Here is a 72,089-nt window from a genome sequence, read left to right as displayed (position 1 = left end):
CTTGGTATGTCTTGACTTGAGCGAAGACTTCCCCGGCAACGGCGCTAGAACTCCTTGCTACCTCTTGAGCACTGCGTTGGCTTTCCCTTGAAGAGGAAAGGGTGACGCACCTAAGTAGCGTAAGTATTTCCCTCGGTTTTTGAGAACCAAGGTATCAATCTAGTAGGAGGCTCCTCAAAAGTCCCTCGTACCTACCCAAACAAACAAGAACCTCTCAACCAACATGATAAAGGGGTTGTCAATCCCTTCACGGTAACTTCCGAAAGTGAGATCTGATTGTCACGACCGGTTTTCCGGGTAATAAATTTCCAGAAAAGACCGTCATGCTCATCAGCCCTAGGATTACTGTTAGCTGATGAGGCTCCAACTTGATACAGAAATTCCAAGCAAAATACAAAATATGTAGTACAAGACCATTCTGGCCTGTGAGTACAACAAATGGTTTCTAGTGGTTGATGGCGGAAGCGGGTTGTGAAACATCAGTGTCTATGGGACTCCATTTCCCATGGGAACAGCTGACCAGGTTAATTCCTATCTTCGCGAGGCTGCTATCTCCATTGAGTGGGTTCCGGGACTGGCATCGCGTCGCTCCTCTCCGTGTAAGAAAATCTGGCCAAGACAATAGCCAGGGACAAGCCAATGAGTACTTTGAATGTACTCGCAAACATTATGAACACAGGTATAATATAACAATGATGTGCTGAAAATATTTTATGCTCATGACGTCAGTCACAAAAGATAAATGAAACTCTGATGCGTGCAAGCAAGTTATTTATAAAATTGCAATAACATAGTAGTATTAAAATTTATGAAATAAATAACAAGCAAGCCACAGTCGGGCGTCTTAGCGACACCACATAAAGGGCTTTAAAAGAAATGCCACAGTCGGGCGTCTGAGCGACACCACATAAAGGGCTTTAAAAGAAATGCCACAGTCGGGCGTCTGAGCGACACCACATAAAGGGCTTTAAAAGAAATGCCACAGTCGGGCGTCTGAGCGACACCACATAAAGGGCTTTAAAAGAAATGCCACAGTCGGGCGTCTGAGCGACACCACAAAAAGGGCTTTAAAAGAAATGCCACAGTCGGGTGTCTGAGCGACACCACAAAAAGGGCTTTAAAAGAAATGCCACAGTCGGGCGTCTGAGCGACACCACATAAAGGGCTTTAAAAGAAATGCCACAGTCGGGCGTCTGAGCGACACCACATAAAGGGCTTTTTAAAAGAAACAATCATAGTGAATATCCCGGAGGTAGAACCATCCCAGAGATACTCGATAATAACAATAATATCACGGGTTAGTCAACAATAATAATAATCATAGTTATCACAAGTCACGAGTAGTAATTCCATTTCTGGTTAACCGTTTCACCTCCGAAGACCGACACTAAGACCGACACCTGACCCATCCCAGACTGTAATCCTTAACCATGGACACGGCTATTCGAATAGGTTTATTCTCTGCAGAGGGTGTACTCTTTACCCACGAGTAACGGATTTCTTTAGTCCAGCGGGACTAATTCCGTCTACGGTCTTTTTGTTGAAAACACACCTAACTTGCACACACCAGCTTATCTCACACGTGTCTGGAATCACCCACGACACCTGTTTAAGCAAACTCTAAGTGGGGAGGCTACAACCTCGCGTAGCATGGGATCAAATTTATATCGCGCGCTCTAAGGGGTGGCCTCCCCTCTCGGTCCCAACCGGAAACACCCATGCCCCCGGACCAGGTGGCCTGCCTACCAGCTACAACCGGTATCTTCCACCATGGCCTCTCTGTACGGTGTGTGCTAGAAAAAGGTTGACAACTTACTGAACCGTACTCTACTTGCTGTAGAGACGAGTGGTAGTACGAAACAAGTATGGGGGTTACTGGAACAAGACTCGATCTACGGTCGACTCAGGAGGTTCAAGTATTCCCTGCATGATTAGTATAACGAATATATTTCATCCAACAGAGTCACCTCTCATATCACCTTACCATGCCATACCAGACATAACCGTCCCGACGGAGACCGGCGACAAACTCATGCCTACCCAAGGCAGAGGTTTTCCCGGGTTCCTGCCGGTATGCATGCAAGGCACATGAGGGTGATTATCATCACAAGTGTGTTCATTTCCAACAGCATGGAAATCAATAACATGCACCCATGCATATGATCATATCACATGAAATAACAAGTCCTTCGAAATGCGGTGGTGTTATAAATGCATCACGATCACACCAAAAATATTATGCCGGGATTCAGAATGCTTGCCTTCAATGTGTGGAAAGGCAGGGTGCACTCCAAAACTTGAAACATTTCTCCTTTCTCCAAAAATCCTATTTAAAATATAATTGAATTAACACACATTTCAAAAACAGTACCAAAAGTTGTTCTGAATTTTTTTAAAATAAATCTTAAAATAAACTAGACAATATTTGAGAGAGGTAGCAAAAGGAATCAATTCATTTGGAGTTGTATTTAAAAAGTTATAGACAGTCAAAGTTCCGGTTGAAATCTGATTTTAAAAATAAGACAGAAAACAGAAAAAAAAACGGGTCGATTAATTACGTACACGTCGAAAGCGTAATCTGGAAATACGCTTCCACTTACTCCGCGTGGACTGTGCGTGGTCACTGACAGTGGGTCCTAGGTGGCCCACTAGTCAGGTTTGACTAGTCCGCCCTCCTCCTTCTCCCTCTGTCCCGAGCGGAGGCGGAACTCCGGCGACCAACGCCGGCGAGCGGCGGCTCCTCGCGGCCTCTAGAGGGCGGGGATGGATCCGCGGATCGAGGGCGATCCTACTGGTAGTCGATGGGTCGGCGGGGACGGCGTGAGCTGTCGGCGGCAAGCTCCTCGGCGGAGGAAAGCTTCGGGGAAAAGTGGTTTCAGGGCGGCGGTGGTTCTCGATCGAAATGGAGTAGGGGGAAGTGTTCAGGGGAGGCAGAGAAGGCTTCTGGTGAAGAGATTGGAGAGGGGGAAGCTCTGGTTGCGCCGAACGGAGCCGGGAGGCGGCGGTGGCCGAACTGACCGGAGAGGTTGAAGAAGACCTGCTCCCCTCCAATTGGTGGCGATGGGGGCGCTAGTGAGACGGCGTGAGGCTACCTGAGGGCTCGGAGATGCTCGGGGCTTCCTTAAATAGGCGAGGGAGGTCAGTTCCGAGGCGGCCGGAGATAAGAACGACGGCGGACCGCCATGCTGTAGCTAGGGCGACGTGGCGGCGACGAGCGCTAGGGGACGAAGCTGTGGATGAGCACGCACTGCTCACAGGGGCAGGTGGCGAGCTGGGGTGGCTTGGGCGGCACCGACCACGGTCGGGCCTGCTAGCGGCCGGCAGCTAGCCGCCACGGCCATCCTGGTGGTGGCGCTGTGGGGCGCCAGGTTGGTCGGGGTGGTGTGGCGGTGCAGGGGGACACGACGAGCGGGCTGGGGCCGGGTTTTGAGTGCGGGGTGGGACGCGGCGACTCGGGTGCATGCGGGTGCCAAACGCACGCTCTGGGCGCGCCCAGAGCACGCCCGGGGTGTGCTCGACGATATGCCATGGCAGCCTAGAGAGTCCCAAACTAAACGAGAGTTAGCAGAAATAGGTTATGGGCTAGGGCAAAACCTTAGGACATGCTGGTTAGGTCAGGAGCTCAAGCTCACAATGTAAATATGAAATCATGCCGAAACTGGTCATGCACTCAGGGTGTTTGACAAAATGCCAAAGGCACCTAGGTAGCTCTTGGGGTAGCCAAAACTTCCAGGTTGGGGTCTCTTTCGATGTACACGAGAGGTGGTGAGGTTAGTTGCCAAAAGAAGAAACTTGTTAGTGCAAGTTTAGCAGAATTTCAATTCTGGACAGGGAATAAATGACATTATTCCATGAACCAAAAATGATCTAAAGGGTGCATGCTCCTGGACTTAAGGGTTTAACATGGAGGACTACAAGTAGGAGGAATAATCAAGGGTATAGGAGCAACTAAAATGGTGGTTGCTGTACAAATCCTCAAATTGGACCAGAATGGAAAAGAGGTTGATTCACTCAAATTTTTCAAAGAACAGCACTAGGTTTTTGCACAAAGTGGAATCTTAGGCCATTACCATCATCCCATAATTTTGGTGGAGGCTAGAAAGAATTATTGAAAGGAGTTGCAGTGCAAAATTGCCCACTGGACCAGAGAACAAAATTTGCTGTAGAGCTCAAAATATTTCATGAATGAAATATATTTTTGCATAATAGTGATTTAAAAACATTACATGACATCTCCAAATTTTGGTTGGAATTTTAAGCGTATCTATCAAATGGTTGTAGTTCAAATATGGCCATTTAACCTTAAAAAAATCCATTTTCAAGAAAGTAAAGATCAAGCAACTTAATTATTTAATTAGTTACACTGATAAAAGGAAAGTTTTTCTTGAGAGGTTAAACAAGTCCAATAACATATTTGAAAGTTTTCTCTTTGGGAAAAACTCATCATAACAGGGAAGGAAATGATTTAAAAATCAAAATGGAGCTCAGAAATCCAAAGTTTTAATTCCTGGCAAAATTTTAATTAATTAAAACAAGGCCAAATTTTTGGGGTGTCACAACACTATCCCCCTTAAGAAAAATCTCGTCCTCGAGATTTGTTAAAAGCTGTTTTAAGGAAAACTATAAGCAGTAAAATGTGGCTACAGTGAGAGGGTAATAAGTGGTGAAAAACCACAGTGCGAAAACTGGTGCCGCGTGGAAAAGTCTACGGTTCGGGACAAAAATGCGAGATTTCTATGCTGGATATAAATTTAGAATAACTCCTAAATTTAAATATACGCTGGTCGTACCCGAGAGCACAGTGCTCTCTCTGGCCGACAGGTGGACCCGGGGCCCACTGTCAGCCTCTTCTTCTCCCTCTGGCTCTTTCTTCTTCCTCTCTCCCGCGCGCTTTTTCCACCGGCGACGCCTAGTGTGTAGGGCATCTAGGCCGTACCGTGGTAGTGCGCGGCGTGCTAGCTGCCGGTGCAGCGTGCACTCACCTCGCGGGCCAGCGCGCTGTCGGCACTGCTCGCGGATTCGACTCCGAACACCGGCGATCGGCGACGAGCGGCGTTGGTGGACTTCGCCCACCGTACACCGAGCTCGAGCTATAAAACGGCCGGGGTGCCTTTCTCTTCTTCCTCACACCTGGCCTCACTTCTCCTCCTCCTTCTTTCTCCATTACTGCTTACAGAAGCTCGGGTGAGGCTCTAATGGCGGAGGCGATGCCGGAGTGGTTTGTCATCCTGATATGCGGAGGGCTGGCGACACTGTTGGGGCTCTCTGTGCTCCTGTGCGTGATGATCTTCGACGAGTATCGCGACGCTGCGGCTCGGGTGTTGGCTCTCCGCGGTGGTGGTGATCATGAGGAGTAGATGGAGTGTGCCGGGTGCTAACTGTTGTTATGGGGTGATTAGCTGGATGTAACACCGTTGCAAGGTTTTGCAAACAGTGTATGTGTCCGAATGATTATGGTTGTGAGTCTGCTGCGTGGTGCTGTGTGAAATTAATTAATCCATGTCGTGAGAAGGGCAGGTGTAGCAACTCAGGGAAAAGAAATCTCACTCCAGGATTTTGCGAGGGAAAAACAGTTAATTTAAAGGAGCATAAACCACAACAAAAACTACACACATTAGTAGAAGCCAAAATAATTGACTCGTCGCACAAATTTGGGGTACCATGCATAAGATACACGCAAATATAAATGCTGCAAAAACAAATACAGTAGTGACGTCTAAAATGAAAATGGTAACTGGACGGGGTCCTGATAAAATGTCTCTGGTAAAGGAATACACTCCTCTTCTATCGGAGGAAGTGGATTGACCAGTCGATGTATGCGTCTCTCCGGGTCGGGTCTCAGTGGTCTGCCGATGGCAATCTGAGGATTTAAATCTGCGAGGCTCTGGAGATAATCCATCACTCGCTGGTTCAAATGCTCTTGAGCAATGATGTACTGGATAAGGTTGGCCAGAACTGGGTCTCTCTCAATACGTCCACCGGGAAAAGATGTTACTTCTCCGGGTGCTGCACGACTCGGAAAGTAATAATATCCTCGTTCGCGGGCATAGGGTACTGCGGATCGAAGACGAGCAATCGCTTCTTTCACAGCAGCTTCTATGGCCAGGTGTGGGGTTGGCATAGATTTCCCCACGAAGGAAACTTCCGTTGGATCTTGATTGGAGTCTACGGGAGGGATGTGCACTGCTGCCCAATATTCCGAGGTGGAAGAGGTGATCCTCGATTTGAACAGCTCGTACTGAGGTGGCTGGGTAGAACCCATGGTACTGCGGGTAAAATCCCACAATATTTTGACAAAGCTACCTGGGGTTGCATCTGGGGTTCTCAGATGAATGCTGGGGCTCGGCATGACAGGAAAAAGTTGTGAGTGTGGTGCACAAGGTGAGGGTTGCTAGGTAAGGTCACAAGGTGGCCTTTATATAGCAATGGAGCCGGATCATTTTACCGTGGTGAAAGGTAATAAATCTGCTAGCTTAGCTCCAAAGGTCGAGTCAGTGTCTGAGATACACATATCTCATAAAGAGACGCGTTACTATGGTTGTCGTCGGGTCGGTTTTGGTAGTTGTGCCCGGAAAAATATGCAACTAGGCGCTAACCAAAAATGCAAGGCCACTATTAAAACAGAGGCACAACGACAGGCTGCGTTAATATACACGGTCGCATGATTACAAAGCGAGGATACACTGAAACTCGGTGCTACTCACACGGCTTAGTCTACCTCGTTTATGTCTAAACGGGCGTGCCTGGTGGATGTCGAGGCTTCTCCATGTGTCTCACTGCCGGGATTAGTCGGAGATGGCGGGGGAACTGCAGGGTCGGGGTAGTGATGATGACCATCGCGGGGATTGTTGGCCACAACCCCGTTGGAGTGTGCTCCCAAAATGCGACGAAGCACCTCTGGGGTTATCGCAGCACCTTGGCCGATGGCTGGGGCAGGCCTCAGGGACTCGATCGGGTGTCCAAACAGCACGACTGGGTTGTCGGCGTTGGGCTCGTTTTCTTCTCTCGCCGGAGCTCGACGAACCAGCTCTCCACGAGCTGCGATTAGATCAATAGTGATCTGGTCGAACAGTGCCTCTAGTGCTCTTACATAACGCACTAGGTGCAACAATGCGGGGTCCGTCTTGTGATCTCCGTTGGCAACTTGGGGTGGTCTACCATACCCTTCACGTCTGGGGTAGTAGTGGAACGAGCGACAGTTAACTCTGGGCGACAAGTGCCTGAGATGAACTATAGCCTCTCGAGCGGCTAGCTGGATGGCTTGTGGCTCAAAGGAAGTTGTCCTTCCGGTGAACCTGTAGGGGCGCTCGGGTGCTATACCCCTACCGTAGATGTGCACAGTGGCCCAGAATTGACGGTCTTCACCGCTCATGGGTCCTTGATACACAACATATTCTGGTGGCTCTTCTAACGCATAGGCACGACGGGTGAGGTTTGCGAGTATGGTCACAAAACCTCCAAGGTTGGTTGCTGTGGTCTCGTTGTGCACCATGGGTCCAGGCATTGTGGCTCGGTTTGGGGTAACGGCTGTGCTGTGCTGTGTTGGGGCTAGCGTGCCCTTTTTATAGGAAAAAGGGGGCAGAGTCTTCCTTCGCACGCTTGCGAGAAAGGACTATTTAGGGGCCGGTCACTGGCGCATCAGTGACAGGTTAGGTTGATAGGTTGGGCACCAACTGCCAAAAGGTGTTGGGTCACTGTGTGGCTATCTTGCACGAGAAGCTTAGCTGGGGTTTGGCTAAGGTCTAGTGGGTTGGTTTGCCCAAGTTTATTGACCTGGCTAAGATAGGATTAGCCAATGGTCAGCTTGGCTCTGATACCAAGTCTGTCACGACCGGTTTTCCGGGTAATAAATTTCCAGAAAAGACCGTCGTGCTCATGAGCCGCAGGATTACTGTTAGCTGATGAGGCTCCAACTTGATACAGAAATTCCAAGCAAAATACAAAATATGTAGTACAAGACCATTCTGGCCTGTGAGTACAACAAATGGTTTCTAGTGGTTGATGGCGGAAGCGGGTTGTGAAACATCAGTGTCTATGGGACTCCATTTCCCACGGGAACAGCTGACCAGGTTAATTCCTATCTTCGCGAGGCTGCTATCTCCATTGAGTGGGTTCCGGGACTGGCATCGCGTCGCTCCTCTCCGTGCAAGAAAATCTGGCCAAGACAATAGCCAGGGACAAGCCAATGAGTACTTTGAATGTACTCGCAAACATTATGAACACAGGTATAATATAATAATGATGTGCTGAAAATATTTTATGCTCATGACGTCAGTCACAAAAGATAAATGAAACTCTGATGCGTGCAAGCAAGTTATTTATAAAATTGCAATAACATAGTAGTATTAAAATTTATGAAATAAATAACAAGCAAGCCACAGTCGGGCATCTTAGCGACACCACATAAAGGGCTTTAAAATAAATGCCACAATTGGGCGTCTGAGCGACACCACATAAAGGGCTTTAAAAGAAATGCCACAGTCGGGCGTCTGAGCGACACCACATAAAGGGCTTTAAAAGAAATGCCACAGTCGGGCGTCTGAGCGACACCACATAAAGGGCTTTAAAAGAAATGCCACAGTCGGGCGTCTGAGCGACACCACAAAAAGGGCTTTAAAAGAAATGCCACAGTCGGGCGTCTGAGCGACACCACAAAAAGGCCTTTAAAAGAAATGCCACAGTCGGGCGTCTGAGCGACACCACATAAAGGGCTTTAAAAGAAATGCCACAGTCGGGCGTCTGAGCGACACCACATAAAGGGCTTTTAAAGAAACAATCATAGTGAATATCCCGGAGGTAGAACCATCCCAGAGATACTCGAAAAATAACAATAATATCACAGGTTAGTCAACAATAATAATAATCATAGTTATCACAAGTCACGAGTAGTAATTCCATTTCTGGTTAACCGTTTCACCTCCGAAGACCGTCACTAAGACCGACACCTGACCCATCCCAGACTGTAATCCTTAACCATGGACACGGCTATTCGAATAGGTTTATTCTCTGCAGAGGGTGTACTCTTTACCCACGAGTAACGGATTTCTTTAGTCCAGCGGGACTAATTCCGTCTACGGTCTTTTTGTTGAAAACACGCCTATCTTGCACACACCAGCTTATCTCACACGTGTCTGGAATCACCCACGACACCTGTTAAGCAACTCTAAGTGGGGAGGCTACAACCTCGCGTAGCATGGGATCAAATTTATATGCGCGCTCTAAGGGGTGGCCTCCCCTCTCAGTCAAAAACCGGAAACACCCATGCCCCCGGACCAGGTGGCCTGCCTACCAGCTACAACCGGTATCTTCCACCATGGCCTCTCTGTACGGTGTGTGCTAGAAAGAGGTTGACAACTTACTGAACCGTACTCTACTTGCTGTAGAGACGAGTGGTAGTACGAAACAAGTATGGGGGTTACTGGAACAAGACTCGATCTACGGTCGACTCAGGAGGTTCAAGCATTCACTGCATGATTAGTATAACGAATATATTTCAACCAACAGAGTCACTGCTCATATCACCTTACCATGCCATACCAGACATAACCGTCCCGACGGAGACCGACGACAAACTCATGCCTACCCAAGGCATAGGTTTTCCCGGGTTCCTGCCGGTATGCATGCAAGGCACATGAGGGTGATTATCATCACAAGTGTGTCCATTTCCAATAGCATGGAAATCAATAACATGCACCCATGCATATGATCATGTCACTTGAAATAACAAATTCTTTGAAATGCGGTGGTGTTATAAATGTATCCATGATCACACCAAAAATATTATGCCGGGATTCAGAATGCTTGCCTTCAATGTGTGGAAAGGCAGGGTGCACTCCAAAACTTGAAACATTTCTCCTTTCTCCAAAAATCCTATTTAAAAATATATTTGAATTAACACACATTTCAAAAACAGTACCAAAAAGTTGTTCTGAATTTTTTTAAAATAAATCTTAAAATAAACTAGACAATATTTGAGAGAGGTAGCAAAAGGAATCAATTCATTTGGAGTTGTATTTAAAAAGTTATAGACAGTCAAAGTTCTGGTTGAAATCTGATTTTAAAAATAAGACAGAAAACAGAAAAAAAACGGTTCGATTAATTACGTACACGTCGAAAGCATAATCTGGAAATACGCTTCCACTTACTCCGCGTGGACTGTGCGTGGTCACTGACAGTGGGTCCTAGGTGGCCCACTAGTCAGGTTTGACTAGTCCGCCCTCCTCCTTCTCCCTCTGTCCCGAGCGGAGGCGGAACTCCGGCGACCAACGCCGGCGAGCGGCGGCTCCTCGCGGCCTCTGGAGGGCGGGGATGGATCCGCGGATCGAGGGCGATCCTACTGGTAGTCGCTGGGTCGGCGGGGACGGCGTGAGCTGTCGGCGGCGAGCTCCTCGGCGGAGGAAAGCTTCGGGGAAAAGTGGTTTCGGGGCGGCGGTGGTTCTCGATCGAAATGGAGTAGGGGGAAGTGTTCAGGGGAGGCAGAGAAGGCTTCTGGTGAAGAGATTGGAGAGGGGGAAGCTCTGGTTGCGCCGAACGGAGCCGGGAGGCGGCGGTGGCCGAACTGACCGGGGAGGTTGAAGAAGACCTGCTTCCCTCCAATTGGTGGCGATGGGGGCGCTAGTGAGACGGCGTGAGGCTACCTGAGGGCTCAGAGATGCTCGGGGCTTCCTTAAATAGGCGAGGGAGGTCGGTTCCGAGGCGGCCGGAGATAAGAACGACGGTGGACCGCCATGCTGTAGCTAGGGCGACATGGCGGCGACGAGCGCTAGGGGACGAAGCTGTGGATGAGTACGCACTGCTCACAGGGGCAGGTGGCGAGCTCGGGTGGCTTGGGCGGCACCGACCACGGTCGGGCCTGCTAGCGGCCGGCAGCTAGCCGCCACGGCCATCCTGGTGGTGGCGCTGTGGGGCGCCAGGTTGGTCGGGGTGGTGTGGCGGTGCAGGGGGACACGACGAGCGGGCTGGGGCCGGGTTTTGAGTGTGGGGTGGGACGCGGCGACTCGGGTGCATGCGGGTGCCAAACGCACGCTCTGGGTGCGCCCAGAGCACGCCCGGGGTGTGCTCGACGATATGCCATGGCAGCCTAGAGAGTCCCAAACTGAACGAGAGTTAGCAGGAATAGGTTATGGGCTGGGGCAAAACCTTAGGACATGCTGGTTAGGTCAGGAGCTCAAGCTCACAATGTAAATATGAAATCATGCCGAAGCTGGTCATGCACTCAGGGTGTTTGACAAAATGCCAAAGGCACCTAGGTAGCTCTTGGGGTAGCCAAAACTTCCAGGTTGGGGTCTCTTTCGATGTACACGAGGGTGGTGAGGTTAGTTTGCCAAAAGAAGAAACTTGTTAGTGCAAGTTTAGCAGAATTTCAATTCTGGACAGGGAATAAATGACATTATTCCATGAACCAAAAATGATCTAAAGGGTGCATGCTCCTGGACTTAAGGGTTTAACATGGAGGACTACAAGTAGGAGGAATAATCAAGGGTATAGGAGCAACTAAAATGGTGGTTGCTGTACAAATCCTCAAATTGGACCAGAATGGAAAAGAGGTTGATTCACTCAAATTTTTCAAAGAACAGTACTAGGTTTTTGCACAAAGTGGAATCTTAGGCCATTACCATCATCCCATAATTTTGGTGGAGGCTAGAAAGAATTATTTAAAGGTGTTGCAGTGCAAAATTGCCCACTGGACCAGAGAACAAAATTTGCTGTAGAGCTCAAAATATTTCATGAATCAAATATATTTTTGCATAATAGTGATTTAAAAACATCACATGACATCTCCAAATTTTGGTTGGAATTTTAAGCGTATCTATCAAATGGTTGTAGTTCAAATATGGCCATTTAACCTTAAAAAATCCATTTTCAAGAAAGTAAAGATCAAGCAATTAAATTAGTTAATTAGTTACACTGATAAAAGGAAATTTTTTCTTGAGAGGTTAAACAAGTCCAATAACATATTTGAAAAGTTTTCTCTTTGGGAAAACTCATCATGACAGGGAAGGAAAAGATTTAAAAATCAAAATGGAGCTCAGAAATCCAAAGTTTTAATTCCTGGCAAAAAATTTAATACATTAAAACAAGGCCAAATTTTTGGGGTGTCACACTGATAGAGATAATAAGATAAGATAAATATTTTTGGTATTTTTATGATATAGATTGGAAAGTAAAGATGCAAATAAAAGTAGATCGGAAACTTATATGATAAAAGATAGACCCGGGGGCCATAGGTTTCACTAGTGGCTACTCTCAAGATAGCATAAGTATTACGGTGGGTGAACACATTATTGTCGAGCAATTGATAGAAAAGTGCATAGTTATGAGATTATCTAGGCATGATCATGTATATAGGCATCACATCCGTGACAAGTAGATCGAAACGATTCTGCATCTACTACTATTACTCCACACATCGACCGACTCCTTCCTGCATCTATAGTATTAAGTTCATGAAGAATAGAGTAACGCATTAAGAAAGATGACATGATGTAGAGGGATAAACTCAAGCAATATGATATAAACCCCATATTTTTGTCCTCGATGGAAACAATACAATACATGCCTTGTTGCCCCTGCTGTCACTGGGAAAGGACACCGCAAGATTGAACCCAAAGCTAAGCACTTCTCCCATTGCAAGAAAGATCAATCTAGTAGGCCAAACCAAACTGATAATTTGAAGAGACTTGCAAAGATAACCAATCATACATAAAAGAATTCAGAGGAGATTCAAATATTTCTCATAGATAAACTTGATCATAAACCCACAATTCATCGGATCTCGACAAACACACCGCAAAAAGAGTTACATCGAACAGATCTCCAAGAAGATCGAGGAGAACTTTGTATTGAGATTCAAAGAGAGAGAAGAAGCCATCTAGCTAATAACTATGGACCTGAAGGTCTGTGGTAAACTACTCAAAACTCATCATAGAGGCCTTGGAGATGATCTAGCGGCCCTCCATGGTTGATTCCCCCTCCGGCGGAGCGCCAGTGAAGGCTCCAAGATGGGATCTCGCGGATACAGAAGGTTGCGGCGGTGGAAATAGTTTTTCGTGGTGCTCCTGGATGTTTTTAGGGTACGTGGATATATATAGGTGAAGGCGGTAGGTCAGGGGAGCCACGAGGGGCCCACGAGGGTGGGGGCACGCCTACCCCCCTAGGGCGCACCCTCCTGCCTCGTGGCCACCTCGTTTTGCTGCTTGACATCCACTCAAAGTCTCCTGGATTGCGTTCATTCCAAAAAGATCGCTCCCGAAGGTTTCATTCCGTTTGGACTCGGTTTGATATTCCTTTCCTTCGAAACACTGAAATAGGCAAAAAAAACAGCAATTCGGGCTGGGCCTCCAGTTAGTAGGTTAGTCCCAAAAATGATATAAAAGTGTAAAGTAAATCCCATAAACATCCAAAACGGGTAATATAATAGCATGGAACAATAAAAAATTATAGATACGTTGGAGACGTATCAAGATTAAACACCTAGCTACTGGTACAAACCCTCAGCCCCGAGGATGGACTACTCCCTCCTCATCATGGTGGCCGCTGGGATGATGAAGATGGCCTTCGGTGATGATTTCCCCCTCTAACATAGTGCCTGAACAGGGTCCAGATTGGTTTTTCATGGCTACAGAGGCTTGTGGCAGTGGGACTTCTGATCTAGGGTTATTTCTAGGGTTTCTGTATGTATAGGATATTTCGGCATCGGTCCCACGCTGAGATGGGCCTCGAGGGGCCCACTACCCAATAGTAGGGGTGGTCCGAGTTTAATTCATGGGTATTCAGTTGTATACCCATTATTTTCATCAAAAGAATTGATGTATACAATGTATATTACGTACATTTATATGGAAATTAAGGAACTAAGACAATATGAGAGACTACCTTAGCCCACGTTCTGGTGTCACCCGACATGGCCTAATAGCCCTATCCCATGCTCACAACCCATTCAAAATAAGTTGCGGCCTGCCTGATTGCACTGTACTGAACACGACAGGTTCCCTCATAAAAAAAGAAAAGAACACTACAGGTCAAAGGGTGCACCGCCTCCCCAAATCTCCAATTCGGATTGCATCTTGTCTTTCCAGGACACCACCGCAGTGGCGCAGCTAGACAGGGCACAACCACACACGGCAGGTGTCAACGGCAATGCGGTGCAGACATCTCATATGCGGCATGGGGTATTAGTCCTGAATTACCTACCTCAGTGCTCGGGATCAGGATAGACTGTCGATCACATTCTGCTTGCTATGCAGCATCCACGTCCCCACATGTGTACAAACAGTAATAGCAGCAAGTTATTTGGCCTAGTTGGCTTTCTATTTCGGCATACTGAAATTTCTGATTTGTTTGCGCTTTAAAGTGAATGCATGTATTGTTTAAACAAGATAAATTGAGAATTTGCTTTAGTTACTAAGTTGTCTAATACATTAATATTGTTGGCAGTTTGCGATGTAGATTTGCAATGCGAGAATCTTTGTGGATAATGAATTTGCATCAATGAACATTACTTCAAACAATTAGCACTCGAAACTTGCGACTACAAAAGTATATCCATTAAAATTTTGAATACACACTCTTCAAATCCTGGGTCCGCCCCTGCCCACCAGGGCGTGCCAGAGGGGGTGGTGCGCCCTGGTGCCTAGTGGACAGCAGGGGCCCACCCTCCAGTGGTTCTTTGTTCCAATATTCTTCATTTGTTCCATAAAAAATCTTCGAAAGTTTCGTCCAATTCCGAGAACTTTTATTTCTGCACAAAAAACACCACCACGGTAGTTCTGCTGAAAACAGCGTCAGTCCAGGCTAGGTCCATTCAAATCCTACCAAAACCATATAAAATTGTTGTAAATATGGCATGAATACTTCATAAATTATAGATACGTTAGAGACGTATCAAGGCATCACATCCAAGACAAGTAGACGACTCCTTCCTGCATCTACTATAGTACTCCACACATCGACCGCTATCCAGCATGCATCTAGTGTATTAAGTTAACAATAACGGAGTAACGCCTTAAGCAAGATGAAATGATGTAGAGGGATAGATCCAATCAATATGAATAAATCCCATCTTTTTATCCTTAATTGCAACAATGCAAATACGTGTCATGTCCCTTTCTGTCACTGGGATAGAGCACCGCAAGATTGAACCCACTACAAAGCCCCCTCCCATTGCAAGAAAAATCAATCAAGTTGGCCAAACCAAATCAATAGATCGGAGAGAAATACAAACCTATATTGATCATGCATAAAAGAGTTCAGAGAAGACTCAAATAATATTCATAGATAATCTGATCATAAACCCATAATTCATCGGATCTCAACAAACACACCACAAAAGAAGATTACATTGAATAGGTCTCCAAGAACATCAAGGAGAACATTGTATTGAAGATCAAAGAGAGAGAAGAAGCCATCTATATAGCTACTAGCTATCACTACTACCGGATGCTGCTAACGGGACACTACGATCAGAGACCCTTTAACAATGCATTAATCGCAAACAGTAATGTAAAAACCATCAAAAAAGATGCAAATTGTTTGCGATGAATGATACATCAAACACGGTTCAGATTTTAGTTGTGTGTGCGATGCTGGGCATACGGTTGATCCATACGAACTATTTGCAATGAGACAGAAAAACAGAAATGGGGAGCCAGATCAAGGTTTCTGCGATATACGACATACAATTCGCTCTGATGAACCGTTTGCGATGATCGAGGTGAACACAAATGATTCGGCGTAACAAGATGTGCATGATACCCGGCAAATAGGTCGGTAATCAGAATTGTGTGCGATCATGAAAGTGCAACTATCCCTAGGTGGTTTTGGTAATTCCTAACAACATATAGCTCATTGAGCTAACATCATTCCAAGATGAATATTTCAGGAAAAGCTCAATGAATGGCATGGCATGGATGAGAAAAGTGGATCCCTCAAAATGCTAAGGACAAAAGGATTGGCTCAAGCTCAAAAGCTCAAGAGTCTACATTTCATATTTTAGTGATCCAAGATCACATTGAGTCTATAGGAAAAGCCAATACTATCAAGGAGGGATGAGGTGTTGCATAATGAGTTTCTTGCTCCACGGTGCTTAGTGATATGCTCCAAAACCCTCAACTACTTTCTCACATCCACATATGACCTAAACCAAAAGTCAAACTCGACCCTACCGATTCTTTCTATCCGGCGCCACCGAGTTCAGATGTCATAGCCACTGCCACAAGCCCTAGGCAAATCGGTCTCACCGATAGGGATCTCGGTCTCACCGAGATGGGATTGTAATCTCTCTGTTTCCCTTCGTAACATTTCGGTACCACCGAGATGAGCGATCGGTCCCACCGAGATTGCAATGTAAACTCCCTGTTTCCTTTTCGTAACATTTCGGTCCCACCGAAAAGAGCGAATCGGTCCCACCGAGTTTACCTGACCAACTCTCTGGTTAGCTTATTACCAAAATCGGTCTCACCGAGTTTGTGTAATCGGTCTCACCGAGATTACGTTATGCCCTAACCCTAACCATATCGGTCCTACCGAGTTGCATGTCGGTCCCACCGAAAATCCTAACGGTCACTAGATTTGCTGAATCGGTCCGACCGAGTTTACCAATTCGGTCCCACCGAGTTTGGCAAGTTGTGTGTAACGGTTAGATTTTGTGTGGAGGCTATATATACCCCTCCACCTCCTCTTCATTCGTGGAGAGAGCCATCAGAACAAACCTACACTTCCAACTTGCTGTTTCTGAGAGAGAACCACCTACTCATGTGTTGAGGCCAAGATATTCCATTCCTACCATATGAATCTTGATCTCTAGCCTTCCCCAAGTTGCTTTCCACTCAAATCTTCTTTCCACCAAATCCAAATCCTGTGAGAGAGAGTTGAGTGTTGGGGAGACTATCATTTGAAGCACAAGAGCAAGGAGTTCATCATCAACACACCATTTGTTACTTCTTGGAGAGTGGTGTCTCCTAGATTGGCTAGGTGTCACTTGGGAGCCTCCGACAAGATTGTGGAGTTGAACCAAGGAGTTTGTAAGGGCAAGGAGATCGCCTACTTCGTGAAGATCTACCGCTAGTGAGGCAAGTCCTTCGTGGGCGACGGCCATGGTGGGATAGACAAGGTTGCTTCTTCGTGGACCCTTCGTGGGTGGAGCCCTCCGTGGACTCGCGCAACCGTTACCCTTCGTGGGTTGAAGTCTCCATCAACGTGGATGTACGATAGCACCACCTATCGGAACCACGACAAAAACATCCGTGTCTCCAATTGCATTTGAATTCTCCAAACGCTTCCCTATACATTCGTGCAAGTTGCATGCTTTACTTTCCGCTGCTCATATACTCTTTGCATGCTTGCTTGAATTGTGTTAAGATTGCTTGACTTGTGCTAAGATAGCTAAAATCTGCCAAAGACTAAAATTGGGAAAAGGATAAGTTTTTATTTGGTCAAGTAGTCTAATCACCCCCCCCTCTAGACATACTTTCGATCCTACAAGTGGTATCAGAGCTTTGGTCTCCATTTGCTTTGATTTCCATAGCTTTTGGTGGTCATAGCCTTGGTTTCACAACCTAGGAGAGTATGGCGTCTAGCGAGGGAAATTATCACCGTAGAGGTCCTTACTTTGATGGTACTAATTTTGCTAGTTGGAAGCATAAGATGAAAATGCATATTCTTGGACATAACCCCGCCGTTTGGGCTATTGTGTGTATTGGCTTGCAAGGTGAATTCTTTGATGGGAGAGAACCGAACCGTGAAGCTAGCGCGGAAGAGTTGAAGATGCTGCAATACAACGCTCAAGCTTGTGATATCCTCTTCAACGGATTGTGCCCCGAAGAATTCAACAAAATCAGCCGTCTTGAGAATGCAAAGGAAATTTGGGATACTTTGATTGATATGCATGAAGGTACCGACTCCGTCAAGGAATCCAAGTTGGATGTGCTCCAAAGTCAACTTGACAAGTTCAAAATGAAGGATGGTGAAGGTGTCGCTGAAATGTACTCTAGGCTTGCTCTTATCACAAATGAGATTGCCGGCTTAGGAAGTGAAGAGATGACCGACAAATTCATCATCAAGAAGATCCTAAGAGCTTTGGACGGAAAATATGATACCGTGTGCACATTGATCCAAATGATGCCCAATTACAAAGATCTCAAGCCAACGGAAGTCATTGGAAGAATTGTTGCTCATGAGATGTCACTCAAGGATAAGGAGGAACTTCACAACAAGTCAAGTGGTGCTTACAAAGCCTCATGTGAAGCCCCTACATCATCAAGTGAGAAACAAACCTTCAATGAAGAATTGAGCTTAATGGTGAAGAACTTCAACAAGTTCTACAAGAATAGAAGCAAAGAGAGAAGCTCCAAGTCAAGGTCCTACAATGACAAAAGATCTTCTAGTCGAGAGCGCAACTGCTACAATTGTGGGAGACCCGGACACTATTCCAATGAGTGTAAAGCACCCTATAAAAGAAGAGAAGAATCACCCAAGTGGAGAAGTAGAAGAGAAGAATCACCACCAAGAGAGAGGAGGAGTAGAGATGATCGTTATGAACGAAGAACATCCCGGAGAAGCAAGGATTCGGAAAGGAAGGACAAGTCATCAAGGAGCTACACAAAACGAAGACATCAAGCTCATGTTGGTGAATGGGTATCCGGCTCCGACTCCGACAATCACTCCGAGAGAAGCTATCACTCCGACTCCGAATATACTCAAGATGAAGGTGTTGCCGGTCTAGCACTTGTGTCAACCAACTCCTACGACATATTTGATTCACCAAATGAAGGACTTGGAAGATGCTTCATGGCTAAAGGCCCAAAGGTAACACACCCCGAGTATGTTGATTTCAATAGTGATGAAGATGACTTGCTAGGTGATGATGATTTACTTGTTGACAACTCTAGTGATGAATACTATGATGAAACGTCAATTAATCATGCTAATCAAGATAAAACGAATGACAATGATAAGGAGAAGATTGAGCTTCTAACTAAAGAACTAAACACTCTTAAGTTAGCTCATGAAACTATCTTAGAAGATCATCGAGAACTTTTAAGGACTCATGAGAAGTTACGCTTTGAAAAGCTCAACCTTGAGCAAGAGCATGAGTTCTTAAAGGCAATCAATGATGATCTCCGTAAGAAAAGTTCTTCTTACATTGCCAAGCGTTTACTCTTATCTACTTACATGCCTCAAGTCAAGTCCATTAACAAGAACAAGAAGGATTCTTCCTCTAGTAGTAACAATAATCATGCTAAATCCAATGTTGTTGCTTCTAGTAGTTCTCTTGATTCCACTAATGATTCTCTTAGCCAAGTTACACTTGAGCAAGAAAATAGCTTATTGAAGGGAATTATAGAGAAAGGTGTTTACAAGAGCCTTGCCGGGAGTAAGCAATTTGAGGAAATTGTACGCAAGCAAGGAAGGCACCGGAAGAACCAAGGTGTTGGTTTTGAACGAAAGTTCAATGCCAATGGAGTTGAGTGGGAAGAAGATCAATACCCCAAGACGAAGTTTGTTCCTCAACAAGAGAAGTATGATCCTACTTCCTTCAAGGGGACACAAGCTCAAGATGATCTTCCACCACAAGACCACAAGCAAAAAGGCAAGGACAAGCTTCAAGAGGAGATTGATGCATTTGAAGAAGCTCCTAAGGCCTTGGTCAAGTGGGTTCCCAAGACTACATCAAGTTCTACTTCATCAAGTACAACTACAACTCCAAGGATTCCCATCAAGATGATGTGGATCCCGAAGAAGAAGAACTAGAGAGTTCTTGAGGGTGACTCCGCCAACATATTTCACTCATATCATTTTGGCAACAACAAGTGCAATCAACTTCCACATCTTGCACTAGTTCAAGGAGTCACAAACCCTCTTGTTGGTAAGACAAGGGACAAGGTAACCTAATGCTTTCATAAACATCATCTTGTGTGTGCATCACTCTATGTCTATGGATATCCTTGTTTGTTCCTTGTGGGACTAACCCGTGTAGGTATTGAAAGTGCAACTCACTCCAAAGGATTGCTCCAAATGATCTTCATCAACATTGAGCATCCACGTCTTCAACACCTACATGAAGTCATCATCGACAAAACCCAAGGTTAGTTCATCCATCTAAGGGGGGATCTCACATCTAGGGGGAGCTTAACTCTAAGAATTGAGTCAAAGCAACTCTAATGGTGTGAACACATCAATGCATTATGTAAAAGTGGTAACCCCACTTGAGCTTAAACGATGAGTATGACCTATGATCAAATGTTCTCATTTGACTCCTAAGTCAATATACTCATATATAGATGACCTAGTCATCGCCAATTGTTTGATAGATGCTAGAATTGGTTGTGCATGCTTTACCACATATTTCATTTGCCATTTTATTGTGTGAGCATGTTGGTTACATATTTCACTCATTCGAGGACATCCACTTGTTGCTTTGATTGATTGGTTTCTTTTTCTTTTGCCAAGTGGATGGACAAGAATGCCTAAGAACCTTCTCTAGCTATCTATGCTTTTCTTGTCTCAAACTCTATTCATGCTACATCACAAAATTTGATCAAGTCAGATTCGAACCACTCTATGTGAGGAGCACTCGGAGTCCCCGATTCTTCATAGACTTAAACTTCCAAAACTTCTTTGTGCGTCTCGGTCTGACCGATTCTTCCATTTCGGTCATACCGAGATCACTAAGTTGATCTAGGTTTTCAATCTCGGTGCAACCGATTTGAACTTTTTGGTCACATCGAGTTGCTGTAACTGTCAACAGTTATGCATCTCGGTGCCACCAAGTTGTTCCACTCGATCACACCGACAGGGTCGGGCTATATATACCCACGGGCAAAAATTTGGAAACTTTCTCCGAACTCTTTCGCCCGCGCATAGCTCGCTCTGCCTCCAGGGTCTCCGGATCATCCTCCTTGTCGCCAGCCGCCTCCAGTCGCTGCTCTCCACCGCCGTCAACGGGAATCATCCCCGCCGTTGCCGCTGTAGCGAGTTCATCGCTGAACTAGGGTATGGAATCGATCACTGTGCTATCCCCATCCGATTCCTAGCACATTGTGTTCGTCATGAATCTTGCCACGATTGAAACTATTCTATCCTCTCAAAACACTCCATAGATTAGAGGTGAATTGAAAATTTAGGGTTAGGTTTCCGCCGAAACCATCTCGGGCCCACCGAGTTGTAGAACTCGGTTCCACCGATTCGGCTAAGGCCATTGCACAAGTGATTCTCGGTCTGACCGAGAATTACAAATCGGTGTGACCGAGTTCAGGACTTTGTGAAACCCTAGCAGTCTCGGTGCCACCGAACTGTGACTCGGTCTGATCGAGTTCACTAGTTTAGGTTCCAAAAGCTGCTTCGGTATCATTGAGTTTGCAAATCGGTTGATCCGAAATGCTTTCTGTGGAAAACTAAAACTAAGTTTTTGAATCATTCTTTTGCAAAAACCTCTGTATTTTGTGATGCTCATCCACTCTATCTCATCTATGTCTATTCACAGGGTCTGCAGTCAGTGTTTGCAACATGTCTGATCAAAGTGACAGCCAGAACAGGGAAGAGGAGCAAATTCAGATGAGTGAGGGAACTAGTCCCTCTAGCACCTCTGATGATGGTAGAAGGAGCACCCCAAGCAACCTGTCAAAAGCTGCCACCAGGGCCAGAAAGAAGAAAACCTCAGAATCTAAGGATGAAGACTATGCGGCCACTTCCAAGAAGAAAGTGCTCAAAAAGGAGTATGGCTCAGCTGCATCCACTAAGCCAGGAGTGCAGAAGAAGGCACCTGCAAGAAGGATTCCCACTTCCAAACCCAGGAAGGTTGCCACTGGAGAAACCATGAAGTTTACTATTGAGTTAGAAGATGAAGCTGTTGGTCAAGACAAAAAGAAAAAGAGAGTCAGAACCACTACTGCCAAAGTTCTTGGCAATCCCTCTATGAGGAGAGACTCTGAGGAAGAAGAAGAAGAGGTTGCTGCACCAGCACCCAAGGCTCAGAAGCTTATGGGTGATGCTATTAGGTCAGGGGTTGCATCATCAAAGCCCAAAGAAGCACCCAAAGCTGCCTTCAAGCCCAAGATTGCACCAAAGAGGAATACCAGAAACATATATGCTGCTGAGAAGAACAAGGCCCCAGTGCCTGAGACTGTTGCTGAAGAGGAAGATGATGAAGAGCATGTCTTGAGAAAGTTGAAGCCAAAGATTCCAGATCATAATGATGCTCATCCTGTGGCTGAGAACATGAAGCTGAGAAAGGATGCAGGCCTCAAACAGTGAAGGTTATCTGATCCTTATGCAATCAGGAAAAGGATTGCTGTTGACTACAGGTTCCATACTAAGGAACATCAGGATTTCTATGAGACAGTGTTGTTGGACAAGAAGCCTATAGTGTGCGACATGAGGTGGGTGGACTGGACCTACTTGAAGGAGAATGGGGAACACTATCCTAGTGTGTATGACAGTTTCAGTGCTTGTGGAGTTGCAGACTTTGTTGGGCAGAATCTCACAAAGTGGAATGATGAGCTCATAATGCAATTCTACTCCACAGCACACTTCTATCCAGATGGCTAGATAGTATGGATGTCTGAAGGTACTAGGTACCAATCAACAATTGAAGAATGGGAAAATCTGAGCAATGCACCTAAGGAGAAAGAAGATGACTTGGATGTCTATGCCAAGAAGAAGATGGATCACAACTCTATGGCACACATGTACAAGGAGATCCCAAATGCTGCATTTGAGACACATAAGTTTGGATCGGTACATTACCTTCTGTCAGGACTGCCAACCATCAACTAGATCCTCAGGCATACTCTCTTGCCCAAGTCAGGTGACCACAACATGATCAGAGGCCATGCAATAAACTTGCTACACTTATTTGATGTGCCACAGAAGTTCAAGGTCATGAGCCTCATAGTTGAGACTATCAAGAGGACAACATCTGACCAGAAGAGAAGTTGTGGGTATGCCCCACAGATCCCGGAGCTGATTAACTCCAAGATGGGCACAGGCACATTCTTGTTGGACAAGGATCACATGCCTATCTATCCAGACTTTGAGGACAACCAAGTGGTTATGGATGAAGATGAACCATCTTCTGTGCATGCTCAAGCAAAGAAGGAGAAGGCAAGGACAGAGAAGGCTACCAAGATGCCAACAATGGAAGAGGCATCTCAGTACTTTCTGAAGAGCAAACAAGATCAGCTAGGCTACTTGATTGCATCCACTCTGAGGATTGAGAAGGGGCTGGCCACCTTGACTCAAAACCAGGAGAGCCTGGAGAGGATCATGGAGCAGAAGTTCTATGACTTGGATGTGAAGGTAACTGAGATCCAGTCTGTTGTTGAGCAGCTTCAGGATGATATGCAGGAGAGGAAGGGCAAGACAACCACTGATGCATTTGCCAGAGTGCCTAGAGCTCAGAGATCAGCTGCAGTGCCAGTGACAGACACCAGAGCCACTTCATCTGCACCAGCTACAGCTCCTACAGCTCCAGTGCAACCAGCTCCAGCACCTACACCTCCAGCTCCATCCACATCTACTGAAGTCTTCGTCCAAGGAGCCATCTCTACACCACCACCTGAAGATCAAGCCTGAGAGTCGATCTAGTGCTATGCATTTTCTATGAACTTTTTGGTAACTTGTTGCCAAAGGGGGAGAAAAATGTATAGATCATAGGCTTCGAGAGAGAGTGTTGCTTTTTATTCTCTCTTGCTTTGGTGGTTGAACTTTATTTGCTTGTTTGAGATACTTTATGTCTGTGTGATACTTGGATGATCATGTGTTTGATCATATGCTACATTTATGCTTGTTGGATGACATTATCCCATTTATCTCTATATGATCATTCACTTTGCTTGGTGATGAGTGCATGTATTCAATCATTATCATTTTGAGCGCTCCACCAAGATGTATGTGACATGGAAGAGTAACCCATGAGCCTAACTCTTTGTGCATTTGCAGTCCAAAGCAAATCTTAAACTATGCACAAATTTAGGGGGAGCTCTTGCTTATCACATACTTCTCAAAGCGACAATGTTTTTCACTCTTATTATCATTTGTCGAAGCTTTGATCTATATGTTGTCATCAATTACCAAAAAGGGGGAGATTGAAAGTGCAACTATCCCTAGGTGGTTTTGGTAATTCCTAACAACATATAGCTCATTGAGCTAACATCATTCCAAGATGAATATTTCAGGAAAAGCTCAATGAATGGCATGGCATGGATGAGAAAAGTGGATCCCTCAAAATGCTAAGGATAAAAGGATTGGCTCAAGCTCAGAAGCTCAAGACTCTACATTTTATATTTTAGTGATCCAAGATCACATTGAGTCTATAGGAAAAGCCAATACTATCAAGGAGGGATGAGGTGTTGCTTAATGAGTTTCTTGCTCCACAGTGCTTAGTGATATGCTCCAAAACCCTCAACTACTTTCTCACATCCACATATGACCTAAACCAAAAGTCAAACTCGGCCCTACCGATTCTTTCTATCCGGCGCCACCGAGTTCAGATGTCATAGCCACTGCCACAAACCCTAGGCAAATCGGTCTCACCGATAGGGATCTCGGTCTCACCGAGATGGGATTGTAATCTCTCTGTTTCCCTTCATAACGTTTCGGTACTACCGAGATGAGCGATCGGTCCCACCGAGATTGCAATGTAAACTCCCTGTTTCCTTTTCGTAACATTTCGGTCCCACCGAAATGAGCGAATCGGTCCCACCGAGTTTACCTGACCAACTCTCTGGTTAGCTTATTACCAAAATTGGTCTCACCGAGTTTGTGTAATCGGTCTCACCGAGATTACGTTATGCCCTAACCCTAACCATATCGGTCCTACCGAGTTGCATGTCGGTCCCACCGAAAATCCTAACGGTCACTAGATTTGCTGAATCGGTCCGACCGAGTTTACCAATTCGGTCCCACCGAGTTTGGCAAGTTGTGTGTAACAGTTTGATTTTGTGTGGAGGCTATATTTACCCCTCCACCTCCTCTTCATTCGTGGAGAGAGCCATCAGAACAAACCTACACTTCCAACTTGCTGTTTCTGAGAGAGAACCACCTACTCATGTGTTGAGGCCAAGATATTCCATTCCTACCATATGAATCTTGATCTCTAGCCTTCCCCAAGTTGCTTTCCACTCAAATCTTCTTTCCACCAAATCCAAATCCTATGAGAGAGAGTTGAGTGTTGGGGAGACTATCATTTGAAGCACAAGAGCAAGGAGTTCATCATCAACACACCATTTGTTACTTCTTGGAGAGTGGTGTCTCCTAGATTGGCTAGCTGTCACTTGGGAGCCTCCGACAAGATTGTGGAGTTGATCCAAGGAGTTTGTAAGGGCAAGGAGATTGCCTACTTCATGAAGATCTACCGCTAGTGAGGCAAGTACTTCGTGGGCGACGGCCATGGTGGGATAGACAAGGTTGCTTATTCGTGGACCCTTCATGGGTGGAGCCCTCCGTGGACTCGCGCAACTGTTACCCTTCGTCGGTTGAAGTATCCCTCAACGTGGATGTACGATAGCACCACCTATCGGAACCACGACGAAAACATCCGTGTCTCCAATTGCGTTTGAATCCTCCAAACCCTTCCCTTTACATTCTTGCAAGTTGCATGCTTTACTTTCCGCTGCTCATATACTCTTTGCATGCTTGCTTGAATTGTGTTAAGATTGCTTGACTTGTGCTAAGATAGCTAAAATCTGCCAAACACTAAAATTGGGAAAAGGACAAGTTTTTATTTGGTCAAGTAGTCTAATAACCCCCCCCCCCCATCTATACATACTTTCGATCCTACAGATCATTATAGACAACCCATATGGTCTTTTTTGTGAATTGTGTGCTCGTCAGGGCACACAGTTCAGCAACCAACCTGTGGGCGATAATGTAGAAGATCTCTATCAAATACGTATTACTAACCGTCTGCGATAAGATTGACAGGATAAACATAGATAACAAATTAATATGAGCCGGAAACAGAGATATATACAGTCTACTTAATTTAGTGCTTCTTGTTGTTGTTGTTGTTGTTGGGTGGCCCTGTGACATCGTCTTGGTGAGGACACTTCTTGCCGCTGACCATTGGCTTTTCATCACCGCCGCCGTCGTCGTCGTTGTTGTTGTCGTCCTCCTCCTCCTCCTCGTTCGACCATTCCTCCTCCTCTTCATCATCATCCTATTCTTCATCCTCTGACGGCTCCTCGTCCATCTGGTTGTTGTCTGACGACTCCGGAGGCGGCATCCCTTCCATGATCCGGATATAATCGAGGTCTGGGCTCGACACTGGACTCATGGAAGACGAGCCACATGATTCTGATGTTGACCTATTATCGGGCGCCCGACTACAGCCCGAACTGTCGTCCTCATTGTCGCTGGCTGCGTTCGTATAAAAACCGTGAGAAAGCGAGATTGTAGAGTGTGTGCTAGTGTGTAGCGCGGCCTGCCGGGGACGATGAAGATGGTGGACACTTAAGCGGGGTATGCAGATAAGAGGAAATGCCAATTGAAGCGGGGGTTGACGTATTATCTAAGCGCTGATATAATCAACCACAATTATTTGTACCCAGTCGCTCCAAATTCCCAGGGTTGCGCAGGACTCCTATTGGCTGGTTTCTTTTTTCAGGACAAAAACAAGGAACAAGTTTTGGGATTATGCATCGGTACCAGTACGAACGGAGTAGGACAGTTGGCAAGAAATACATTGACCTCTTCTTATTGATAAAGCCAGTAATAATCAAACTACAAAGGAAAAGAAAAAAAAAGACAAAGGAAAATATCTACATGAATCTTCACGTAACATCAATGGCATAGGACCTAGATGTGCATTACGGTCGAATTTCGGGTTCCGCAAACCCTTGAGAGGTTCGAACTCTGGGGTGTGTGCAGAGATCTAAACCTACCTAGCCTGCCTACTCGCGATCCTCACAGCCTAGCGCGTCGAGCTCAAAGGGACAGAGAGACACAACAGTTTATCCTGGTTCGGGCCACCTTGCGGTGTAATACCCTACTCCAGCTTTGTGGTGGATTGCCTTGAGGGGCTAAGGATGAACTACTACAGTGGATGAACAGCCTCAGGAGGTGAGGTGTTCTTGAGCTCGAGAGAGCTGGTAAGGTGGTCAAGTGGGAATGGATCTGATCCCCCCCCCCAATGGTGGTGGCTAAGTCCTATTTATAGTGGCCTTGGTCCTCTTCCCAAATGTTGGCGGGAAGGGATCCCACAACGACCAGATTTGAAGGGGGACAAGAAGTACACCCTATCCCGACTAAAGTGATCTTCGCGTGCAAAAGCCTCTAGTCATGATGCTGCGGTGGTCTCGGCGATGACCTCCATCCTGCCGTCCTAGCGGTCTTGGTCTTATTGCACTAGAATGAAACCTTTGGCTGATTCCTCGAGACTCCGCGCCTGCTGCTTGCCTCCTTTGTACCAAAGAGGAAACTGATACTCTGTGCCCACTGGTGCCCACCTGGCCTTGGTCGTCATGGCTCAGGTCAGTTGAGCCTCGTGAGGTGCACCTTGCATAGAAGTCTCCACTCCTCGGGAGCCAGCCTGACGAGGCTGATCACCTTGGAGGTCTTGGCATCGCCCGCCTTGCGAGGCTTGGCCCCTCGCGAGGGTCTTGGGTTGTTGATGCTGTAGCTGGGCTGTGCCAGGCCATTAATGGAGCCACGCAGCGGGCCGCAGGCAAGCATGTCTGGGTACCCCCCGTATCCAGAACACCGACAGTAGCCCCCGGGCCCAAGGCACGCTCAGACTTGGCTTCTAGGCGAAGTCAAAGGGCAAGTACGGAGCGCCGAACCGCCTGCGGCCTTGAACGACGCGTGGCAATTGATGGGACATGGGCGTCTCCACTTCCCCATGCTTCCTCGGCAACCATTCGACTTGACGAGTCGATGTTGCATGCATTAAATCATCATTACGCGAGGTCGTGGAGGCCGGCGGTTGGCCTCCCTCCGGCTATAAATGAAGGGAGGGGCAGAGCCCCCCTCGCTATCTCTTCCTTCGTCTTCTCGTTGCTTGTCCCCTTTCTTTCTCCATCTTGCAGTTGCTTCCATGGCACCGATTAGAAGGTTTTCTGCGGCCGAAAAGGGAAAGGCCCCTCAGGAGGGGCCAGATCCCTTCTTGCCGAAGAAGCGGTTCTGCCACCCATGCGGTGCGAGGCAGGAGGTGACCAGGCCCTGGAAATCAAGGCCTCTGCCCGGCTTCCCCCTTCCTCTGTATGCCCGTGCACAGGACAGTGACATGCACCGTCGAGCAATACCAGGTGGCGGTGGATGAGCCATTATCGTCCCGCCTACTGAGCCACGAACCCATGCCAAGGGTAGCTCGCGCGAATTCATGGTGTGGGCAGTCATGCCACCCGCCTCGTGGATCAGGCTCTCAAGGTTCTTTGTTGATGAGCTACCGCCGAGGGGGCCACTTGAGCTGTGGCTGCAGCACGCCGGGTGCTGCAGCCTGGCCACCGGGGCTAAGATCGAGGTGGTGCCCCGGAGCAACGTCTTCATGACCCGTGGATGGGGCAAGGTTGCCCGAGCCTGCCGCACGGAGGGGGCCCTTGCGATCCACTTAAAGTACGACGGCGCCTCCTCCTTGTTCTTCAAGGTCTTTGACAAGGAGGGTCGGCGGCTGGAGTGCTGCTTCGGGGGAGGCAGCCCGCAGGATGCGGTCGTGGGTGCCGGACCTGCTTCCGTCCCCATCGGCGCCTCCTCCAGCAGTAGCGATGACTCTTGGGAATCCAGTGACTCTCTTGAGCCCAGGGAATCTCTGGAGTCCAGCGACGACAGCTACATGCCGCCAAGCTCCCGCCGCAGCCGGAGCGCGGCAACAGCTGCCGCTCGGCGTCGTCGGTGATGCGCGCTGGCCTGGTCGGAGCTTTTCTTCTTTTGTTTCCCTGCGTGGAATTAGGAATAGCCCCGCGGGGGCGTGTAAGGATCGAAATGCTTTAATTCTAGCGTTGTTCTTTTGGTCCTTATAATGAAATTGCTTATCCCAATCTGACATGGTTCCCCCCTTTCCTCCCCTTAGGTAGCGCATCGCTCTATGCCGTCGGGACCTGATGTCGCTTGAAGCTACGTCGGTATTTCCCCAAAGAGGAAGGGATGATGCAGCACAGCAGCGGTAGGTATTTCCCTCAGATATGAAACCAAGGTTATCAAACCAGTAGGAGAACCAAGCAACACAACGTAAATAGCCCCTACACACAAATAACAACGCCTCGCAACCCGACGTGTTAAAGGGGTTGTCAATCCATTTCGGGGTATGGCACCTCAAGATAGGCAAAAGACATGAGGTAAACTTGTAGTAGATTGATAGATCGGACGCCAAATCAAATAAATAAGAATGAATTGCAGCAAGGTATTTTTGTATTTTTGGTTTAATATATCTGGAAATAAACGCAAGGAAAAAGTAGATCGCAAGGCAAATAAATGAGAAAGAAGACCCGGGGGCCGTAGGTTTCACTAGTGGCTTCTCTCGAGAAAGATAGCAAATGGTGGGTAAACAAATTATTGTTGGGCAATTGATAGAACTTCAAATAATTATGACGATATCTAGGCAATGATCATTACATAGGCATCACGTCCAAGATTAGTAGACCGACTCCTGCCTGCATCTACTACTATTACTCCACACATCGACCGCTATCCAGCATGCATCTACTGTATTAAGTTCATGAAAAAACGGAGTAATGCAATAAGAACGATGACATGATGTAGACAAGATCCGTTTATCTATTGCGTAGATATAGATCCCATCTTTTTATCCTTAGTAGCAACGATACATACGTGTCGGTTCCCTTTCTGTCACTGGGATCAAGCACCATAATATCGAACCCACTACCGGGCACCTCCTACCATTGCAAGATAAATAGATCAAGTCAGCCAAACAAAACCCAAATATCGGGGAAGAAATACGAGGCTATAAGAGATCATGCATATAAGAGATCAAAGAAACTCAAATAACTTTCATGGATATAAAAAGATATAACTGATAATATGCTTGAAGTTCATCGGATCCCAACAAACACACGCAAAAAGAGTTACATCATATGGATCTCCAAGAGACCATTGTATTGAGAATTCAGCAAGAGAGAGAAAGTCATCTAGCTACTAACTACGGACCTGAAGGTCTACAAAGAACTACTCACGCAGCATCGGAGAGGCGCCAATGGAAGTGGTGAACCCCTCCGTGATGGTGTCTATATTGGGTCTGGTGGTTCTAGACTCTGCGGCGGCTGGATGAATATTTCGTCAACTCCCCTAGGGTTTATGGAATATTGGGGTATTTATAGAGCAAAGAGGCAGTCCGGGGGGCACCCGAGGTGGGCACAACCCACCAGGGCACGCCTGGGCCTCCTGGCGCGCCCTGGTGGGTTGTCCCCTCCTCGGGACTCCCCCCGGGTGCAACCAGGGCCCAACTTATTCCTTTTGGTCCATAAAAAATCATCGTAAAGCTCCATGGCATTTGGACTCTGTCTGATATTTGATTTCCTGCCATGTAAAAAACATGCAGAAAACGGCAACTGGTACTTGGCACTATGTCAATAGGCTAGTACCAAAAAATGATATAAAATAACTATAAAATGATTATTAAACATCCAAGATTGATAATAAAACAACATGGAATAATCAAAAATTATAGATACGTTGGAGACATATCAGCATCCCCAAGATTAACTCCTGCTAGTCCTCGAGTAGTTAAGTGATAAAAACAGAATTTTTGATGTGGAGTGTTGTTTATCATATCATATCATATTCTTTTCTTTATAGCATGGACATTTGGACTTTTATGTGATTCAAAGCAATAGTCTAGTTTTGACATAATAATTTAGATACTCAAGCATATAAACAAGCAACCATGTCTTTCAAACTATCAATGCTAAAACAAGTTATCCCTAGCCCATCATGCTCAAACATTGATCCATTCATGAAACACCTCGAATATTAGCTACACCCAATACTTAAGTATGATCATAATGCCTCCTAGTTGGTGCTTTTACAAGAGAGGATGGAGACTCAATTTCAAAAATAAAAATTGCATAAAGTAAAAGAAAGGCCCTTCGCGGAGGGAAGTAGGGATTTGTAGAGGTGCCAAAGCTCAAAGCGAAAAATTAGAGATAAAAACATTTTCAGAGGTGTATCCATACCACCAACGAAAATGACTTGGAGTTCACAACACATTCCATGCTAGATATATCATAGGCGGCTCCCAAACAGAAAATATAGTTTATTCCTTTTTTCACCATACTTTCACTTTCCATGGCTAGCGGTATCCACGGTTGCCCTCCATACCAATACTTTCTAAGGAATTTATTATTTGACAACATAAAGTAAATTAATTTTTGCATTTCAGGACTAGGCATCCCTAAAAACTTTGCCTTACTCTCATGCAATGACAAGTGAATAAACACTCATCGTGAGAATAACACATCCAGCATGGGAAATATTAGCCACCCGTTACTGTTCGCGAGCGAAACAAACACACAAAAGAGAAGTTTATTTTGAAAATTAAAGATGGCACGTGCAAATTTGCTTAGAATGGCAAAAGAATACCGCATATAGGTAGATATAGTGGACTCATGTGGCAAAACTGGTTTAAAGGATTTTGGATGCATAAGTAGAGGTCATACTTGGTGCAAAATGAAGGCTAGCAAAAAGATTGAGAAGCGACCAACCAAGAAGCGAATAATATCATGAGCAAGCATTAAGCATAATTAACACCGAATAATGCACCACAAGTAGGATATAATTTTCATTGCATGATTATTGACTTTCGTGCATGCATAGGGAATCACAAACCTTAACACCAATATTCTTACTTGTAACACCCCGAGAATCATGCCACAGTAATCTCCCACTAATCATGCCATTATCATCATGATTACCTTGCTAATTGCTACTTGTCCAAAACATCAAGTTCAAAATCAAATTTAAATTGCAAGTCAAACATTTATTTCTCCAAACAGAGAAGCAAAAACGTTCGAGATTTTGCAAATAATGCCCAAGTAATTGTCATGAAGAAATCAACTCAAATTGGATTTCTAGTATGGCCATAACAATATTTTGGTGGACCAGCAAACATTTATTTTGGTTGTTTAAAATTCCAACAAGTAGTCTCACATTTCACAAACCACTTTAAACTTTGTGGGCTTCTCCAAAATAATGACCACTATTTGTGTGACAAGTTTCATGTTGAACAAAACTCATTTGGTAATAAATTAAAATGTCAAACAGTGGTGAAATGAATAAGCAGTAAAGTAAAAAAAAAAGGAAAAAGACTAAAATCCTACTATGTCTTTGGGCCACATGTGACCACAGTGCCCATGGCCCAGCCCACCACGGCCGTTTTCCCCTTCCTCTATTCCTCTGTACAGACAGGAGACAGGGGCAATGGCGTGGCACGCATCCACCCACACCATGGCCGCTGCCATCGTGGTGTCAGGCATCCCGCTGTCCTCTTGGTGGATAAGAACGTCACCGGCCCCCTGGCGAACCCTAGCACACTTTCGCCTCTCCATCCTACTCCACCTCCCTCTCCAGATCCACCATCGACGAACACCGTCGTCGCCGCCATCTGTCACCACCACGGCGACCGGCAACCCCACGCCCATTTGTCGAGTCTGCGTGCTTCTCCGCCGTCTACTACGCGAGCCTGCATTTAACGCGAGCCCACAAGGACCACCCCATCACCGGCACGGTGCGGCTCCTCCTCGTCGGCCTTCGCCATTGCCTCCATGTCTTCCCGCGCTCCGGCAAACTTCGGCCTCCCCGAGCTCGTCATCCGCACCATGGTGAGCTCCTCCTCCATCCCCCCTCCTTATACACTCGATCCGCACCGTAGCCATCATCCACGAGTTCGCCTTGGCTGTGTATGCGCGTGCGCTTGTATTGTGCTACCGTCCATGGCCCCGCGCCCTCCAGTGCGCTCGCTGCCGCCCTGTGTGCGCGCCTCCTGCCAGCCACGCCCTGCCTCACCTTGCTTATGCCCCCTCGGTAGCGCCCCGCGGCCGCGCCACCGAGCCCGCGCCCCGCTACTGCTTCATACGCGTATGTATGTGCACGCGTGCTCTGAGATGCTGCTCTACCTGGCTCTGTTGCCGCCTTGGCGCTGCTGCTTCTCTGCTTGCTTGCCGCTGCATGCAGCTGCTTGGTCACCGCGCCGCTCGCCCTGCTTCCCGCTGCTTTAGCCTGTTGTCGCTGCCACCTTCTGTTGTCGCTGCTCCTGCTGCTTTACTGCTTCCTGCTCCATGTTGATGCTTCTGCTAGGTTCGGCTGCCGCTGCTGGTACTCCTGCTGTTGCGCCCGCCGCGATCCCTGGCGGCGCTCGCCGGCCTCTGGCTGCGACCGCCTATGCCCGAACGCGCCCTGCGCCCGGTGCGGCCCGCGCGTGCGCCCGCGCCCGCCTGCGGTGTGGTACTGCTGCTTTGGCGTATGTTGCTCCCGCTATAGCTGCTACTGATGCCAAATCTGCTAGCTATTGTAGCTATAGTTAGATTTTCTAAATCAACATTAACTAACCACCTAGACAGCCCCTAATCACCGGTTAAACAACTATTAAAAGGTGTAAGAATTATAAGGACAAAAAGTACACTTGACGAACTCCATTTTATCCCATTGGAACAAATCCATTCGAGCCACGGATTAAATGCAATGAAAATGACAAAAGCCTATGTTCTATTAACAGAAAAACTAGGAAAACAACTTTATTTTCATAGCTGCTTTAGAGTTGTTGTTGATCAAACAAATGAACTCTAATATGGATGAAAGTGTTACTAACATGTAGATCACAGAAAAATGCTCACTATTGATTTAAAGCACAAAATCATAGGATGTGCAGAACAATAGCTATAGCCTCCGGAAAATAGCTAAGTGATGTTTAAAAAAACTGACGAATTCTCAGACTCAAAATTTCAGGGTTTTTCCGAGAATTATTAAATCTTTGAAAATTGATAGAAAATAATCCGTAACTCGGATGAAAAAGTTTTATACATGAAATTTGCTCAGAACGATGAGACGATTCCAGATACGTGGTCCGTTTGTCCGCCACACGTCCCTAGCATAGCGAACATGCAACCTTTCCCCTCCGGTTCATCTATCTGACAGACGTCCGGAACCGGGAAAACTTTCCCGGATGTTATCCCACTTCACCTGTATCGTGTAGCACTGTGTTAGAACACCCCTAGCCCTGCGTGTTACCTCGTCATACATTTGTGTTGCATATGTTGCATTATATTTACTGTTTCTTCCCCCCTCTTCTCTTCGGTAGACCCCAAGACCGCTGCTGATGTCACTGTGATCAACTACGTCACCGACGACACTTCTTCCCTTTCAACGGAGCTTCCAGGCAAGCCCCCCTTTGATCATCCTGATATCGCCTATTCCATTCTCTCATGCTTGGATTATATTTTGCTATTGTTATTGTTTGCTCCTATTCTGATGCATAGCCTGCTTTTGTACCTGCTATCGTTACCTACCTGCTTATCCTAAACTGCTTAGTATAGGTTGGCTAGTGATCCATCAGTGACCCCACCCTGTCCTTGTTGCCCCTGCTTGATCATCAACGACTCAATCAACGTGATCGACGACCAGAGCCCGACACCTCGCATCGCATCACGCCCCTTTTGTTGCTCGACTCTACAAAGTTGCCATCGAGTGTCGAGGGTGATACCCCACACATCACTCCTGATGAGATATTTGTAGTGTAGCTACTCCATCGTAGTCATCGATGGTGATTCCTCCTTGACCACTCCTGATACGACTCTGTCATGCAACCCCTCAAGTGTGAACCTCAAGGGTGGTTCCTCTTACGTTCACCTTGATGATTACATCGAGTGGAATCCACCGAGGGTGATTCCTTGGGTTTTCCCCTTGATGTTTGGACACACGGTTACCTTGAACTTACTTGAGACCATTGATGAAGTCGGGTCGGCCCAAGGGGGTACCCGCGAGTTGATGTGAAAGTCGGGCGGACCCTTAGAGCACCCACAAGTTTTCCACGTGCTACGGCTGGGCAATCTGGGCCCTTGCCGTAAGTCCATGAGATGGGGCGACGGGGTCACATTACCATGAGTCTCTGCTCATCTCCGCGAGCCCTCAATGCACTAATGGTTTGGGTATTTGTTCTGAGTTGGCCTCTAGCCTTTACGCACTAACCACCACACGAGAATAGTTATGGGCCTCGACGTCGCAATATCAACCGAAGCTCTGTCAGACGTCTAGTTCAGCATCGTGGGCCTGTCGGGCTAGTGCCATCCAGTATGAGGTGGTGCTCGTCCTGGCTCATCGCACAATGACCCGGAGTGATGCGGATGATGGGCCCAAGACCCCGGAGTGCTTAGGATGTAGACCGGCTGGGACCTCTCTGCTGAGCCTAGGTAAGGTTGTGATGTGTTGATCTTCCGAGGCCGGGCATTGACCCCAGAAAGGTGTGTCCGGCCAGAGTGATCGAGCGTGTTGGGTAACGTGGTGCACCCCTGTAGGGAAGATATATATTCGAATACCGTGTCCACGGTAATGGACGTTCATACTTGTATCCTGATCTTATATAACTAGAAATGGATACTTGAGACATGTGGTGGATATGTGGCTCCAAGATTGCTTTCTCGCAGGGAGTCGAGGAAGGATCTCTAGGCGTTGTTGTTACAACATGCTTGTTAATTAAACTGCTATTCTTTACTCTTCTACATGCTGCAAGATGCTTGGAGTTGCTTGAAGATGTTAGCCTTCGATAGGCTAGGCTTTCCTCCTCTATTCTGGCATTCTGTAGTTCAGTCCATAGATACAAACCTTCCATTTGATACCAATGCATACTTAGTATAGATCTGATGCTTGCGAGTACTTTGGATGAGTACTCGCGGTTGCTTTGCCACCCCTTTCCCCCTTTCTTTCTTCTTTCCGGTTGATGCAACTAGATGGTGGATCCTTGGAGCCAGATGCCACCGCCGATGTATTCTGCTACGTGGAGCCCGTCGACGACCAGGAGTAGTTAGGAGGTCCCAGGCAGGAGGCCTTGCCTCTTCGATCGTGTTGCTTTTGTGCTAGCCTTCTTAAGGCATCCTTGTGTAACTTATGTCTGTACTCAAATATTGTTGCTTCCGCTGACTCTTGTGTATCGAGCTATGTATTCGAGCCCTAGAGGCCTCTGGCTTGCAATATAAAGCTTGTATTATTTTGATTTGTGTCTAGAGTTGTGTTGTGATATCTTCCCGTGAGTCCCTGATCTTGATCGTACACATTTGCGTGTATGATTAGTGTACGATTGAATCGGGGGCGTCACATTACTAGAGCACTATTACTCATCAACATAACTCACATATCATATCATCATATCTCAAAACTATTACTAAGAATCAAGTTTATTTTGTCCAATGATCTTCATGACATATATTTTTTTTTCTTTATCCTTCTTGGATATCTATCACTTTTGGACTAATTTTTATGTGTTGCTTTTCATAAGCTCAAACAAATATAAGTGAAGATCATGAGCATAACATATTTTCTTTCTCTCAAAATAATTTAAGTGAAGCAAGAGAGAATTTCTTCAAAATTTTACTAACTCTAAAATAAATATAAGTGAAGCAATAGAGCATTTCTTCAAAAATACTAAGCACACCGTGCTCAAAAAGATATAAGTGAAGCACTAGAGTAAGTCCATTCCTCATAAAAGTTTAAGTGAAGCATAGAGAGCAATTCTAACAAGTCATGACATAATATTGGCTCTCTCAAATAGGTGTGTCCAGCAAGGATTGATGACTAAAAACACAAAATAAAACAATCAAAGACACATATCATACAAGACGCTCCAAGCAAAACACATATCATGTGACGAATAAAAATATAGCCTCGAGTAAAATACCGATGGTCATTAGAAGAAAGAGGCGATGCCACTCGGGGGCATCCCCAAGCTTAGTTCGTTGCTCATTCTTGGATAATAGCATGGGATGCCGGGGCATCCCCAAGCTTAGGCTCTTCTATCCTTCTTTCATCCATCGTAAGATAACCCAAAACTTGAAAACTTCAATCACACAAAACTCAACAAAACCCTTGTGAAATCTGTTAGTAAAAGAAAGCAAACCACTACTATAAGTGTTGTGTCTAACCAATTCTTATTTTGTTTTTATATTATATCTATTGTATTCCAACTTTTCTATGGAAAAAACTCATCAAATAAAACCATAGAGCCATCAAAATAAGCACACAACACAAAGAAAACAGAATCTCTCAAAACAGAACAGTCTGCAGTAATCTGGAACTTTCTAATACTTCTGGTACTCCAAAAATTCTACCAAATTAGGAAGACCAGAGTAATTTGTATATTAATCTTCTGCAAAAATAATCATGGTAAAACCTCTTTCCTGTGATTTATGAAAATTATTTACGTGAGTGCAAAGTTTCTGCCTTTTTCAGCAAGATCAAACAACTATCACCCCAGAAGATCCTAAAGGCTTTACTTGGCACAAACACTAATTAAAACACAAAAAAACACAATCATACCAGTATCATAATTGTGTCAACACACAAGAACAGAAATCAAAAGGCAAAAATAAATTTTATTCATTGGGTTGCCTCCCGACAAGCGCTATAGTTTTACGCCCTTAGCTAGGCATGAGATTTTATTGATGCTCACATGAGAGATAATAATTGTAACGCAAAGAGAGCATCGTAAAACTAGTGACAAGCAAATTTAAGTCTAACATGCTTCCTATGCATAGGCATTTATAAGCAAACAAATTATCATGCCAAGCAAAGACTAGCATAGGCAAGGAAAAAGAAAGAAACAATAGCAACCTCAACATAACAAGAGGTAATTTAGTAAGATGAAAATTTCTACCACAATATTTTCCTCTCTCATAGTAATTACATGTAGGAATGTAAGTAAATTCAACAAAATAGCTATCACATAACATATTCTCCATACGATCCACATGCATGCGAAGTTGACACTCTTCCAAAATAGTGGGATTAACATTAACTAAAGTCATCACCTCTCCAAACCTACTTTTACCAAAAAATTCATAAGATTGAGCATTCTCCAAATATGTGGGATCTAAAGTTGACACTCTTCCGAACCCACTTTCAATAATTTTGAACACTATTATCAATCTCATATTCATCATGGGGGTTAAATAAATTTTCAAGATCATACGAAGAATCATCCCAATCGTGATCATTGCAACAAGTAGTGGACATAGCAAAACTAGCATCCCCAAGCTTGGGTTTTGCATATCATTAACATAGTTGACATTAATAGAATTTATAATAACATCATTGCAATCATGCTTTTCATTCAAATATCTATCATGAATCACTTCATAAAGCACTTCATCACAACTTTCAGATTCACATATTTCAAGCAAAACCTCATAAAGATAATCAAGTGCACTCAAATCACTAGCAACTGGTTCAACATAATTATATATCTTAAAAAGATTAGCTAGTGGATGAGGATCCATAACAATAGGTTTTTAGCAAGCGAAGATGCAAGCAAATAGAAGACACATGGTCACACAAGCAAACAAGAGATCTGACAAGAAACGGCGAACGAAAAAGAGGGCGAATAAAATGGCAAATTTTTGTGAAGTGGGGGAGAGGAAAAGAGAGGCAAATGGAAAATAATGTAAATTGCGAGGAGATGAGATTTGTGATTAGGAACCTGGTTGATGTTGAAGATCCTCCCTGGTAACGGCGCCAGAAATTCCTTTTGATGTCGCTTGAAGCTACATCGGTATTTCCGCAAAGAGGAAGGGATGATCCAGCACAACGGCGGTAGATAGTTCCCTCAGATATGAAACCAAGGTTATCGAACTAGTAGGAGAACCAAGCAACACAACGTAAACAGCCCCTGCACACAAATAACAACACCTCGCAACCCGACGTGTTAAAGGGGTTGTTAATCCCTTTCGGGGTACGGCGCCTCAAGATAGGCAAAAGACATGAGGTAAATTTGTAGTAGATTGATAGATCGAACGCTAAATAAAATAAATAAGAATAAATTGCAGCAAGGTATTTTTGTATTTTTGGTTTAATAGATCTGAAAATAGCGCAAGGAAAAAATAGATCGCAAGGAAAATAAATGAGAAAGAAGACCCGGGGGGCGTAGGTTTCACTAGTGGCTTCTCTGGAGAAAGATAGCAAATGATGGGTAAATAAATTACTGTTGGGCAATTGATAAAACTTCAAAAAATTATTACGATATCTAGGCAATGATCATTACATAGGCATCACGTCCAAGATTAGTAGACCGACTCCTGCCTGCATCTACTGCTATTACTCCACACATCGGCCGCTATCCAGCATGCATCTACTGTATTAAGTTCATGAAAAAACGGAGTAATGCAATAAGAACGATGACATGATGTAGACAAGATCCGTTTATCTATTGCATAGATATAGATCCCGTCTTTTTATCCTTAGTAGCAATGATACATACGTGTCGGTTCCCTTTCTGTCACTGGGATCGAGCACCATAAGATCGAACCGACTACTGGGCACCTCCTCCCATTGCAAGAAAAATAGATCAAGTTGGCCAAACAAAACCCAAATATCGGAGAAGAAATACAAGGCTATAAGAGATCATGCATATGAGAGATCAAAGAAACTCAAATAACTTTCATGGATATAAAAAGATACAACTGAACATAAACTCAAAGTTCATTGGATCCCAAGAAACACACCGCAAATAGAGTTACATCATATGGATCTCCAAGAGACCATTGTATTGAGAATTCAGCGAGAGAGAGAAAGCCATCTAGCTACTAACTACGGACCCAAAGGTCTACAAAGAACTACTCATGCATCATCAGAGAGGCACCAATGGAAGTGGTGAACCCCTCTGTAGTGGTGTCTAGATTGGATCTGGTGGTTCTAGACTCTGCGGCGGCTGGATGAATATTTCGTCGACTCCCCTAGGGTTTATGGAATATTGGGGTATTTATAGAGCAAAGAGGCGGTCCGGGGGGCACCCGAGGTGGGCACAACCCACCAGGGGGCACCTGGGCCTCCTGGCATGCCCTGGTGGGTTCTCCCCTCCTCGGGACTCCCCCCAGGTGCAACCAGGGCCCAACTTCTTCCTTTTGGTCCATAAAAAATCATCATAAAGCTTTTTGGCATTTAGACTCCGTCTGATATTAATTTCCTGCGATGTAAAAAACATGCAGAAAACAACAACTGGCACTTGGCACTATGTCAATAGGTTAGTACCAAAAAATGATATAAAATGACTATAAAATGATTATAAAAAATCCAAGATTGTTAATAAAACAGCATGGAATAATCAAAAACTATAGATACGTTGGAGACGTATCAGGACCAAGTCAGCAGGCAGGCTGCGATTCGTTCGGTTGCGGATCTGTTACAAGATCAATTCGGATTGGCTCTTGGTCGTTTACAACATGCAGTTCAAAAAACTATTCGTAGAGTATTCATACGTCAATCGAAATCGACTCCCCAAACTTTGGTAACTCCAACTTCAACTTCAATTTTATTAATAACTACTTATGAGACCTTTTTTGGCACATACCCGTTATCTCAAGTTTTTGATCAAACGAATCCATTAACACAAACTGTTCATGGCCCCTCGAGCAGGCTCAGCCGCCGCTGGTATGCCAGGTCACGATGCCGTGGTCAAGGCCCGGGGTGATGGCTGGAGAGCCGGTAGGGACTCCTGAGGCACGATGCCCGGGACCCCCCCCCCTTTAACGTGCAAGCGACTCGCGGGGCAAGGTGGTGACCTCCAGGGCCCGCCCGTAGCTAGGCCTCAGGTGAACCTGCGTGTTAGCTGGCAGAAGAGATTGCAACTCCCTATGGTGTTGACTGCCTATCCTTGAACCTTTCGTGGGAAGAGGAAAGCACCAAGGACCTGGTGTAGTGGCGTGCGCGAGGCGGGCCGCGAGCCGAAGCTCGGTTCTCGGGTTTATCAGCGTTGCTGGGACAGACCCAAGCACAAGCATTGTGCCAGCGTGAGTAGCTTCCGTTGCAGGACGAGCATAGGACGAGTCGGCAATGTAAGGGGAGACCGCAAGGCGGATAGGACTCGAAGCAAGCAGGTGATGGCAATAAAACAACTCATGAGAGATGGTTAGGTAACCCTGACGAATGCAAGAATGATACATGTCGCAGGGATGGACCCAGGCAACCTAGGGATAGTGCAGCCCGAGCGGGTGCACCCAAACTAAACGAACTAAAAGATGTCACCTGGAACCGTTGCTGAAGGGATGTCGGGATAGCAGAAGATGCACGCTGCTGAAGTCGTTCCTCATGAGCCGCCTTGGCCATGAGCCTCGGGAGGCTCTGGGGGCTTGGTGGGCTCCTGAGGATCCATCTCCATCTCCGCCAGGATCGCCTGGTGCCTAGCCTCCCGAGCTGCTAGGACGTCCCGCATGCGGTGCTGAAATGCAACAGCTGCGCTCGGCAGGCCGAAGGGTGTGCGAACTAGCTGTGAGGGGGACCCTCGCATCGGCCAACACGGGACGGCCAGAAAAGTTGCTGAGACGCGGCACTGCTGAGCCCTGGGATGTCGATGCAGACGTGAAACTCCTTACCCTCTCCAGGGCAAGGAGCCGCGCCCGATGGTGGACGGCGATTGCCCTGCAGAGCCCTTGCCTCCTGAATCTCTTTAACTGCCTTGCTGATGAATTATTGAGTGCCTGGCGCCTCACGCCATGTGCCTTCTCCTGGGAAACGTGCTCTGAAGCATGCCTCCACATGGTGCCCGAGTGCCTCCCTCGTGATGTTGGCTAGGTCTGAGGCCCTCCAGAGGAGAGCCCCCGAGCCCAGCTTGAGAGGGTGCCGGGCGTGCCTTCCTATGCGATAGGTGAGGGCGTGTCGTCCAAGGATGCAAGGCTCAGCGCAGCACTGTCGGGCAATGCCTCCTCGTGATATCCCTGGCCCAGCTACAACTTCTTCATCTTTGGGGCGACCTCAGGAGGGAGAACATTGGCCTTGTCTTCAGGGTTCTCGACTGCTGCATCTTGGTAGGCGCTCTCAGAGAGCACACCGCATCCTTTTCCTCGCAAGTGACCGTGATGATGCCGCCGCTCCCTGGCATCTTGAGGACATTGTAGCCGTGGTGCGTCGCTGCCATGAATTTGGCCAGTGCTGGGTACCCGAGGATGGCGTTGTATGGCAGACGAATATCGGCGACGTCGAAGTCGATGAGCTTGGTGTGGTAGTTGTCGCGCTTGCCGAAGGTGACAGGGAGGTGGACTTGCCCTATCGGATGTGTGGAGCCATCGGTCACTCCTGAGAAGGGCTTGGTAGGCTGAAGCTGGTGGTATGGCACTTGGATCCTGTTGAACGTCTGGAGAGAGAGAACATTGAGCCCTCCTCCGCCATCAATGAGGGTCTTGGTGACAACCACGTTGCTGATGACGGGCAAGCAGAGCATCGGGAGCGCGCCGGCAGTGGCCACACACTTGAGCTGGTCGGAGGAGTTGAAGGTGATGGTGTATTTGGACCACCTGAGCGGGCGTGTTGCCTCGAGCTTGGGGAGTGGTGCGTTCACCTCGCGTGCAAACTGCTTGAAGACGCGGTGAGAGGCTGGTGCCTGGGAGCCGCCCAAGATGCAGGCGATGGCTCGAGGCTCCTGGAAGCCCCTAGCTCCCTCGTCCTGGTGATGATCTTTGCTCCTTGGCCGAGGAGGCAGCGGAGGAAGACTAGCATTGCCTTGAGGCCGATCCTCGGGAGGCTGGTCCCTCCAGGCGTCCTCATGAGGCTGACCATGCCAGTGGTCCTCCCGAGGCTGGTCACGCCACTCCCGGTGATGGTCGCGGCCATCCCAGCGTCCACCACCTCAGCCACCTCCACGACTGTAGCCTCGATTGTTGCGCTCAAGGCATCAACCGAGGCGTCCATCACGGAGGGCTATGAGCTCCTGGCAGTCGTTGGTGTTGTGGTTATGCCTGTTGTGGAAGACACAGAATGTTCGGCTGCTCTTGGATGACTCAGGGTGATCGCAACCGCGCTTCATCTCCGGCTTGGCTGCAAGCACAGCTGGTCCCTTGCGCTTTACATCCTTGGCCTTGGCCTTCTTGTCTTCTGGGTCAGCATCGGGGAGCTCGAGGAGGGAGAGGCGTACCTCCTCAGCCCTCGCGCATTTGTTCACCATGTTGAACATCAACAGGGCTGTGCAGAGGTCTTCATGTATGGCGAGCTCCTCCTTCATCTTGATGTCATGGACGCCATCATTGAATGCTGAGATGATGGCCTCATTTGACACCTTGGGGATCTTGAGGCGAACGTTGTTGAAACGCTGGATGTACTTCTGCAGGGTCTCTCTTGGCTGCTGCTTGATGCGTCGTGGGTCACCCGCGGCCGATGGGCGGTCGCGAGTGTCCTGGAAGTTAGCGATGAAGCAGTCGCGCATCTCATCCCAAGAGGAGACGAACCCCATGGGGAGATTCAGGAGCCAGGAGCGCGCGCCATCCTTGAGGGCCATGGGGAACCAGTTCACCATGATCTTCTCATCGCTGCTGGCCGCCTCGATGCTCAGATCGTAGAGCTGCAGGAACTCGGTGGGGTTGGCGATGCCGTCATAGCGTGGGGGCAGGTCAGGCTTAAACTTGTCCGGCCAGACGATGTTGCGCAGCTCCGAGGTGAACGCGCGGCACCCTGTCGTGGTCATGGGAGCCCGCCGGGGTGGTGGAGCCTGGTCTTGGCTCTCACGCGCCGCCACCATCATAGGCGGCGCATAGTCTTGATGTGGAGGTGCTGGAAGCGCACGTGCACCTTCTCGGGGCCATTGCACCACTTGACAGCTCACTTCTTCGCGCGTAGGCTCCTGGTGTTGCAGGTCGTGCCGTGGCGCTGCCCGCCTTGGCTCGGCGATGGCGCCCTGGACTGGAGGTGGTGGAGGCGCCCCGTGAGACACGTCGCCCATGGCAGGCAGCTGCTGAGGCAGTGAGCGGGCCGGCGCAGCGGAGTCTCCAGCGGTGCTGACGGCTCGGCGATTCGCTCAAGCCACTCCTCGTAGAAGTCGTCGACTGGGCGGTAGCGAAGGAGCTCCCGCGCCATGAGCAGAGTAGCTTGCGCATTCGCCGGTCCGCGACGCACATGGGAGGATGAAGCGGTTGGGGTCAGCGACGGGGTGGTGGTGCGCCCATCGCAGTGCACCAAGGGGTGCAGCGATGAAGCTTGCTGCTCGTGGCTGCTAAGTCTTGAGCTTGCGTTGGTTTTCCTCGAAGAGGAGAGGGTGATGCAGCAAAGTGTAGTGTAAGTATTTCCCTCAGTTTTGAGAACCAAGGTATCAATCCAGTAGGAGGCTCCTCAAAAGTCCCACGCACCTACACAAACAAACTGAGAACTCGCAACCAACGCAATAAAGGGGTTGTCAATCCCTTCACGGCCACTTGCGGAAGTGAGATCTAATAAAGATAGTATGATAAGATAAATATATTTTTGGTATTTTATATTATAGATGCAAAAAGTAAAGATGCAAATAAAAGTAGATTGAAAGGAAATATGATAAGAGATAGACCCGGGGGCCATAGGTTTCACTAGAGGCTTCTCTTAAAATAGCATAAGTATTACGGTGGGTGAACAAATTACTGTCGAGCAATTGATAGAAAAGCGCATAGTTATGAGATTATCTAGGCATGATCATGTATTTAGGCATCACGTCCATAACAAGTAGACCGACTCCTGCCTGCATCTACTACTATTACTCCACACATCGACCGACTCCTGCCTGCATCTAGAGTATTAAGTTCATAAGAACAGAGTAACGCATTAGGCAAGATGACATGATGTAGAGGGATAAACTCATGCAATATGATATAAACCCCATCTTGTTATCCTCGATGGCAACAATACAATACGTGCCTTGCAACCCTTTCTGTCACTAGGTAAGGACACCGCAAGATTGAACCCAAAGCTAAGCACTTCTCCCATGGCAAGAAAGACCAATCTAGTAGGCCAAACCAAACTGATAATTCGAAGAGACTTGCAAAGATAACTCAATCATACATAAAAGAATTCAGAGAAGATTCAAATATTATTCATAGATAAACTTGATCATAAACCCACAATTCATCGGATCTTGACAAACACACCGCAAAAAGAGTTTACATCGAATAGATATCCACAAGAAAGGGGGAGAACATTGTATTGAGATCCAAAAAGAGAGAAGAAGCCATCTAGCTAATAACTATGGACCCATAGGTCTGTGGTAAACTACTCACAACTCATCGGAGGGGCAAGGATGTTGATGTAGAAGCCCTCCGTGGTCGATTCCCCCTCCGGCAGAGTGCGGGCGAAGGCTCCAAGATGAGATCTCGCGGATACAGAAGGTTACAGCGATGGAAATTGTGTTTCGTGGTGCTCCTGGATGTTTTCGGGGTACGTACGTATATATAGGAGGAAGAAGTACGTCGGTGGCCGCCTAAGGGGCCCACGAGACAGGGGGGCGCGCCCTACAGGGGGGGCGCAGCCCCCTATCTCATGGGGCCCTCAAAATCTTCTTGACTTGCACTCCAAGCTCTCCGGATCACGTTTGTGCCAAAAATCACGCTCCCGAAGGTTTCATTCCGTTTGGACTCCGTTTGATATTCCTTTTCTTCGAAATACTGAAATAGGCAAAAAAACAGCAATATGGGCTGGGCCTCCGGTTAGTAGGTTAGTCTCAAAAATAATATAAATGTGTAAAATAAAGCCCATAAACATCCAAAGGGGGCAATATAATAGCATGGAACAATCAAAAATTATAGATACGTTGGAGACTATCAAGCATCCCCAAGCTTAATTCCTGCTCGTCCTCGAGTAGGTAAATGATAAAAAGAGAATTTTTTATGTGGAATGCTACCTAGCATAATTCATAATGTAATTTTCTTTATTGTGGCATGAATGTTCAGATCCAAATGAATACAAAATAAAAGTTCATATTGATAAAAGAAATAGTAACACTTCAAGCATACTAATCAAAGTAATCATGTCTTCTCAAAATAGCATGGCAAAAGAAAGTTCATCCCTACAAAATCATATAGTTAGGCTATGCTTCATTTTCGTCACACAAAGATGTTCCCAACTTCTATACCCCCGATGACAAGCCAAGCAATTGTTTCATACTTAAATAATCTCAAACTTTTTCAACCTTCACGCAATACATGAGCGTGAGCCATGGATATAGCACTATGGGTGGAATAGAATATGATGATGGGGATTGTGTGGAGAAGACAAAAAAGGAGAAAGTCTCGCATTGACGAGGATAATCAATGGGCTATGGAGATGCCCATCAATTGATGTCAACATGAGGAGTAGGGATTGCCATGCAACGGATGCACTAGAGCTATAAACGAATGCTCAACAAAAGAAAACTAGTGGGTGTGCATCCAACTTGCTTGCTCACAAAGACCTAGGGCATTTGAGGAAGCCCATCGTAGGAATATACAAGCCAAGTTCTATAATGAAAAATTCCCACTAGTATGAAAAAGACAACTTATGAGACTCACTATATGAAAAACATGGTGCTACTTTGAAGCACAATATATGAGACTCACTACATGAAGAACAAGGTGCTACTTTGAAGCACAAGTGTGGAAAAAGAGATAGTAACATTGCCCTTTTTATTTATTTTCTTTTTTTTCTTTTTTTTGGGCCTTTTTTCTTTTTGGCCTTTCTTCTTTTTTTTCCTTTTTTTGGGCAATGCTCTAATAATGATGATCATCACACTTCTATTGATTACAACATAAGAATTACAACTCGAAACTAGAACAAGATATGACTCTATATGAATGCCTCCGGCGGTGTACCGGGATGGTGCAATGAATCAAGAGTGACATGTATGAAAAATAATGCATGGTGGCTTTGCCACAAATACGATGTCAACTACATGATCATGCAATGGCAATATGACAAAAGTAAAGTATGTCATGATGATGATGAATGGAACGGTGGAAAGTTGCATGGCAATATATCTCGGAATGGCTATGGAAATGCCATAATAGGTAGGTATGGTGGCTGTTTTGAGGAAGATATAAGGAGGTTTATGTGTGATAGAGCGTATCGTATCACGGGGTTTGGATGCACCGGCGAAGTTTGCACCAACTCTCAAGGTGAGAAAGGGCAATGCACGGTACCGAAGAGGCTAGCAAAGGCGGAAAGGTAAAAGTGCGTATAATCCATGGACTCAACATTAGTCAAAAGAACTCATATACTTATTGCAAAAATTTAGAAGTCATCAAAAACCAAGTACTACGCGCATGCTCCTAGGGGGATAGATTGGTAGGAAAAGACCATCGCTCGTCCCCGACCGCCACTCATAAGGATGCACAAGCCAGGTACACTTCATGTTTCAAATTTGTTACACAACTTTAACCATACGTGCATGCTACGGGACTTGCTAACTTCAACACAAGCATTCTTTAAATTCATAATCACCCAACTAGCATGACTTTAATATCACTACCTCCATATCTCAAAACAATTATCAAGTATCAAATTGATCATAGCATCCAATTCACTTCCTATGATAGTTTTTATTATACCCAACTTGGATGCCTACCATTCTAGGACCAACTTTATGACAATAGAAAATACCATGTTGTTCTAAAAGACTCTCAAAATAATATAAGTGAAGCATGAGAGACTAGCAATTTCTGAAAAACTAAGACACCACCGTGCTCTAAAAGATATAAGTGAAGCACTAGAGCAAAAACTATCAAGCTCAAAAGATATAAGTGAAGCACATAGAGTATTCTAGCAAATTCTAATCAAATAGGCTTCTCCCAAAAGGTGTGTACAGCAAGGATGATTGTGGTAAACTAAAAGCAAAGACTAATATAATACACGACGCTCCAAGCAAAACACATATCATGTGGCGAATAAAAATATAGCTCCAAGTAAAGTTACCAATGAACGAAGACGAAAGAGGGGATGCCTTCCCGGGGCATCCCCAAGCTTAGGCTTTTGGCTATCCTTGAATATCTTGGGGTGCCATGGGCATCCCCAAGCTTAGGCTCTTGCCACTCCTTATTCCATAGTCCATAAAAGCTTTACCCAAAACTTGAAAACTTCACAACACAAAACTCAACAGGAAATCTTATAAGCTCCGTTAGTGAAAGAAAACAAAACCACCACATAAGGTACTGCAATGAACTCATTATTTATTTAATTTGGTGTTAAAACTACTGTATTCCAACTTTTTTATGGTTCATAGACTGAATTACTAGCCATAGATGCATTGAAATAAGCAAACAACACACGAAAAACAGAATCTGTCAAAAACAGAACAGTCTGTAGAAATCTGTAACTAACGCAAATTTCTGGATCTAAAAATCCTACAAAAATAGAAAGTCCTGGAAAATTTGTTTATTGAACAGCAGCAAAAAGAATCAACGCAAAGTCACGTTCCTGTAATTTAACAAAATTATATTCATGCGTGCAAAGTTTCTGTTTTTGAGCAGAATCAAATCAACCATCATAGTAGGTTATCCTATAGGTTCTACTTGGCACAAACACTAATTAAAAGATAAAAACACATCTAAACAGAAGATAGGTGCAAGATTTATTACTAAACAGGAGCAAAAACAAAAAAACATAAAGAAAAATTGGGTTGCCTCCCAACTAGCGCTATCGTTTAACGCCCCTAGCTAGGCATAAAAGCAAGGATAGATCTAACGAGTGCCATCTTTGGCACTAAATTCATAAGTAGCACGCATGATAGATTCATAAGGTAATTTGACTTTCTTTCTTGGAAAGTGCTCCATGCCTTTCTTTAATGGAAATTGGAATCTAATGTTCCCTTCCTTCATATCAATAATCGCACCAATCGTTCTAAGGAAAGGTCTACCAAGAATAATAGGGCAAGAAAGATTGCAATCTATATCAAGAACGATAAAATCTACGGGCACCAAATTTCTATTTGCAACAATAAGAACATCATTGATCCTTCCCATAGGATTTTTAATGGTGGAATCCGCAAGGTGCAAATTTAAAAAGCAATCATCAAGATCATGGAAACCTAGAATATCACATAAAGTTTTCGGAATCGTGGAAACACTAGCACCCAAATCACACAAAGCAAAACACTCATAATCTTTAATTCTAATCTTTATAGTAGGTTCCCACTCATCATTAAGTTTTCTAGGTATAGAAACTTCCAAATTAAGTTTTTCATCATAAGATTGCATCAAGGCATCAACAATATGTTTGGTAAAAGCTTTATTTTGGCTATAAGCATGAGGAGAATTAACAACGGATTGCAACAAGGAAATACAACCTTTTAAAGAACAATTATCATAATCAAATTCCTTGAAATCCGAGATATAAGGTCCAATATTATTAGAAGTTGAAGATTCTCCAATCTCACTTTTACCAAATTTAGCATTAAGATCTAAAGACTCTGAATTTTTGGGACGCCTTCTAGGCAAAGTTGATTCATCATCACTCCCATAATCATCAAAATTCATATTGCAAAACATAGATCTAATCGGAGACGCATCAATAACTTTAAGATCCTCATCATTATTTTCATAGAGACTAGAAGAACACGCTTTTATAAAGCTTTCTTTTTTAGCATGCAATCTAGCGGTTCTTTCCTTGCACTCGTCAATGGAAATTCTCATTACTTTGAGAGACTCATTAATATCATGCTTAGGAGAAGAAGATCCAAGTTTAAGAGCATTAACATCAAGCAAAAGTCTATCAACGTTCCTAGCCAAATCATCAACTTAGAGCAATTTTTCTTCAAGCAAAGCATTAAAATTCTTTTGAGAAATCATAAATTCTTTCACACTATTATCAAAATCAGAGGGCATCTTATTAAAATTACCATAAGAGTTATTGTAGGAATTTCCATAATTATTAGAGGGATTACTAGGGAACGGTCTAGCATTAAAGTTTCCTCTATAAGCATTGTTTCCAAAACTATTCCTTCCAACAAAATTCACATCCGTAGATTCATTATTATTCTCAATCAAGGAAGACAAAGGCATATCATTGGGATCAAGAGGAGTATTTTTAGTAGCAAACATCTTCATAAGTTCATCCATCTTTCCACTCAAAACATTGATTTCTTCTATAGCATGCACTTTTTTACTAGAAGATCTTTCGGTGTGCCATTGAGAATAATTAGCCATAATATTATCAAGCAATTTTGAAGCATCTCTTAACGTAATTTCCATAAACGTGCCTCCCGCGGCCAAATCTAAGAGATTTCTAGAAGCAAAGTTCAAACCGGCATAAAATTTTCGTATGATCATCCATAAATTCAAACCATGAGTAGGGCAATTGCGAAGCATCAATTTCATTCTTTCCCAAGATTGGGCAACATGCTCATGATCAAGTTGTTTAAAATTCATAATATCGTTCCTAAGAGTGATGATCTTAGCGGGAGGAAAATACTTAGAGATAAAAGCATCTTTGCACTTGTTCCAAGAATCAATACTATTTTTAGGCAAAGACAAAAACCAAACTTTAGCACGATCTCTAAGTGAAAACGGGAATAACTTCAATTTGACAATATTGTTATCCGTATCTTTCTTCTTTTGCATATCACACAAATCAACAAAATTGTTTAGATGAGTAGCGGCATCTTCACTAGGAAGGCCGGCGAATTGATCTTTCATAACAAGATTCAGCAAAGCAGTATTGATTTCACAAGACTCAACATCATTAAGAGGAGCAATCGGAGTACTAAGGAAATCATTATTATTGGTATTTGAGAAATCACACAATTTGGTATTATCTTGCGCCATGGCAACAAGTAATCCAACACACAAGCAAACAGAAAAACGGCAAGCGAAAAAGAGAGGAGGAGATTGGGAAAGAGAGGGCGAATAAAACGGCAAGGGTGAAGTGGGGGAGAGGAAAACGAGAGGCAAATGGCAAATAATGTAAATGCGAGGGAGATGGGTTGTGATGGGTACTTGGTATGTCTTGACTTGAGCGAAGACCTCCCCGGCAACGGCGCCAGAAATCCTTCTTGCTACGTCTTGAGCTTGCGTTGGTTTTCCTCGAAGAGGAGAGGGTGATGCAGCAAAGTGTAGCGTAAGTATTTCCCTCAGTTTTGAGAACCAAGGTATCAATCCAGTAGGAGGCTCCTCAAAAGTCCCACGCACCTACACAAACAAACTGAGAACTCGCAACCAACGCAATAAAGGGGTTGTCAATCCCTTCACGGCCACTTGCGAAAGTGAGATCTAATAAAGATAGTATGATAAGATAAATATATTTTTGGTATTTTATAATATAGATGCAAAAAGTAAAGATGCAAATAAAAGTAGATTGAAAGCAAATATGATAAGAGATAGACCCGGGGGCCATAGGTTTCACTAGAGGCTTCTCTCAAGATAGCATAAGTATTACGGTGGGTGAACAAATTACTGTCGAGCAATTGATAGAAAAGCGCATAGTTATGAGATTATCTAGGCATGATCATGTATATAGGCATCACGTCCATAACAAGTAGACCGACTCCTGCCTGCATCTACTACTATTACTCCACACATCGACCGACTCCTGCCTGCATCTAGAGTATTAAGTTCATAAGAACAGAGTAACGCATTAAGCAAGATGACATGATGTAGAGGGATAAACTCATGCAATATGATATAAACCCCATCTTGTTATCCTCGATGGCAACAATACAATACGTGCCTTGCAACCCTTTCTGTCACTGGGTAAGGACACCGCAAGATTGAACCCAAAGCTAAGCACTTCTCCCATGGCAAGAAAGACCAATCTAGTAGGCCAAACCAAACTGATAATTCGAAGAGACTTGCAAAGATAACTCAATCATACATAAAAGAATTCAGAGAAGATTCAAATATTATTCATAGATAAACTTGATCATAAAACCACAATTCATCGGATCTCGACAAACACACCGCAAAAAGAGTTTACATCGAATAGATCTCCACAAGAGAGGGGGAGAACATTGTATTGAGATCCAAAAAGAGAGAAGAAGCCATCTAGCTAATAACTATGGACCCGTAGGTCTGTGGTAAACTACTCACAACTCATCGGATGGGCAAGGATGTTGATGTAGAAGACCTCCATGGTCGATTCCCCGTCCGGCAGAGTGTCGGCGAATGCTCCAAGATGAGATCTCACGGATACAGAAGGTTACGGCGGTGGAAATTGTGTTTCGTGGTGCTCCTGGATGTTTTTGGGGTATGTAGGTATATATAGGAGGAAGAAGTACATCGGTGGCCGTCCGAGGGGCCCACGAGACAGGGGGCCCCCTATCTCGTGGGGCCCTCGGAAGCTTCTTGACTTGCACTCCAAGCTCTCCGGATCACGTTCGTTCCAAAAATCACGCTCCCGAAGGTTTCATTCCGTTTGGACTCCGTTTGATATTCCTTTTCTTCGAAATACTGAAATAGGCAAAAAACAGCAATATGGGCTGGGCCTCCGGTTAGTAGGTTAGTCCCAAAAATAATATGAATGTGTAAAATAAAGCCCATAAACATCTAAAAGGGGTAATATGATAGCATGGAACAATAAAAAATTATAGATACGTTGGAGACGTATCAGTGGCCAGCAGGGCCCGTGGCGGCGTTGGCCGCTGGTGACAGAGGACGACAAGGACAGTCGTCACCTGCGAGTGTCGTCTGAGCGACGCGGGTGACAACTGCGGCCTGACGCTCAGCGCGAGCCCGACGTGCATCAGCCATCGAAGCGTCGAAGTAGCGGTGGATTGATCGACGGAAGAGAAGATCCGACGCACCCCTACCTGGCGTGCCAAATGTCGGATTTTGGGTTCCGCAAACCCTTGAGAGGTTTGAACTCTAGGGTGCGTGCAGAGATCTCAACCTACCCAGCCTGCCTACTCGTGATCCTCACAGTTTAGTGCGTCGAGCTCAAAGGGACAGAGAGACACAGCAGTTTACCTGGTTCGGGCCACCTTGAGGTGTAATACCCTACTCCAGCTTTGTGGTGGATTGCCTCGAGGGGCTGAGGATGAACTAGTATAGTGGATGAACAGCCTCAGGAGGTGAGGTGTTCTTGAGCTCGAGAGAGCTGGTGAGGTGGTCAAGTGGGAATGGATCTGATCCCCCCCTATGGTGGTGGCTAAGTCCTATCTATAGTGGCCTTGGTCCTCTTCCCAAATGTTGGCGGGAAGGGATCCCACAACGGACAAATTTGAAGGGGGACAAGAAGTACACCCTATCCTGACTAAAGTGGTCTTCTCCCGCAAAAGCCTATGGTCGTGACACTCCGCTTGGCTCGGCGATGACCTCCATCCTTCCGTCCTGGCGGTCTTGGTCTTATTGCACCAGAATGGAAACCTTTGGCTGATTCCTCGGGACTCCGTGCCTGCTGCTTGCCTCCTTTGTACTAAAGAGGAAACTGGTACTCTGCACCCGCTGGCGCCCGCCTGGCCTTGGTCGTCATGCCTCACGTCAACTGAGCCTCATGAGGTGCAGCTTGCATAGAAGTCTCCGCTCCTCGGGAGCCAGCCTGAGGAGGCCGATCCCCTTGGTGGTCTTGGTGTCGCCCGCCTCGCGAGGCTTGGCCCCTCGCGAGGGTATTGGGTTGTTGATGCTGAAGCTAGGCCGTACCAGGTCGTCAATGGAGCCACGCAGTGGGCCACAGGCAGGCAAGTCTGGGTACCCCTGTATCCAGAACGTAGACAATTACTTAGAGCACATCTAGATGTGCTTTAGCAATACTGTCAAACAAAACCCCCAATCATCATTGCAAACAGCGAATAGAACATGGCTAATGCGACAACCACAACTACACATGCTAGTTCCTTTTTGTCTCTTGCTTTCATCTGTTGCCTGTGATTGATTCTTTCTTACTTCATCGTACTGATTGAACGTTCTAGATCAGCTAGTTTCTCATTTAGCTTTATGTTATCTTCTGCGAGCTTGGTGATAACACTCTGAGCCTTGCCATGCCATTCTTCATCCAGCCAGTTAACAAAGGCACAAGCCTCATATCCCTGCTAATGTTAAATAGTATTTAGGATGAGCGGTGACATTAACTCAAGTAAAATGATGAATGATACGTCCATTTTGCATCATGCTTTTATATCAATATTTATTGCATTATGGGCTGTTATTACACATTATATCTCAATACTTATGGCTATTCTCTCTTATTTTACAAGGTTTACCATGAAGAGGGGGGATGCCGGCAGCTGGAATTCTGGCTGGAAAAGGAGCAAATGTTGGAAACCTATTCTGCACAACTCCAAAAGTCCTGAAACTCCACGAAACAACTTTTTGGATTTAATAAGAATTTATGAGCGAAAGAAATAGGCCAGCGGGCCCACACCCTGTCCAGGAGACAGGGGGCGTGCCCCCCCTATAGGGCGCGGCCCCTTATCTCCTGGGCCCCCTGGCGGGCCTCCGGCGTCCATCTTCTGCTATATCATCACTTTTACCCTGGAAAAAATGGTGGGCAAGCTTATGGGACGAAACTCCACCGCCACGAGGCGGAACCATGGCGGAATCAATCTAGGGCTCTGGTGAAGCTGTTCTGCCGGGGACACTTCCCTCCGGGAGGGGGAAATCATCACCAACGTCATTACCAACGATCCTCTCATCAGGAGGGGGTCAATCTCCATCAACATCTTCACCAACACCATCTCTTCTCAAAACCCTAGTTCATCTCTTGTATCCAATCTTGTATCAAAACCACAAATTGGTACCTGTGGGTTGCTAGTAGTGTTGATTACTCCTTGTAGTTGATGCTAATTGGTTTACTTGGTGGAAGATCATATGTTCAGATCCTTTATGCATATTATTACTCCTCTAATTATGAACATGAATATGCTTTGTGAGTAGTTACGTTTGTTCCTGAGGACATGGGTGAAGTCTTGCTATTAGTAGTCATGTGAATTTGGTATTCGTTCGATATTTTGATGAGATGTATGTTGTCTTTTCCTCTAGTGGTGTTATGTGAACGTCGACTACATGACACTTCACCATTATTTGGGCCTAGAGGAAGGCATGGGGAAGTAATAAGTAGATGATGGGTTGCTAGAGTGACAGAAGCTTAAACCCTAGTTTATGCGTTGCTTCGTTAGGGGTTGATATGGACCCATATGTTTAATGTTGTGGTTAGGTTTACCTTAATACTCCTTTTTGTAGTTGCGGATGCTTGCAATAGGGGTTAATCATAAGTGGGATGCTTGTCCAAGTTAGGGCAGTACCCAAGTACCGGTCCACCCACATATCAAATTATCAAAGTACCGAACGCGAATCTTATGAACGTGATGAAAACTAGCTTGACGATAATTCCCAATGTGTCCTCGGGAGCTCCTTCTTCATTATTAGAATTTGTCCAGGCTTATCCTTTGCTACATAAAGGATTGGGCCACCTTGCTGCACTTTATTTACTTTATTTACTTTTTGCTCGTTACTATTTATCTTATCACAAAACTATCTATTACCTACAATTTCAATGCTTGCAGAGAAAACCTTACTGAAAACCGCTTATCATTTCCTTCTGCTCCTCGTTGGGTTCGACACTCTTACTTATCGAAAGGACTACGATAGATCCCCTACACTTGTGGGTCATCAAGACTCTTTTCTGGCGCCGTTGCCGGGGAGTGTAGCGCTTTTGGTGAGTGGAACTTGGTAAGGAAACATTTATATAGTGTGCTGAAATTTTCTGTTACTTGTCACTATGGAAACTAATCCTTTGAGGGGCTTGTTTGGGGTATCTTCACCCCAACCAAAAGAGCAAAGAGATGCTCCTCAACCTACTGAACTTTATGAAAATATTCACTTTGAGATTCCTTCGGGTATGATAGAAAAACTACTAGCTAATCCTTTTGTAGGAGACGGAACATTGCATCCGGATTTACACCTTATCTTTGTGGATGAAGTTTGTGGATTATTTAAGCTTGTAGGTATTCCCGATGACGTTGTCAAAAGGAAGGTCTTCCCTTTATATTTGAAGGGAGATGCAATGACATGGTATAGGCTATGTGATGATACGAGATCTTGGAATTATAAGCGATTGAAGTTGGAATTTCACCAGAAGTTCTATCCTATGCATCTTGTTCATCGTGATCGTAATTACATATATAATTTCTGGCCTTGCGAAGGAGAAAGCATCGCTCAAGCTTGGGGGAGGCTTAAGTCAATGTTATATTCATGCCCCAATCATGAGCTCTCTCGGGAAATGATTATTCAGAATTTTTATGCTCGGCTTTCTCTTGATAATCGCAACCTGCTCGATACTTCCTGTGCTGGTTCTTATATGCTGAAGACTATTGATTTCAAATGGGACTTATTGGAAAGAATTAAACGCAACTCTGAAGATTGGGGTTCCGACGATGGTAAGGAGTCAGGTATGACACCTAAGTTCGATTGTGTTAAATCTTTTATGGATACCGATGCTTTCCGTGGATTTAGCTCTAAATATGGACTTGACTCTGAGATAGTATCTACTTTTTGTGAATCTTTTGCTACTCACGTTGATCTCCCTAAAGAGAAGTGGTTTAAATATAATCCTCCTATTGAAGTGAAAGTAGTTGCACCTATTACAGTCGAAGAAAAGACTATTACATATAGTGATCCTATTATTCTTACTGCTTATGTTGAAAAACCTCCTTTTCTTGTTAGGATAAAAGATCACGCTAAAGCTTCGACTGTTGTTCGTAAGAGTAATACTAGGACCTATACACCTCCTGAGAAAATTAATGTTGAACCTAGTATTGGTATGGTTAAAGATCTCTTGGATGAGGATTTAGATGGGCATGTTATTTCTTTCTTGGGTGAGACTGCTAATATTGCTAGACCTGATACTAAGACACGTAGACCTGTTGTAGGCATGCCTGTTATTTCTGTTAAAATAGGAGATCATTGTTATCATGGCTTATGTGATATGGGTGCTAGTGCTAGTGCGATACCTTATGATCTTTATAAAGAAATTATGCACGATATTGCACCTGTTGAATTAGAAGACATTGATGTTACTATTAAGCTTGCTAATAGGGATACCATCAAACCTATTGGGATTGTTAGAGATGTTGAAGTTTTGTGTGGGAAGGTTAAATACCCTGCCGATTTTCTTGTTCTTGCTTCCCCACAAGATGATTTTTGTCCCATTATTTTTGGTAGACCCTTCTTGAATACAGCTAGTGCTAAGATTAATTGTGAAAGGAATATTGTCACTGTTGGCATAGATGGTATGTCTCATGAGTTTAATTTTGCCAAGTTTAGTAGACAACCTCGTGAAAGGGAACCATCTAGTAAGGATGAAATTATTGGTCTTGCTTCCATTGCTGTTCCTCCAACTGATCCGTTAGAACAATATTTGCTAGACCATGAAAACGATATGTTTATGAAGGAAAGGGAAGAAATAGATGAAGTGTTCCTTAAACAGGAACCTATGCTGAAACATAACCTTCCCGTTGAAATTCTTGGGGATCCCCCTCCACCCAAGGGTGATCCCGTGTTTGAACTCAAACCATTACCTGATAATCTTAAGTATGCTTATCTTGATGAAAAAGAAATATATCCTGTTATTATTAGTGCTAACCTTTCAGAGAAAGAAGAAGAAAGATTATTGAAAACTCTGAAGAAGCACCGAGCTGCTATTGGATATACTCTGGATGATCTTAAGGGCATTAGTCCCACATTATGTCAACACAAAATTTCAGTGGAGAAAGATGCCAAACCAGTTAGAGATCCTCAAAGACGATTAAATCCCAAAATGAAGGAAGTGGTAAGAAAGGAGATTCTAAAGCTCCTTGAGGCAGGTATTATTTATCCCGTTGCTGATAGTGAATGGGTAAGCCCTGTCCATTGTGTCCCTAAAAAGGGAGGTATTACCGTTGTTCCTAATGATAAAGATGAATTGATCCCGCAAAGAATTATTACAGGTTATAGGATGGTAATTGATTTCCGTAAGTTAAATAAAGCTACTAAGAAAGATCATTACCCTTTACCTTTTATTGATCAAATGCTAGAAAGGCTATCCAAACACACACATTTTTGCTTTCTAGATGGTTATTCTGGCTTCTCTCAAATACCTGTGTCAGCGAAGGATCAATCTAAAACTACTTTTACTTGCCCTTTTGGTACTTTTGCTTATAGACGTATGCCTTTTGGTTTATGTAATGCACCTGCTACCTTTCAAAGATGCATGATGGCTATATTTTCTGATTTTTGTGAAAAGATTTGTGAGGTATTCATGGATGACTTCTCCGTCTATGGATCCTCTTTTGATGATTGTTTGAGCAACCTTGATCGAGTTTTGCAGAGATGCGAAGACACTAGTCTCGTCCTGAATTGGGAAAAGTGTCACTTTATGGTTAATGAAGGCATTGTCTTGGGGCACAAGATCTCCGAGAGAGGTATTGAAGTTGATAAAGCCAAAGTTGATGCTATTGAAAAGATGCCATGTCCCAAGGACATAAAAGGTATAAGAAGTTTCCTTGGTCATGCCGGTTTTTATAGGAGGTTCATTAAGGACTTTTCTAAAATCTCTAGGCCTCTGACTAATTTATTGCAAAAAGATATTCCTTTTGTCTTTGATGATGATTGTGTAGAAGCATTTGAAACACTTAAGAAAGCTTTGATCACTGCACCTATTGTTCAGCCACCTGATTGGAATTTACCTTTTGAAATTATGTGCGATGCTAGTGATTATGCTGTAGGTGCTGTTTTAGGGCAAAGAGTCGATAAGAAATTGAATGTTATCCAGTATGCTAGTAAGACTCTTGATACTGCCCAGAGAAATTATGCTACTACTGAAAAAGAGTTCTTAGCAGTTGTGTTTGCATGTGATAAGTTTAGACCTTATATTGTTGATTCCAAAGTTACTATTCACACTGATCATGCTGCTATTAAATATCTTATGGAAAAGAAAGATGCTAAGCCTAGACTCATTAGATGGGTTCTCTTGCTCCAAGAATTTGACTTGCATATTATTGATAGAAAGGGAGCTGAGAACCCCGTTGCAGACAACTTGTCTAGGTTAGAGAATGTTCTTGATGACCCACTGCCTATTAATGATAGCTTTCCTGATGAACAATTAGCGGTCGTCAATGCTTCTCGTACTGCTCCTTGGTATGCTGACTATGCTAATTACATTGTTGCTAAATATATACCGCCTAGTTTCACATACCAGCAAAAGAAAAAGTTCTTTTATGATTTAAGACATTACTTCTGGGATGATCCACACCTTTATAAAGAAGGAGTAGATGGTGTTATTAGACGTTGTGTGCCTGAGCATGAACAGGAACAGATCCTACGCAAGTGTCACTCTGAATCCTATGGAGGACACCACGCTGGAGATAGAACTGCACACAAGGTACTACAATCTGGTTTTTATTGGCCTACTCTCTTCAAAGATGCTCGTAAGTTTGTCTTATCTTGTGATGAATGTCAAAGAATAGGTAACATTAGTAGACGTCAAGAAATGCCTATGAATTATTCTCTTGTTATTGAACCATTTGATGTTTGGGGCTTTGATTATATGGGACCTTTTCCTGCCTCCAATGGTTATACACATATTTTAGTTGCTGTTGATTACGTTACTAAGTGGGTAGAAGCTATTCCAACTAGTAGTGCTGATCATAACACTTCTATTAAAATGCTTAAAGAAGTTATTTTTCCGAGGTTTGGAGTCCCTAGATATCTTATGACTGATGGTGGTTCACATTTTATTCATGGTGCTTTCCGTAAGATGCTCGCTAAGTATGATGTCAATCATAGAATAGCATCTCCTTATCATCCGCAGTCTAGTGGTCAAGTAGAGTTGAGCAATAGAGAGCTCAAATTAATTTTGCAAAAGACTGTGAATAGATCTAGAAAGAATTGGTCCAAAAAACTTGATGATGCATTATGGGCCTATAGAACTGCATACAAAAATCCTATGGGTATGTCTCCTTATAAGATGGTTTATGGAAAAGCATGTCATTTACCTCTTGAACTTGAACATAAGGCATATTGGGCTATTAAAGAGCTCAATTATGACTTCAAACTTGCCGGTGAGAAGAGGTTGTTTGATATTAGCTCACTTGATGAATGGAGAACCCAAGCCTATGAGAATGCCAAGCTTTTCAAAGAAAAAGTCAAACGCTGGCATGATAAGAGGATACAAAAGCATGAGTTTAATGTAGGAGATTACGTGTTATAATTCAACTCTCGTTTAAGAGTTTTTGCAGGAAAACTTCTCTCAAAATGGGAAGGTCCCTACGTTATCAAGGAGGTCTATCATTCTGGTGCTATAAAAATCAACAACTTCGAAGGAACAAACCCGAGGGTGGTAAACGGTCAAAGAATTAAACATTATATTTCACGTAATCCTATCAATGTTGAAACTAATATTATTGAAACCATAACCCCCGAGGAATACATAAGGGACACTTTCCAGAACGTTCCAGACTCCAAAAAGGCATAGGTACGTGGTACGGTAAGTAAACCGACTCCAAAACAACTCTAATGGCATTTTTTTATCAGTTTTGGATTATTTAAGAATTTTAGGAAGAAAGAAGTAGTCCGAAAGGGACACGAGGCTCCCACGAGAGTGGAGGGCGCCCCCCCTGTAGGGCGCGCCCCCTGTCTTATGGGCACCTCGTGTGCCTCCGGACTCTGTTTTCTTGTATGTTACGTATTTTGGTCGGTAAAAATTCATTATATATACTCCCGAAGGTTTTGACCACCGTATCACGCAAATATCCTCTGTTTTCGTTTCGAGCTGCTCATGTTGCAGAATAAAGCAAGATGTCTTCTCAGGAGTCAGTTGGGGAGAGCCGGGTGTCTCACCCAACGCCAGGTCTAGGAGCAAATAGCGATGCCTATCACTTTGGACCATCAACGGAGGATGAGATGGAGGCTGATTTGGAAAGGATAGATGCCATGGAGGAAGATCAAGAAGTTACCTCTTGTCCCCGAGCAGAATTCACTATGGGGGAACTACCTAGCCTGGCCGTCCCTACTTCGGTCATCCCTTCCAACTCTAGATTTCTTTCTTATGAAAATATGAAAAAGAGTTTCGCTTGTTCTCCAGAAGCTATGCAGCATCCTTGGGTAAAAGGAGCCTTGGCCGTTACGGGCAAGCTCCATAAAGAAATTATGGACCTCAAACAACAAGTCAATAAGCTCGAGGAGGAGAAATGTATCCTGAGGGGCATCATCGCCAAGAAGATCATAACACCAACGGTGAAGAAGGAGAAATAATCACATGGGTATGGGCACTCCCCTTGGCAACTGCCAAGCTTGGGGGAGGTGCCCCGGTATCGTATCACCATCACACTCCTATCTTTACCGCTTTATTCAGATCGATCATTTTAGTAGTATCTTGATCTAGTAGTTTGAAGTTGTGATATCAAGTAGTTTGAGTTTTGCTTTGTGATCTTTTTATGTAATCGAGTCCATGTGCTATCTATAATAAAGATTAGTGTTGAGTCAAGGGCCTTGCTAGGTTACTATGATCTTGAGAAAGTAGAAAGAATAAAAGAGTTCATATTGATCTTATGGATAGTGATAACTTCACACATAGAAAGTATGAGGCATAAAAATTGTTGAGAGTTGATGAACGTAGCCTTGGCCATCGTTGCAATTAATAGGAAGTGATAAGGAAAGAGGGGTTCACATATAAATATATTATCTTGGACATCTTTTATGATTGTGAAGCACTCATTAAGTATGACATGCTAAAAGAGTTGACGTTGGACAAGGAAGACAACGTAATGGTTTATGTTTTCCGACATCTCAGTTAAAGTATATTGTCATTGACCTTCCAAACATGTTGAGTTTGCCTTTCCCCCTCATGCTAGCCAAATTCCTTGCACCAAGTAGAGATACTACTTGTGCTTCCAAATATCCTTAAACCCAGTTTTTCCATGAGAGTCCACCATACCTACCTATGGATTGAGTAAGATCCTTCAAGTAAGTTGTCATCGGTGCAAGCAATAAAAATAGCTCTCTAAATATGTGTGACTTATTAGTGCAGAGAAAATAAGCTTTGTACGAACTTGTTGTGGAAGTAATAAAAGCGACAGACTGCATAATAAATGTCCACATACAAGGGGCAATATAAAGTGACGCTCTTTTGCATTAAGATTTCGTGCATCAACCTTAAACGCGCATGACAACCTCTGCTTCCCTCTACGAAGGGCCTATCTTATACTTTATGTTTTTACTTTATGCTTGAGTCAAGGTGATCCTCACCTTTCCCTTTTTCATTTTATCCTTTGGCAAGATCTTCGTGTTTGAAAGATCATGCTATATATATCCAATTGGATGTAAGTTAGCATGGGCTATTATTGTTGACATCACCTAAAGGTGAATACATTGGGAGGCAACACAATAAGCCCCTATCTTTCTCAGTGTTCGGTTGAAACTCTATAACCACAAGTATTGTGTGAGTGTTAGCAATTATAGGAGACTACGAGATAGTTGATTATGTGAGCTTGTTGAAAAGCTCTATTATTGACTCTTTCTGATGTTACGATAAATTGCAATTGCTTCAATGACTGAGATTATAGTTTGTTAGTTCCCAATGAAGTTTTTGAACCATACTTGACATTGTGAATTGCTTATTACTTGAGCATAGGAAATCATATGACAAAATCTATATATGTTGGTGTTATTAGAAAGATCATGATGCCATCATGTCTGTATTTTATTTTTATCGACACCTCTATCTCTAAACATGTGGACATATTTTTCGATTTCGGGTTCCGCTTGAGGACAAGCGAGGTCTAAGCTTGGGGAGTTGATACGTCCATTTTGCATCATGCTTTTATATAAATATTTATTGCATTATGGGCTGTTATTACACATTATATCTCAATACTTATGGCTATTCTCTCTTATTTTACAAGGTTTACCATGAAGAGGGGGGATGCCGGCAGCTCGAATTATGGCTGGAAAAGGAGCAATTGGAAACCTATTCTGCACAACTCCAATGTGGGGACCCCGACTCATAAGTCGAGATCACCGAATGCACGTGTACAGTGATCCCAGAGATCAATGCTCACTGAACACACAAAAGCTGAATAACAAGAGTCTTACATCCATACATACCATCTTACACAAATTATGTCCATTATGGTCAAGTCTTACATTGATAAAGCCTTAAGGGCTGAACATCAATTGAAACACAAGCAGCGGAAATCTTCGTCGGTAAGTAGAACCCATGCCATCTGCCTTAACCCTACATGCATTCTGACTGGGAAACGTCCTAGTTCGCATGTTCGTCTCCAAAGAACTCTTCTTCGAACTCCTGTTCTTCCATGCCTGGCCAATTAAATAACCAGTGGCAAGCCAATGAGTACTTTGAATGTACTCGCAAGCAACCCAAGATTGGAACAAGGCACAACAATGCATGGTATAGGTAAATTTTTGCAAAAAGCTAGTTTTGAGTGCAATGACATGTTCAACAACTTGTAAGACATGCGTCAGGAGAATTCAAGTAACCATGAGGATAGGTTACAGATATCAACATAAATAGAGTGGGCATCAACCCAACTCAATCATGTCAAGTCCCTTGACTTGACCCAAGTAGTTCTCCCCAATTATCCAAACACACACACTGGTTTGTGAAGCTCTGGACATAGTTTAAGCAGCACCGCCCAACTGTCCTTGACCGTGGACACGGCTATTCAAATAGTTTCACACTCTGCAGAGGTTGCACACTTTACCCACAAGATCCAGGGAACTTCCGTGTCATCCACGACCCGCGGTACCTCAAGTACCCGGGGTAAGAACCCGATCACTATCTTTCCCTAGACGACACTAACAAGTAGTCCACTCATTGTTCCATATCCTCACAATGTACATCATATGAGACTCACTCGAGATCGTAACATCCGAGAGGGGACACAATGGTGTATCTGGTGCCCTGTGAAAATAGTCATGGCCACCCTACCTGGCACGACCCCATCCCGAGAGAGAGCACCAACTCTCCCCCGTCTCTAGTAATGCGGGCTCCAAGCTAGTATCGACCTAGGTAATCAATAATGCCCTTTCCCATACAAGGGTAGAGTGGTTGCGCATGTAAGGTTGGGACAGTCGACAAATCTTAAATCTAATCCATTTTTGAAAACAACACACACTTGCCTCGGTACACCACTTCGTCATCAAGTGGTTACCCATCTCATCATCTCCCTCGGGCATAAGTGGCACCCGATGGGGTTTTTGAAAAGTCCTTTGAAAACACTTTGTCTCCTTCATGAAGCATATACCCGTCCCTTTTTGCGTAGCATCTACTTTAGCATCCTATCTACTCACACCGGCATAACCCTCATAAGAAGGTAGGGTCATGCATAATGCAAGTATCAACGAGGAAGTAACGGTGGCAAACCACCCCATGTGGTCATCACAGTATCATGTCTCCGATGCAAGCAATAAAAGTGCTATATGACATGCATAAAAGGGTTTCATAGACATGGTCAAAGGGCTGCTTGCCTGGCTCAACAAAGTCTTCTGGGTCTTCAAAGTCTTCTGGTCCAACTCCTTCGTGAGCAACGCAATCTATCGTTGCAAAATAATAACAAGAAAAAAATAAGGCAATAATAAAATAGAAAAAACAAAGTGCTCAGAAAAATGTCAACTCAATTTTGTTAAATACTAGGGTGAAAACTAAGAAGGGGAAATTCCTAGTTTTGGATTTGGAGTAACAGAATAGGAGAAATGGATTTTCAAAGGGGTTTAAATATATTCAAATTTGAATTTGAATATGAACAGTACATAAAAGTTGGTTGGTCATGAATGAAAGTTATACCATTAAATAGGTGGGATTTTTACAAGAATTTAGGAACTGAAATTATTGCATTTGGATTAATATTTAATCCTGTGGAATTTTTACAAGTGTGACAGAAAAGAAAAAGGGGAAGGGGCACTATGCCTGCTGGGCCAGAACAGCCGCAGGGCAGCGGCCCAGCCAGCGAGGCGGCCCAGCGCGCTGGTGCACGCGCGCGCGCCAGGTTTAAACCTGACGGGCAGGGCCCAGGCATCAGCATGAGAGAGAGGGGCGATGGAGGGGAGAGGCTGACAGGCGGGGCCCGCCTGTCATCCCTAACCCCGAGTCCAGACGGCTGGCAAGCTCACCGGCGACGATGCAGGGCACGACGAGGTCGGGCGAGGGCACGGCTGGGCTCAGAGTCGTGTCGCCGTTCGGGTGGAGGTGGTTGCGGTCGCTAGGGTGGCCTGGTTCGCCGGCGACGAGGAGGCACGGAGGAGTGTCGGGTGGTGGTCGTTCCGGTTGACTCCGACTGCAAACGAGGCGGGGGAGAGAGGGAAAATGATCAGTGGGAGGAGGCGATTTCATATCAGGGCAGAGGAGGAGCGGGGGAGGCCTGTACCTCGTGAACTCCAACAAGCCGAAGTGGCGGAGCTCGAGCTCGATCTCGAGCTCGGGCGACTCTGGAGAGGAACTGGGGGTGCAGGGGGATGATATGGTGGTGCAGAGGGCGAGTGGTGAGGAGAGGAGAGCTCAGGAGGCTTAAATAGAAGGGGGCGAGGTGCACCATGGCTCGTGCACCGGCGAGCATCTAGCCGTTGCTGGAGGCCACGGGGGCACGTGTGGGCGTGTCTGGGGTGCTTGTGGGGTTGGTCTAGGGCGAGGGGAGAGAAGAGAGGGAAAGCAGGGGGCCAGGGCACCGCACGTGTGAGCGCGCTCACTGGTGCGCTCGGGCGGCCGGTGCGCGTGCGAGCTGGGGCGAGAGGAGGGAGAGGGAGGAGGGCGACCATGTTGTGGCATGTTGCGGACGTCGAGGAGCATCGACGGGCACGCTAGGGAGGCCCGAGGTGGCCGGAGGCGGTTGGAAGGGGGCGGCTACAGTGTGGGAGCGCATTGTAGCGCGCTCCAGAGCGCCCAAATGGCCGGCATGGCCATTTTCTATGCATGTGGTCACGGCCAAAGGTGTCTGGTAGCTCTAGGGGGAGTAAAGAAGTAGGACATGGCCTTGGATGCCCTGGGTGGCCACTGGAGTGAGGAGGGAGGTGAGAAAGGAGAGATAAGTTGTTGTCCAGGGAGGTAAATGGGGGTGTTTCACCCCTTAATCATTGAGCAATGGCCAGGGAAGAGTTACTAGAGGTGCAAGGGGACTCTGAGGGGCTGTGGTAAAAAGTTGAGCTCAAGAAGAATAGTGTTAGTGGTCAAAATGGTGATTTTTGAAAAGTGGTAGAAGGTGTTTGAGAATGGTTTGGACCAGCAGATGATTTCCAACTGCCATGAGACTCCACAGGGTGAAATGACACATATAATTAGGGCCTTCCACCAATTTGGAGCTTATTTGGGCAAAGTTTCCAATGCAACCTTTGTAAACCCTAAAAATTAGTAGAAATGAACTTGTGTAGATCTAGTTGAGCAAATCACTTCTCCTGGATGCACCACTTGGTGTAGTGGCCTCATTTGGTCATGTGAACATGCTCACAAAAGTTGGGGTCAAGGAGAGAAAGTTGGTAGTACAAAGTTGTTCAAATTTGATTCTGGTCAGAGAGGGTTTTGGGGCATTTTGGTGAACCAAAATGACTTTAATTGACATGAGGCTTTGCAAGGTGATCACAATATGCATTTTTGACTTGCTGGATTTTCCTTGGATTTTTATGAAAATATTTCCTGTAGAAATATTTCAAATCCTTGAAATGGGCAGAAATGGTTTTGGGAGGTTTTGTCCAATATTATGAACATGACCATGTGTTGAAACTCTTATATATGGGAAATATATGTCCACTGAGTTTCCCTGATTTTTGTCAAATATTTTTGAAACAATAAAAATATTTTTTCCCTATTAAAGACCATTTCTGGCCTTAAGAAAAAGCTTTTAAATAAAATAGGAAAAAAAACTTTTAAAATTATATTTTGTTGGTTTATGGGAGTCCTACATCTAATAGGATTCCAATATACCTTTTGAAAGATTTTTCACACCCAAATCAAGCACATGCAGTGCAATCCTCAATTCAGGGGTTTTTGGAAAACTAATTTTAGAAAATACTTTTTGGCCAATTTTTTTTGTTAGAAAATACTATATTGCTCTATACACATGGCATGATCATTGGGCAGAAGCTTGGGGCAAGGAGATGAAGTATAGAAGGTGAAGTTGTGTTGACTTTAAAGAACACTAGAAAAATCACAAAGAGAAAACCAACTCCAAATTAAAAGCCAAATAATGCAAAAGTTTTTGTTGGTCCAAATTATTATGGTTTATTAATGCAAATGAAATGTTACAAAATGCAGGTGACAGACCTACCTCCCTTACAAGAATCTCGTGCCCGAGATTCCTAAACTAGGCCTTAAAGAGATACGAAAACTCGGATCTAAGGTAGTCTTCATGTTCCCAAGTTGCTTCTGCTTCAGTGTGGTTGCTCCACTGGACCTTGAAGTACTTGATGGTGCGGCTTCGAGTGTGTCGCTCAGCCTCATCCAAAATGCAGATGGGCCTCTCACGATAAGTCAAATCAGGCTGAAGGTCAATGGCTTGGTGATCGACATCCTTGTAGATATCAGGCTTGTCTGGAACTTGGAGGCACTTCCGGAGTTGTGACATGTGGAATACGTTGTGCACATCGGATAGTTCAGGTGGTAGTTCCAACTGGTAAGCCACTTCTCCGCATCGTGCGGTGATCTCAAAGGGGCCGATAAATCTTGGTGCGAGCTTTCCCTTAACATGGAAACGCTTGGTTCCCTTAAGAGGAGTTACTCACAGGTATACATGGTCTCTGACTTGGAAGTCTACTTGTCGGCGATGAGTGTCAGCATAGCTCTTTTGCCTTGACTTGGCGGTCTTCAAACGCTCTCTGACAAGCTGGACTTGCTCTTCTGCTTCACGACGGATATCGAGCCCAAAGACTAGTCCTTCTCCGGTTTCTGACCAATTGAGGGGTGTGTGGCACTTCCGTCCGTATAACACCTCAAATCGTGCCATCTGAAGGCTTGACTGATAACTGTTGTTATAGGAGAACTCGGCAAAAGGGAGGCAGTCTTCCCACTTAGCTCCATATGCTAAGACACAGGCTCGGAGCATGCCTTCGAGTATCTGATTCACTCGTTCTGTCTGACCTCCGGTCTGTGGGTGGAAAGCAGTGCTGAAGGACAACTTAGTTCCCATAGCCTCTTGGAACTTCTTCCAGAACCTTGAGGTAAACTGGGTCCCTCGATCTGAGACAATCTCCTTAGGAACACCATGAAGACTTACGATTCTGTCGATGTATAGAGTTGCTAGCTGGTTGCCATCATAGGTAGTCTTAACAGGAATAAAATGGGCTACTTTAGTCAAATGATCGACTATGACCCAGATGGAGTCATGTCCCTTGTTTGACCTAGGTAGTCCAGTGATGAAATCCATTCCGACTTTATCCCATTTCCACTCGGGAACCTTGAGTGGTTGGAGCAATCCAGCAGGTCGCCGATATTCAGCTTTGACTCTTTGGCATACATCACACTTTGCAACATAGGTGGCAATCTCCCTTTTCATCCCGTGCCGCCAAAATCTTTCCTTCAGGTCTTGATACATCTTGGTCCCTCCAGGATGGATGGAATACGGGGTGTCATGAGCTTCTTGCAAGATCAAGTTCTTGAGCTCAACCTTGTTGGGTACGCAAATGCGATTCCCAAACCACACAATTCCTTGCTCATTCTTTGATAATCCTGGGGCCTTGCCTGCCTTGATCTCATTCCAAGTGATGTTTTGCTCAGCATGCATGGCCTTGAATCCATCCCACCAAGCTCTGGCAGTTCCCCCGAGACAGTGGGCAGCATATGCCACCCTCTCACGGTCTTCAGTGCAACCGACTAGTTCCAACAGGTCCTCAATGGTGCGGACCCAGTCGTCTGCATCCAGGGGTTCAGCAGTCTTGATGAAGGTGGGTGGTGCATGCTTCTTGAATTCCGCCAATGTGGAACGCCCATTGCCGTTCCCCGCCGGCTGGCAGTTAACAGCCTGAGCAATCATCTGGAGGGCTGCAGTGTTGGCTTGGCATTCCTCTCGGAAGGCTTGGAGAAGTTGAGCCATGTCCATGCTTGGAGGAGGTGGTGGTGGTGGAGTCTGTCCTTGGGCTTGGTCCTGGCTGACTCCTGCTTCAGCAAAACCTCCGGCTTCTTGCTGCTGGGTAGAGGTACCAGTACGTGTTACAATAGGCATCCTGTTGGAGTGGTCAAGGTCTCATGATTGGGAAAGATGAGGGAAGGCAATATAGATGGGATGCCTAGTAAGGGGGTCGGTATGACACTAATTGTTTTCATGCAAGGGCCAAAAAGGCCAAACACATTCATTAAAATCCAATTGGGTGATGTAGTCGTTTACAGGTTCCCGAAGGAAAGCACGACGTCCATCAAACACATCAAAAGCAAACACAACACTACATGGTTTCATATGAACCATTAGAAGGACTCGACTTCACATAGGGGGGTACACGACCTATCCTACCGTAGGAGTTACGAACTGGCATATCCGAGTTCGGCCGATGCCTAAGTGGTGGAATGCTCGATCGTGTAGTCCGGCTCTTCTGGGTCTTCCTCCTTGTCATCAGTAGCATGACTTCCTTCATTGCTCGAAGGAGTGGGGGAGTGGAGGAGCTCAACACGGCGTTGCTTTGCTGGTGGGGTGAAGAGCTTGCAGTAATCCCTTGCGCTCATGCGGTGTTGCTGTGGTGGTTCTCCATCCTTTGGGGGTCTTCTGCCTCTGTATGCGATTACGGTCTGTCTAGGGGGAGCACCTTCTTTCTTGATCCTATCCGTCTTCCCTTGAGCTTGGCGAAGAAGTTCCTTGGTCTCATGAAGTTCCTTTCGGAGTTCCATTGATTCCAAGGCCAAGTGTTGTGCCAAACTATCGGCACAAAGGCTGAAGTAGGTCTGGAATCGGAGTGGAAGTCCTTCTTCTAATGGTGGAGCTGGTGCACTGCTCACATCCTCACCTTCCTTCCGATAAGGCAAGAAGCGGGTTGCCAACTCGTCTACCATCTCTGGAAGAAGGTCTCGGAGGCGGGTGAGTGCCTTGAGGGTTGCCGTCTCGACGGCAAGAACCAGAGTTGCCATCTGGGGTCCCTCGAAGAACCAGCTTGTTGGAGAGTCATTAGCCTTCACGATCACTTCCACATCATACTCCGTCTCGGTGTCATTGATCCAATGCTCATGGTAGGTGAAAATGGGGGCTCGGTGAAACTGGCACTTCTTGAGGCTATCCTCGAGAAGCACGGGAAATCCGGTGGTCAAGAAGTCTTCGGGTACGGCAGCCATCTACAAAGGTTTAATGGGAGAGGTCAATAAGGGAAATATATCTTGGGTTGGGTAAGCTTTGGAAAAGAAGAGAAGTTTAGATGGTCTCAAGCTAACTAACGTCCATGCTAACTAAGGCTTCCTACAGTCAGCATGGCTCTGTACCAGCTATGTGGGGACCCTGACCCATAAGTCGAGATCACCGAATGCACGTGTACAGTGATCCCAGAGATCGATGCTCACTGAACACACAGAAGCTGAATAACAAGAGTCTTACATCCATACATACCGTCTTACAAAAATTATGACCATTATGGTCAAGTCTTACATTGATAAAGCCTTAAGGGCTAAACATCAATTGAAACACAAGCAGCGGAAATCTTAGTCGATAAGTAGAACCCATGCCATCTGCCTTAACCCTACAGGCATTCTGACTGGGAAACGTCCTAGTTCGCATGTTCGTCTCCAAAGAACTCTTCTTCGAACTCCTGTTCTTCCATGCCTGGCCAATTAAATAACCAGTGGCAAGCCAATGAGTACTTTGAATGTACTCGCAAGCAACCCATGATTGGAACAAGGCAAAACAATGCATGATATAGGTAAATTTTTGCAGAAAGATAGTTTTGAGTGCAATGACATGTTCAACAACTTGTAAGACATGCGTCAGGAGAATTCAAGTAACCATGAGGACAGGTTACAGATATCAACATAAATAGAGTGGGCATCAACCCAACTCAATCATGTCAAGTCCCTTGACTTGACCCAAGTAGTTCTCCCCAATTATCCAAACACACACACTGGTTTGTGAAGCTCTGGACGTAGTTTAAGCAGCACCGCCCAACTGTCCTTGACCGTGGATACGGCTATTCGAATAGTTTTACACTCTGCAGAGGTTGCACACTTTACCCACAAGATCCGGGGAACTTCCGTGTCATCCACGACCCGCGGTAACTCAAGTACCTGGGGTAAGCACCCGATCACTATCTTTCCCTAGACGACACTAACAAGGAGTCCACTCGTTGTTCCATATCCTCACGATGTACATCATACGAGACTCACTCGAGATCGTAACATCCGAGAGGGGACACAATGGTGTATTCGGTGCCCTGTGAAAACAGTCATGGCCGCCCTACCTGGCACGACCCCGTCCCGAGAGAGAGCACCAACTCTCCCTCCTCACTAGTAATGCGGGCTCCAAGCTAGTATCGACCTAGGTAATCAATAATGCCCTTTCCCATACAAGGGTAGAGTGGTTGCGCATGTAAGGTTGGGACAGTCGACAAATCTTAAATCTAATCCGTTTTCAAAAACAAGACACACTTGCCTCGGTACACCACTTCTTCATCAAGTGGTTACCCATCTCATCATCTCCCTCGGGCATAAGATGCACCCGACGGGGTTTTTGAAAAGTCCTTTGAAAGCACTTTGTCTCCTTCATCAAGCATATACCCATCCCTTTTTGCGTAGCATCTACTTTAGCATCCTATCTACTCCCACCAGCATAACCCTCATAAGAAGGTAGGGTCATGCATAATGCAAGTATCAACGAGGAAGTAATGGTGGCAAACCACCCCATGTAGTCATCACAGTATCATGTCTCCGATGCAAGCAATAAAAGTGCTATATGACATGCATAAAAGGGTTTCATAGACATGGTCAAAGGGCTACTTGCCTGGCTCAACAAAGTCTTCTGGGTCTTCAAAGTATTCTGGTCCAACTCCTTCTTCAGCAACGCAATCTATCGTCGCAAAATAATAACGAGAAAAAAATAAGGCAATAATAAAACAGAAAAAACAAAGTGCTCAGAAAAATGTCAACTCATTTTTGTTAAATACTAGGGTGAAAACTAAGAAGTGGAAAATTCCTAGTTTTGGATTTGGAGTAGCAGAATAGGAGAAATGGATTTTCAGAGGGGTTTAAATATATTCAAATTTGAATTTGAATATGAATAGTACATAAAAGTTGGTTGTTCATGAATGAAAGTTATAACATTATATAGGTGGGATTTTTACAAGAATTTAGGAACTGGAATTATTGCATTTGGATTAATA

Source organism: Triticum aestivum, chromosome 2B (genome assembly GCF_018294505.1).
Source record: "Triticum aestivum cultivar Chinese Spring chromosome 2B, IWGSC CS RefSeq v2.1, whole genome shotgun sequence".
Taxonomy (NCBI): Eukaryota; Viridiplantae; Streptophyta; class Magnoliopsida; order Poales; family Poaceae; genus Triticum; species Triticum aestivum.
This window is presented reverse-complemented; position numbering follows the sequence as displayed.